This window comes from Acinonyx jubatus, chromosome D2 (assembly GCF_027475565.1).
Source record: "Acinonyx jubatus isolate Ajub_Pintada_27869175 chromosome D2, VMU_Ajub_asm_v1.0, whole genome shotgun sequence".
Lineage (NCBI taxonomy): Eukaryota > Metazoa > Chordata > Mammalia > Carnivora > Felidae > Acinonyx > Acinonyx jubatus.
Window position 1 is genome coordinate 29,276,090 of NC_069393.1, and position 72,089 is coordinate 29,348,178.

At 43.2% G+C, this 72,089-nt stretch overlaps 1 protein-coding gene across 1 annotated transcript; it reads left to right on the forward strand.

Moving 5' to 3' along the window:
- The first annotated feature begins 2,524 nt into the window (after positions 1 to 2,524).
- Positions 2,525 to 51,392, forward strand: HKDC1 (hexokinase domain containing 1). The gene is made up of 18 exons (XM_015063370.3): positions 2,525 to 2,714; positions 7,698 to 7,860; positions 14,608 to 14,756; positions 14,868 to 14,987; positions 19,738 to 19,833; positions 20,854 to 20,953; positions 23,115 to 23,298; positions 26,908 to 27,063; positions 28,170 to 28,403; positions 29,624 to 29,928; positions 31,544 to 31,689; positions 31,784 to 31,903; positions 35,995 to 36,090; positions 36,304 to 36,403; positions 38,069 to 38,252; positions 40,264 to 40,419; positions 45,835 to 46,068; positions 50,446 to 51,392. The coding sequence occupies exons 1-18, from the start codon at positions 2,652 to 2,654 to the stop codon at positions 50,591 to 50,593; spliced, it is 2,754 nt and encodes a 917-aa protein (XP_014918856.1). The 5' UTR covers positions 2,525 to 2,651; the 3' UTR covers positions 50,594 to 51,392.
- The last annotated feature ends 20,697 nt before the right edge of the window (positions 51,393 to 72,089 follow it).

The window sequence follows — 72,089 nt, forward strand, 5'->3', positions numbered from 1 at the left end:
CCAAATGAAAGATTTGGGTCAGATGGGTAATATCCTTTAATGAAAATGTCACGTAGCGGTGCCCACCCTCGAATGGGTGTTCTTAAACAAAATCTAAGTGCTTATAAGACTCACACCCAGATATCCTTGAATAGCTACATAGAAACTTAATAAGAGTGAAAAATTCTAAGTTGTTGGGCTGGAATAATCAGATGAGACTTGGCGCAATATTTTGTCTTTATTCCATAAAGTGAGGAGAGGGAGGTACAGGACTCCAAATGTATGTGATCTTTATAATGGTTAAACTCAGTTTAGTTGGCTAGCTCAAACCTGGAATGTAGGTGCAGATGTGCTGACATTAAAAATGGAAAGATGTGACAGGTGAACATCCTCCGATATTGTCTGCCTGAGGAAAATCCCCAAGGCTGCCTATCTGTGCACATAAGCAGCCATGAGATTGTAGGGACCTTCGGTCAGGGCTTTGTGGTTTTTTGTCCACTGGCCATTGTAACCTTTTACCCTGATGGTGAATAAATCAAGGACGGTCGGTGCCACACTGCACTGCAGAGGTGACTTTTTTTTTTTTTAAGTTTATTTATTTTGATATTTTGAGAGCGAGAGAGAGAGAGAGAGAGAGACAGAACCATTGGGTAGGGACAGAGAGACAGGGGGCAGAGCACTCAAAGCAGGCTTCTCTGTGCTGACAGCACAGAGCCCGAGGTGGGGCTCGATCATGACCTGAGCCCAAATCAGATGCTTAACGGACTGAGCCACACAGATGCCCTTAAATGGAGGACTTAAGACAAGTATTGTTATCACTTGTGGGCAGGTGATCTGCCCCAGGATGTCATCCCCAGCCTGTACGGACTCCGGCATAGCACGTCTGCTTCAGAATACCAACGATTCCACATGGTTTGGGGCACTGAATGGTTTCATCAACTGAAGGTTAACTTTTGTTTGCTTGGATAATAGACAAAGTAAAGGAGTGAAAAGAGAGTTCATAGTCTGAGGGGTGAACAGACTGAAAAGGATGGGGAGACGGTTTTATATCAATGTGAGGGAAGTATCTGGAGTAATTTTAGTCAAACGCTGTGTGCTTACGCTAGACTTCCAGAGGCTCAGTCACATGATGGATGGGTAAAGAGCGTTGACTGGAGAATCGGTGGCTTCTGAAGAGGCCGCAGTTGAAGGTTCTTTCACCAGGCAATTGTTTGCTAATCATTTTGATTAATGAGGTTGTGTGGCAGAAAAGCAAACAAAGCCGAGGCGGCTAAACTGAAGATCAAGTATATGTGGGAGCGAGAAACATTGGGGGGCGCCCGGCAGACCTGCCTTAACATTATTAGTTCGGTTGCTAATTTGGGGAAGCATCTGATTAATCTTTGGGAAGTTACGGTCAGGAATTCCTCCATTTGTTACTTCCCCTCACCGGGAAGACCCTGTTGGAATGGTATCCCTGTATGTAGCTATCCAAGTGGTCGGAATTTTTGACAACAGTCCAGCGGAAAGCTGGTGCTATTAATAGGTATCAGTTGAGTATCCATTGCAGGGAGGAAGACGAGAGGCGACATTATGTATCAGTTAAAGGCTAGGCCCTGGAATGAAACTCCTGGGTTTGATTCCTCACTGCACCGTTCACAGGCTGTGTGATTTTGAGTCAGTCGCTTAACCTTTCCGAACTTCAGTTTTCCCATCTACGAAATGGGAACAGTAATTGCTCCCTCCTTGCTAGCTGCTCTTGTTAACACTACAGTTGTTACTGATTTTGTTAGCTGACCAATGACTGCAGGAGGAGTGCAAGGTCTAAAGTACCCACACGCTGGCCCCTTTCTGGGTCCTTCCCACATCCAGTATGAGTGAGATGAGTAAACCAAATTTCTCAGTGGCATGAGACATTTCTGCCTCTGACTTCAGTCTTTCTCTCCGGCAGCAGCTTTCCAGTGAGCACTGGTGACATCCGTCCATTCTTTCTCGTGTATATTTTTTCCTGGGTCACTACCTATGTAATCAAGGTTTTCTGGCTTATCACTGTGACTAGATAAACTTTTATTGGTTCTCTTCCATTACCACGGGCTGTTGGCCAAGAGATCTGATCTGTCACAAATGGAGGGATTTGCCTCAACATTCTTGAAATCTCCCTGACCAGGGCAGTGTTTTAGTCTTAATTAAGACAGTGCTACGGAGGGGCAGGGAGTCAGGAGTTACATCCCTGGATTGAGAAGAAAAGGACAAAAGAGAAAAGGCTGAGACCAAACATTTGCCGAGCAGTTCAGCTGGTTCAAAGTTGGCTTTGTTTAACGCCCAACTTCTCGGATTTTCCTCGGCTGAGTGGGCTTGGTGGAACGCTGGCTTGAGAGTGTTGCTTAGCAATGGGATTTTGTGGCACCCAATTCTCAAAGAGTCAAGCAACCCATCACCTGCCTCCCCTCCACCAATCCTCAGCTGCCGTCCCAAGCCTCCTATTAGACAATCAAGTGTATGCTGGAGGGAGGGACCGGAGCGAGGGGGCGAAGTTTAATCATTGAACTAAGCAGCCTGGAGGTATTTAATCTGTAGCACCTAGTTCCTGGAGGCCTCCAGCCTGACCGGGAGTGGGCAGCACTCCAGAGACACGGGAGTAAACACTGCACAGAAATCTCTGCCCATCTCAGGAGAAACCAAACTTGGAAAAAATGTTTGCCGTACACTTGATGGCATTTTACTTCACCAAGCTGAAGGAGGATCAGATCAAGAAGGTAAGGACTCGCAAAGCTCAGAGATACCTGGCTCATTCTTGACTGAAAGAACTAATTGATACCGTGGCTGCATCCAAAGGGACTTAAGCAAGCTTATTAGAGAAGACCCAGGGAGCACAGGACCAGCAAAGAGCTCACGGAGTGGGCTGCGGAGCAAATCTCCCACAGGCTGGGCATTAGACATTGTCCTCGGTCTTGCATTTCACTCTGCACTCCCTGGCAGATGTCACTGGGTGTGGATGAGGCGAAAGTCTTTAGAAAGGTGAAAGACAATCGTGTTTGATGTCGGGGATGTTTGAGGGGAAAGGCTACAAAGGAGGGGAGAGAAATTTGGAGAACCTTTCAAGTAATTCACATGATTCTTCATGTGCTTGAAAGAATAGAAGCATGGGAACCAACCAAGAGGGATGTGGGTTTTGATGTACAATAGTTGAAATATTTATTATTGCCATGGCTGTTGGCCAATGGTAGGCTGTGCATTATTCCGCCACTTTGCCCACGAAACCTCTCCACAAAATTGATTCCACGGGAGGCTGCTTAAAAGTTGCCAAGGCTCACCATTCTCTGCTGGCAGCCTGGAAGGAGCCCAGCCTGCCACACCAGCCACTCCAGCTGCCGAGGCAGCGCCCTGGGCACTAGTGTCTCTCAATTTACAGATAACAGAAATCCTCTCAGGAGGCGGACTTAGCCAAAGCCACCCGAGTATTTAAGGTGGAGTGAGGATTAAACCCAAGTCTCTGACTCCCCTAGCATTCTTTCCATTGTGCCGTGATGCCTCCAGGCTTTTCAAACACAGAGAGGAAGCATGGTCCCTTACAGCCCTCATGTGCTTGGTGGGACAAACCTCCACTAAATTCTGTTCATTAGAGATTTGGGTTAGAAGTTATAGCAAATCTTAAAGTATTGTGAATCAATCTGATTTAAGCTGTCTTAATTTTCACTTATTGATTAGTTTCAGGGAGTCCTCTACTGGCTTCTTGAGGAGGTAGAAAAGTCCTAAAGGGTACAACTTAAAGATTCACTTTCCATTATTACCTGCTTAGTAAAGAAGAAACCTGCATGTATCTCTACAAAACCCAAGAGAGAAGTCTTTGGAACCTTTCCATTTGGTTCTTCGAATTAGTTTCATTTCCTTGGTTCCTTTTGTTACATCCTAGAATCAGGTGGGACCTGCTTGTCCGCCAGCCCCAGGTTGCAGCCTCCACGGATTTGTTCGGGTCCTCTGCGAGGAGGGTGAGCCTTTGTCAAGGCCTGAGGTTGACCCTTCCCACCTCCCTCCTCTCTCCCCTTCAAGAAAGCTGAAGAGTGAGCTGAGGAGGGGTAGTCAGGGGCACCTTGTGGCCACCAGAAGTAACAGGTGACTGGGATAGTACGGGCATCTGGTTTATTGGTTGCTGGATGAGTCACAGGTTCTGAGAACACGGGCTCGTGCCCTCCTCCACGTGGTGTAAACACACCTGGTCAAAAGGCACAGGCCCTTTCTTTCTCTCCAGGGTCAGGTAGTCTATCCCCTCCTTAGCTTCTGTGCTTCTTGCCTCCAGAGTGTCAAGATCCTGGGCCATACTTGCCTGGGAGGGTTACCGTTTAGACCCTGGAACAATTTTTCAATCTCCCTATACCAATGTTAAAACAAAGACCAAACAAAATAAAACCAGAAGGGAGAGAGGGAAGGAAGGAAGGAAGGAAGGAAGGAAGGAAGGAAGGAAGGAAGGAAGGAAGGAAGGAAGGAAGGAAGGAAGGAAGGAAACACCACTGTGATAGCTTCTTTTCCAATTCAATATATTGACATTATTTGACCTACTGATAACATTGGGCTGACTCTGGTCACTGACCTGCAGATTGTTCACTCATAAGAGAAGGGCTGGTTAGGTTTTCAGTATGTACTTTTTACGGTTCAGTAAGTCAACATTATGAAAAGGGGAAATGTTACCTTTATTCCCACCCCTCTCACAAACACTGTCAGATTTGCCGGATGGAAGCTGTTATGGTATGTTTTTACAGTTGTATTTCTATCTCATCTACAATTCTGACTCTTGTGTCCTTCACTTATTGTTATATTGTAACCACTTGTGTACATTTCTCCCATTTCTTCATTATTATCATTTTATTATCCCCTGATAGTCAATCCTGTTGGATATACTGTAATTTAATCTTTTCCCTCTTGTTGGACATTTGGCTACTTAAAAACATATTTTTTAACGTTTATTCATTTTTGAGAGACCGAGAGAGACAGAGTGCAAGCGGGGGTGGGGCAGAGAGAGAGGGAGACAGAATCCGAAGCAGGCTCCAGGCTCTGAGCTGTCAGCACAGAGCCTGATGTGGGACTCAGACTCACGAACCGTAAGATCATGACCTGAACGGAAGTTGGATGCTTAACCAACTAAGCCACCCAGGTGCCCCTGACATTTGGCTACTTTTGAAAACATTTTTTAACAGTTAAGATATTGTTATGAAAAACACTGGAATGTGTTTACTGTTATTCATCTTTGTGATCATCATAAGGTTAGATTCCCAGAACTGAAATCACCGGGTCAAAGAGGTGAACCTTTTTATGACTCTTGATTCATATGGGACCTTTGGACTAAGTGATCTCTAAAGTCACTTCCGGCTCCCACATTCTGTCATTCGGCAAGTCTGAGCTTACGTTTTTGAGTTTGCTCTTCTATGTTAAATGTACCGTGTGTTGGCTCTTTTGTTTAGAAGATATCCTGTTTCACAGTCTCAGAGTCTTTCCAAATGTGTGCTTGGTTTTCTGCAACTCAAACACCCTCCCTTAGTGCCTGCAAAGGATGTACCTGGTTACACAGGCCCCAAATCACCTGTTTGGATTTAAAATACAGCTTTCCCTCCCCAACATATGTTTCATTTTTCCCGTCTAGCTACTGCACTAGGTCCTGTGGGAGGTACAAAGAATAAACAAGAAATTGTTGCTAAGCTGACATTCTTTCTGTCACGACCTGAACTTAGTGAAACAGCAGGAGCAGAAACCCAAAGGTCTGAAGGACTCTTAAACTGCAGCTGGCAAATGACCCCAATGGGGCCTCAAACCCATGTCTTGTACGTGAGGGATGACACTATGGGGATGCGGGAGAAGTTCTGTTGGGCGCTGAGCAAAATGAGCTGTAGGTCCAAGGGCGCATTTCAGCGTCCTTGGGGTGGAAAGGGAGCAAGTTTAGTTCCCGTGTAGTACATCTCACCCTTCCCCAAGCCCCAATTACTTGGGTCATGTCCCTTCTGTCGGTTTTCTCCGTGTGTGTGGCTGTGCCAACCAATTAGTCATAAACAGACTCAGGGTGAACAGGAAGCCCTTAATGAAGCATGACCTGGTTCCATCCTATCTCCTCAAATACACTGAAAGCCCAATTGTCCTTTTTGCTAATGGCTCTCTGATGGTTTTCTGGCCTCTCCCTGGCCCCCAAGTCCTTGGAGCCATGCGCCATTTCACTGGCGTGGGTCTCCATATTGTCCCCAGCCTAAGCTGGGACGCCGCCCAGTAGGCCTGGCTGATGACTAGGCACCTGTCCTGTGATAAAGGTCATGTGGCCCCTGCACTTTCAGTGTAATGTCTCTGTTGGGCTCCTGTGTCCTGCACAGAGCTGTGAGGCAAAACCAGGCAAAACCAGACTGGATTCTAGTCCGACGGCTGCCATTCACTTACAGCTCTCCCAGTATTGCTTCATGACTCTGAGGCTGGGAGTCCTCATTTCTCAACCAGAAGCAAGAATTCTGGCCTCACCTGGCTGCCTCAAAGCCATGTCAGGGAGATTGAACGAGGTTGCCTACATGAAAGCACTTTGTAGACTGCAACGAATGTTCTTAGCCTTTGAGAAAAGTGTGGGAGAGTGATTCCTCTAGGAATGTGCTGGGATCAAGTCTGCTTGTGACTTGGGTGGGTGGAGAGGCTGCTCAGTATGTGTACATAAAGCAGGAGGGGCAAATACAGGGCATCTGTGCCACTGTCCCTACTCGTGACCCCCTGAGTCATCTGTTCCAGTAAGCCCTGGGAATCCAGGCTGTCACTACCAAATGATGAGCGTTACCATGAAGAGGAAACTGTTGTACTGAGCGCAGCCAGAGTGAGTTTTATAATGTCCCTCCATTAGGGCAGTGGTCCTTTGCCCACTCATTTGAAAATGAGTGTTTCCCACTCATTTTCAGGAGCAATTGGGGCTGGCTTTAAAAATTAAACTTCATCTTGGGGCGCCCTGGTGGCTCAGTCGGTTGAGTGTCCGACTTCGGCACAGGTCATGATCTCACGGTTCATGGGTTGGAGCCCTGCGTTGGGCTCTGGGCTGACGGCTTGGAGCCTGGAGCCTGCTTCCGATTCTGTGTCTCCCTCTCTCTCTGCCCCTCCCCTGCTCGTGCCCTGTCTCTCTCTGCCTCTCAAAAATAAAGAAACGTAATAAAAAAAATTTAAAAAGAAATTAAACTTCATCTTAATTAGAACAACCTCAGTTAAAAGCAGAATGACAATTTAAGGGACTAGAATTTAGATCGCAATTGGAAACTCAATTTAGCTGAGCTTCCTAGCAGCCCATAAACAAAAGGAAGCAAGTTTGGATATATATTGTCATCATTGGAAGTGAAAACTTCCGTGCTTAGGAATTTACCTTTAAAACTATAGCTAGTCTTTTGTAGTGGAGAGGCAATGAGACAACGGTGCAGGCCCTGGGCTAGGAATTAGAAACCCTGAATCCTTTGTACCTTTTGCCCCTCTATTGTCCCATCAGAAAAATGGAAGAATCCTTTCTTCCTCAGAGCTCGCCCTTCGGAGTAATAAATTCCTACATCCCAGCCTTCCAATCCATTCTGTTCTTCCAATTCCCCACTTTGTCTCCAAGATGTGAGGGGTCAGGCAAGGAACTTTTGGGAATCGACATCATGACTGTCGATGTCCCCAGAGTCAGAAATGCAGCTTCGTGATGGGAGTGGAGGACAAGCACCCCTAACAGGCAACCCTGGTCACCCTGGTGTCTGTTCCAGGTGGACAGATTCCTGTATCACATGCGGCTCTCCGATGAGACCCTTTTGGACATCATGGCTCGGTTCCAGGCTGAAATGCAGAAGGGCCTGGGGAAGGACACCAACCCCACAGCCTCCGTGAAGATGCTGCCCACCTTTGTCAGGGCCATTCCAGATGGCTCAGGTGAGTGGGGCTAGGGGCTGCCAGGGACCCTGATCTCCCTGCTTTCTCCCTGGCTGATGGGTACCTGTCCCCTGGCTTATCTCTCCAGCCCTCTGTGCACATTCCTCTCCAACTCTCTATGCTTCAGTCTAGTCAGTACCAAAAGTTTTGAACCAAAGTTCAAATGTACCCGGCTTTTTCTCCGCTCACCTTGGCCCCACACATTTTGTTTATTCACTTGCTCGGGCATCCAACATTCTTCCTCTCGTGAACATCAACCTGGCTCTTCAGTCTCAGGGTAGCGGTCACTGCCTCCATCTAGGAAGCATTCCCATGCTGGGTCTCCCTACTGGGCCAGCGCTCCCTGAGGGCAGGGTCTGTTTCTTCTTCACCACAGTGTTCTGAGCACCTAGCGAAGTGCCTGATGCACACTAGGCCCTGAAATATTTGTTGAATGGATAATAAGTGGTGTTTCATGCCTAGGTGTCTAGATTCTAGGCCCAAGGTGGTAAGTAATGGAAGATAAGGTGATGTAGTGGGAGGAAGAATAAATGACAGTTCAAGAAACCTGCGTTCTAGGCCCATTTCTTGGTGACCTTTGGCCAAACGTTTAGCCTTAGTTTCTTTATCTGTAAAATGAGAGAGTTGGCCTCTGTATTTGTTTTCTGTTTTCTGCTATAATAAGTTACCACAAGCGTAGCAGCTTAAAACCCACCCAAAATTTATTCTCTTACAGCTCTGAAGGTCAGAAGTCTGAACTAGGTCCCACTGGGCTATAATCAGGCTGTCAGCAGGGTCATGTTCCTTCTGGAAGCTCTGGGGTAGAATCTCTTTCCTTGCATTTTCTGCCTGCATTCCGTGGCTCATGCCCCTTTTTATCTCCAAACCAGCTGAGGAGCATCTTTAAATCTCTCTCTGCCTCTGATCCTTCTGCTTCTGTCTTCCACATTTAAAGACCTTGTGATTACACATTAGGCACACTCAGATAATCCAGGATAATCTTCCAAAATCAAGGCCAACCCATGAACAGTTTTAATCCCATCTGTAACCTTAATTTTCCCTTGCCATGTAACTAACATATATACAGATCTGGGGATAAGGATGTGGACATCTTTTTTTTTTTTTTAAATTTTGAGAGAGAGAGAGAATGAGCATGAGCATGAGCCTGAGGCAGGGCTTCATACCACAACCCTGGGATCATGACCTGAGCCGAAATCAAAAGTCAGATGCTCAACCGACTGAGCCACCCAGGCATCCCAGGATGTGGACATCCTTGGGGAACTATTGCTTTGCTGACCGTAGCCTAGAGGTCTCTAGAGGGAATCCACAAGTTTCCATCCACCTCCTCCCTTCTCAGCCTCTGGGCAAAGCCACAGGAGGGACAGGAACTGGTGTCTACCAGGCACCCTCTGTGGTCAGGGGCGTTACTGTCCCTTAAGAACCCTGAGTTGTAACTGTTTTGCCCAGGTCAGATGAGAACACTGAGGACCAATGAGCTCCCCCAATGGCAGTGTCCCAGTGCTCCCACCAAGCTCCAGTGAGGGCTTTGGGGCCCTTGAAGGAGCAGGGACTGAAGTTTAGGAAACTCCTAGGGGCTTTGATTGGATTAGCCGGGTTCTGGGCCCCTGTGGGCCAATGACTGGGTCAAGGTAGTTTCTGCCATTCGAGAGTTCTCCGGGAACTGTGATGTGAAAGTCCTATTCCCTCAGTGGTGGGTGGGTGACATGGTGGACAATTACTCACCCTGGAGGGACATAAGCTTTGGAGAGAGACAGTCCTGTTTAAAAAAATCTGCTGAGTTCCAGATGCTGTTCTATGAAAGTGCCTAGGGGACTGTGGTCCTCGAAGGGTCATCCAGGGCCATTCAGAGTAAGCATCTGAGTCATGGGTGTGTCTATGGCGGGAGGCACCAGGGTGAAGTCCTCCCAGCTTCCTGTGCTTTGGTTCTTCCTGCTGAGGTGTGTCCCCAGAAGCGAGGGAAAGTGACTTTGATGGTCTGGAGGCTGTGGGGATAGATGCGTCTTCCTGGCCCTGGCTATTTCAGGAAGGTTTGGAAGTGAAACTGACAAGTCTTAGAAACCCTCAGGCCCGGAGGTACCTCTCCTCAGAGCCTCTCATCATATAATAATTCTCACCGGTGATCCTGTTGCAGTGAGGTCTTGGGACCCAGAGTCCCCGGGGCCAAGTGGCCTTGGTAAGTCCCAGGACCACTGCACTCCTGTCTGCATCAGTAAAAGATCAGGGTTGTTAGGATCTGATGAAGTCATGTGGAGGGAGTGCTTTAAAATCTCCCAAATATTGCCCCAAGTCTTGTGTGGCTCCTGTGAGCTGGTGGTGTAATTTCATGGTTACTAACAAAAGCAAACAAATAAAATGCTACTAATCCACTGGGACCTCCATTTCAAAAATGTGTGCAGGTGCCAGAGAAATCCTGAGTTCACCTACTGTCTGTAATTCCCTTCCTTTTATCCAAACCTACCTGAGAGGGGATAACTTGTTAGAGCTTAGCTCCCTCCCAGCCTTTCAGTGAGGGAGCTGCAACTGACTGTTCTTACAAAGTGTCTTAAAAGCGTTAGCATTTGTGCCTTATCCTCTACCAGTCACGAGGGAAGGAGGATGGGAAGTGCCCATCACATGATTGTGACGGTGATTGTGATGCTGTAGGCCCGACTCCAGATGCTGCAGTACTGAGGGGGGAGACTTGAAGGGGAGCCCAGGGGGCCTGACGTAGTCAGCTGATATGCCCAGGGGGCTGTCCTAGAACAGGGGTCCCTTGCTTACCTGAGTATGAGACTCAGCTGCAGGGCGCTTGGGTGGCTCAGTCATTAAGCAGTTGACTTCAGCTCAGGTCATGATCTCACAGTTCGTGAGCTCGAGTCCCACTCTGGTGAGCATGAGCCCTGGGTGAGCCCCACTTTCTCTCTCTCTCTCTCTCTGCCCCTCTTTCACTTGTGCGCTCTCTCTCTCTCAAAACAAAAAACAAAAAGACTCCCCTGAAGCAGTTCCTAAATGTGGTGTGGTTTCTCAGGTCTCTTCCCCTGGAGATTCTGCATCTCCAGGAATCTACACATTCAGTCATTGTGCATCTGTGGGAACAGGAAGGAACAGGGGCATAAACCCTGGGAGTGGCTTAGGAGAAGGAAACCCTGGAGCCTTGGAAAGGTCACAGAATCCGCCTACAGAGGCGGATTGTCAAGGCAACCTCACTCTCTTGGGAGATTGTTATCTTTTTATTTTTTAAAAATTTTTATTGAGATATAATTGACACAACATTGTATTAGTTTCAGGTGTACAACACGATTTGATGTTTGTATATATGGCAAAATGACCACCACAGTGAGTCTAACATTTGGCAACACATGTAGTGACAAATTTCTTTTTTTCTTCTGATGATGACTTTTAAGACCTACCCTCTTAGCAGTTTTCAAATACACAACACAGTATTATTAACTACAGTCACCATGTTGTACATTACGTCCCCACGATTGGACGGTCATGATAATCTTCATAATTGCTGTCGAGATCCTGACGGCCCCACTGCCGCTATTGCCTCTTCTTCTAGGTAGGTCCTCCCTCCCTCAGGTTCCAACGAGTCCTTTCTCTGGGGTCAAAGTCACAGAAGGGACCACGCCAGGTGGTTTCCATGAAATTGCATCTTGAGTCACTGGTGGAGCCAGGTGATTGCACAACGATAAGAGCACCGGTGTCCAGAGGAAGGGATGAATCCATGCTACGCTACACTGGGTTTTGCATATCACCTCCAACCCGAACCGCAGCACAGGAAGCTCCTCTGTTATTAAAATCCTCCAGTCTATTCTGACTGGTGCTGGAGGCGTTTTCCCCAAATCTCCATCAGAGCTCGGCACTCCCATGCTTCAAATCTTTCTGTGGCTCCCCCTCACCTTCTGGATAAAGCTCAAGCTCTTTGGGGTGGGGCAGTTTTTCCAACTCTTTCCTAGTTTATCCCGAGACTACCTGCGAGCCTCATTTCTGTCACACCTCCCTCTTTCCGTAGAAGCAGACCCTCCCTTCCCTACGTGAGCTCATTCCTTGGCTCCAGGTTTCCTCCCTGGGACCTCCCCTGGCCGGCTGCCTGCCTCCCTCCCTCCCTCGCATTCTTCAGTACTCTGCTCCTTCCGCCTCCTCTGTGGCGTTCACTCCTGCCCTCCCTGTGCCTTCCTAGCACGTGGCATGTCATCTGGCACAGAGTCAGTGCTCAGTAAATGTTCATACAAGGATTGTGTGATCTTCCCTATTTCCTAGTTCAGATAACATCTGCGAAAGCATCTCTTGTTTGGTACGTGATGAAGGCTAATAAAAATTGCACAGTATCAGATCCCTGGATTCCCTTCATGAATAATAAATGACTCCAACAGGCTTCTTTGGGGGCTGATCTAGGGAGATAAGAATCTTTCTGTCCAAATAATCTCCACAAAAACAAAAGATCCAGCTGGCTGGGTCTATAAATGACTAAGCCCGTGCAACTCTAACTGTGGTCCAGAGACCTGCAGCAGAGACCTGGGAACTTGTTTAGAAATATAAAGTCTCGGGGCGCCTGGGTGGCTCAGTCGGTTAAGTGTCTGGCTTCGGCTCAGGTCATGATCTCACGGTTCGTGAGTTCGAGCCCCGCGTCGGGCTCTGTGCTGACAGCTCAGAGCCTGGAGCCTGCTTTGGATTCTGTGTCTCCCTCTCTCTTTGACCCTCCCCCACTCACACTCTTTCTCTCTGTCTCTGTCTCTCTCAAAAATAAATAAACATTAAAAAAAAAAAAAAAAGAAAAATATAAAATCTCAGGGGTGCCTGGCTGGCTCAACTGAAAGAGCATGCGACTCTTGATTTCAGGGTCACGAGTTCAAGCCCCATGTTGGATGTAGTGATTATATCCATATGTACATACATACGTATATATACTTACATTTTTTTTAAAACCCACAAAATCTCTGACCCCACCTAAATTGAATCATGTAATCTGCATGTTAAAATTCTTGGGAGATTCACATGCACATTGAAGTTTGCAGAGCACACTGCTCAGGAGGGCCTGTCTCTAGCTCTTTGAGTGCCAGGAACGGAGAACCCAGGCAAGCCAGGTCAAGAAAGGAGGTCTGTTGTACAAAGACACAGAAAGCAAAAAGGAAGACACACAGGATCTCGTGAATCTGAGGGCAGGAACCGTGGTACACTTAAGCTGCAAGGGAACTAGGAGTCAGAATTTCCCTCCGTGGTTTCGGCCTACATACATAGGGCCACCTTGGCTCCTCAGCTGACCTCTGGTCTGGGGCATCTTCCACTTTGGTTTTTACCACCAACTAGCAATTTCTCACTGTGTTTTATTTCACATTCCACAAGAAGTAAATCTGAATGGCCAGCTGGTCCCTATATCCATGCAGCCGTGTCTAGGGTCACACGGTACAAAATAAGGCCACTTGGGTGACCAGATTTGTGGTCATGGAATTTCACTTACATGTGCCTTGGGTGTATGTATATCATGAAGCATGCCTAACCTGTAGCCACTTGTCAGGCACAGATAATTCTATACGAAGGCTTGTTGGTTCAAGAGTTTGTACACCTGCATTCCTATCCCGCATCTGTGGCTGATGCAGACACTGGCAAGAGTCCTGGCAGAAATTCTGGCTGGATCCAGAGTTGAAGTCACCAAAGTGAACTGCCTCAACCTTTTTGTTATTATTATTTATTATTATTATTATTATTATTATTATTATTTATTATTCCCACCTTTTTATTAACAGCATCTGCCTTGTACTGGGCTGGGTCTGGCCCCAAATATGAAGATCCTTGGCCCCTTAAGAGCTATCGTTTGGTCCCTGTCTTTTTTCCCTTCTGGAGTCTTTTCCCTCTGCCCATGAGATTGAGTCTTGTATGGGGCCGGTTTCTCTTCCCTGCATACCTCCCTGCCTTTTCCTTCTGCCTTACCAGCACTTTGCCCACTCTTGGAGTATCTGCTCTCAGCCTGGTTGTGGCATGCTAGAATAGACTCCATCCTCAAGGCCCATTTCTTCTTTCTTTCTTTTCTTTCTTGTCTTTCCTTGTCTTTTCTTGTCTTTTCTTATCTTTTCTTTTCTTCCTCCCTCCCTCCCTCCCTCCCTCTCTTCCTTCCTTCCTTCCTTCTTCTTTCCTTTCCTTACTTTCCTTTCCTTTCCTTTCCTTTCCTTTCCTTTCCTTTCCTTTCCTTTCCTTTCCTTTCCTTTCCTTTCCTTTCCTTTCCTTTCCTTCCTTTCCTTTCCTTTCCTTTCCTTTCCTTTTCCTTTTCCTTTTCCTTTTCCTTTTCCTTTTCCTTTTCTTTTCTTTCTTCCCGCAAGTCGGGGAGAGAGAAAAAGTCTTAAGCAGGCTCCATGCTCAGCACAGAGCCTGACGCAGGGCTTGATCCCACGACCCTGGGATCATGATGTGAACTAAGATCAAGAGTCAAATGCTCAACCAACAGCCACGCAGGTGCCCCAAGGCCCATTTCTAATACCACCTGCCTCAAGTGGGTTTGCATTTGCCTCCACGTTTATGCCCTACAGCGTGACCCATTGGGCGAGGCCTAGGCTGCAGAGTCTGGCAGGTTTGGGCCACACCCCAGCTCTGCCCCTTACCGGGAGGGCTCAGCTCATGGTTGTACTTCTAGAGTCTCAGCAAGTGGGTATGATGATACCTAATTCATGGGGTGGTTGTGAGATTTAGTGACATTTATTACATGTCCAACTTCTAAAGCAGAGTTTGCCGTATAACAGACCTTCAATAAATGATAACTTTGTTTTTTAATAGAAAAAGGGGAGTTTCTTTCCCTGGATCTTGGAGGGTCCAAGTTTCGAGTCTTGAAGGTGCAGGTCTCTGAAGAGGGGAAAAGAAATGTCCAGATGGAGAGTCAGTTCTACCCAACACCCAATGAAATTATCCGAGGAAACGGCTCAGAGGTATTGGGGCAAGGGCTCTGTGAGGGGGGGTGGGAGGGGGGAAGGCCTTGACATCAAGTTTATAAGTGACCATGCCTTAGCCCAGTGTTCTGTGCTTTCTCTTCTCTGTAGCTGTTTGAATACGTAGCTGACTGTCTGGCAGATTTCATGAAGACCAAAGGGTTGAAGCATAAGAAATTGCCCCTTGGCCTAACCTTTTCTTTTCCCTGCAGACAGACTAAACTGGAAGAGGTAAGGTTCGTGCCGGGGAGGGAAGAAGCTGTGTGGGATTTGGGGTTCGGGGCTGGAGAATGTGGGCAGGTTCAGGAGTCAGGCTGGGAACAGGAGAGGTCAGCAAGAGTTTTCTGGTTTTTTTCTTTTTCTTTTTCTTTTCCTTGTTTTGCACAATGAGGTGGAATTGTGAGGCAAAGAATTTGCAAATGTGGCTGCCTTGATTTTGCACTTGACATGGGCACAGCACACAACAGAATAGTTTTTACCCTTTAGTTCTCAGACTTGGTTGCGTGGGAATCCCCTAGAGGGCTTGTTAGACACACATTGCCGAGCCCCACCTGAGAGTGTTTTAATTTGTGGGGACTTGGGTTTGGATTTCTTACAGCCTCCGGGGTGGGGGCCACACTTAGCACGGCTGACATAGCTGACTGGAATAGAGCAGGAAGGCTCATGGAGTCTCACCTCTCCAGTAAGCCCTTAGGAGGAGAATGTAGGTGGGGTCATTGGAGCGACAGTGTTGTCACTACCCAGCTGGGGTCTCAACTCTGTGTGACTCAGATGTTCAACTGATAAACAGGGAGAAGTCAAACCCAATCTATGTAAATCTGCAAAAATAAATAGGGACCATATAAAAGGACAACGAACTTTCTGGGGCCAGGGGGTCACAGTCAAGAGTCAGGTCTCCCCAGGCCACACCAGTCTGGGGTGGTGGCCCATGATCTCCTCCTGCATGTACTGGTCATGACACCCAGCTGACAATTCATGGAGCACCTTGATATCACGGACGGCCTTGGGATGTGTTTGCTATTGCTGGCATGAGCCACTTTTCAGTGTGGAATAGCGGAAAAGGAATGGGTTTTCATGTCCCACAGACTTGTCTTTGAATCATGGCTCAAAAGAAGCTGTGTCCCCCGGTCAAGTTACTTAACTTCTTGAGCCCTTTGTTTTCCCGTAGGTAAAATGGGGATAATAATAGCTACTTGCCAGTCTGAGGGGAAGCCTAGACAAAACCTCTGCGACGTGCCCAACACTGTGCCTGGTGCATCAATGGTAGCTGCAGGGTCACCACAATGATTATCCCCATGCAACTTGTCTCTTGGTGCTTCAGTACCTTGTCCCCCGGTTCAATAGATGTTTCTAGAGGGAAGGTGCTATTTTATATTATTCTTTTTATATTATTCTTTTTCTCCACCCCCAGAATCTGTAGCACAGTGTCTTGTATTTAATAGCTGATTGTTAACTATCTCACAATTAAGAGTTTCAATCATTTACTTGATTCCACTGAATGGGAACTTGCCATGATCAATCTATGCAGGGGATGGGCTGAGGTTCACATTTTTATTATTTTATAAAAACAGGGATTAGGGGCACCTGGGTGGCTCAGTCAGCTAAGCATCTGACTCTGGATTTTGGCCCAGGTCATGATCTCACCATATGTGAGTTTGAGCCCCACATTGGGCTCTCCTCTGACAGTGCAGAGCATCCTTGGGATTCTCTCTCTTCCTCTCTCTCTGCCCCTTCCCCATTCACACATGCACACATGCACTCTCTCAAAATAAATAAATAAACTTAAAAAAAAAGGATTAGAAAAAATTGGTATAAAGGCTTCAGGGGTGCTGGGTAGCTTAGTCAATTTATCTGACTTTTGATTTTGGTTCAGGTCATGATCCCAGGATCATGGGATCAAGCCCTGCATTGGGCTCCATGTGGAGCATAGAGCCTGTTTGGGATTTTGTCTCTCTCCCTTGCCCCTCTCCCCCACTTGTGTGCGCTCTCTCTTAAAAAAAATTAAAATTAAAAAAATTAGGGGTGCCTGGGTGGCTCAGTTAGTTAAGTGCTTGACTTTGGCTTAGGTCATGATCTCATGGTTCATGAGTTCAAGCCTGGTGTTGGGCTCTGTGCTGACAGCTCAGAGCCTGGAACCTGCTTTAGATTCTGTGTCTCCCTCTCTCTCTCTGCTCCTCCCCCACTTGCACTCTGTCTCTCTCTCAAAAATAAATAAACATTAAAGTTTTTTAAGTCAAAAATTAAGATGGTTTCAGAGAATGTTAGAAGAGGCCAGTTGGAGTCTGGCTGTGAGGTGTCATCATCTTTGTTGGCTGGAGGAGTAGAGGTCCCAGAGTCGGTAGAGGAAGGGGGAGGAGGAGTCGTTGGAAATTAGGCCTCCAGATTTGAGATCAGATTCACCAGATAGTTAAGCACCTTTTATTCGAGCTCAGAAAGGGAGACCCCAGGAAGAAGGAAGAGACTTCTCGAGCTCTGTTGGAGTTCATTTGAGTTTGGAAACCAAACTTGTATATTTTCTTGATAACTGGTGGTGAATGTATAGTTTGTTTATCTGGGATTTTGGCATTTATCTAAGTCAAATCCCTGCCTGCATCTTTATTAATAATAATAATAACAATAATAATAATAATATTAATGGCACTGTACCTCAGATTTCGGCAGTGTATTTATACTGTGCTGAACTCTTTATGTGTATTATCTCATTAAATTCCCCAAGCAATCATATGAAGTAGCTATGATCATTTCATATGTGAGAAAAGCTGCAGCTCAGAGATGTTAAGAGACTTGCCCAAGGCCACACAGCCCAAGCTCACAAGCCCCCACCCACTCTTTCCAGAGACATAGCTCTAGAACTTTGTTTAAAATGGCAGCAGGTGCCTGGAAGCATTTTGACCCATTTTGTGTCATTTCCCCAGTAAGGATTTTCAGGTAACATTTAAACTTGGGAAGAGTGCTTGATTATATGGAGGAAAGGAAAACTGGTTTTTCTCATCAAAGTCTAGTTGAATACTTGTATTTTATAAAATCCACCCCCCCCCCCAAACTGCCTTTCAGTGAAGCCTAAAGAAAAGTAGAAAAACTTCAGGCACAGGAAATGCACTGGTAATAACTCAGTGTGGGCACAGCTTTTTAATCATGGTTCTGCTGCAGACATAGGTTTTGTGGCACTAAAATAAGGGCTCTTGGAGAAGGTGGGGGCTGACAAACTGAGTGCAGAAGGAGGCGGGAAGGGAAAGCCTTCCTGAGAATGGGGTGGCCAGGGAGGCTTCTTTGTGAAACTAAAAAATGATTAAAGAAAATAAGAGCCTGGGACTTAAGAGGGGCGGTCACTTTGCTGTGGTTGTTTTCTTTTGTTGTTTTTAAGTGAGGGAACAGAAAAGTCTTAGCTGGAGAGAAATTTCTTTGTGTATGTGTTTCTAATGATAAAATGGTAATACTTTTCAATGTAGAAGAGAGAGAGATGAGGGTAGGAATTGAAAAGTTTAAAGAAGAAAACAGAAGTCACCTCTAATCCCAACTCTCAGAGATACCCCCGCTACTTGAATGGTTGGTTTCCCTTCCAGCCATGTCTATTTTCAACACTGATGTTATTGCCATATGCATAGTTTTAGAAAATATAATGTATGTACCTTTTTTCCACTTAACTATGTATCACAAGCATTTATTCCCCACACCCCCGTACGCCGTGCCCTCAATAAGTCCCACATGTCTCCAGTACACTTTTTGCGGGGGGGACGCCACCCTAGTCTTTTATTCTATCCCATGAAGCAAGGCTGTTCCCGAAACCAGTGACGGCAGAAGTTAGAGAGAGCTGCCACTAGGTGGCGCTGTGGTGCAGGGGAAAAGACCTCGTGGCCGCTCAGGATTCCGACAACCGCATTCCAGTTGGACCCTTCTCTCACTGTGCTATCTCTAGAGCACTTTCCTTCCTCTCTAAAAAATCCCAGCTTCTTTCTCCATAAACTGAAGGGATTGGGAGGGTGTGGTCGGGGAGTTTATGAATTTTGGCTCAGCTGCTTTTGACTGCGGGCAAATCACTTGTCTCCAAAATTCTCTTCTCAGTCTAAAACATTCTGATTATTTGCTATTTTACAAACCTCTTGGGAAACAACAATTTTGCAAAAGGTTCTATTTTGGGGGCACCTGAGTATCTCAGTCAGTTGAGCATCCGACTTCAGCTCAGGACATGATCTCACAGTTCAGTTTGTGAGTTTGAGCCCCACATCTGGCTCACTGCTTGTCAGGGAGGAGTCCGCTGGAGATCCTCTGTTCCGTCTTTCTGCTCCTCTCCTGCTCAAGCTCTCTCTCAAAAATAAATAAACACTAAAAATATCTATCTATTTTAATTTTTAAGTAATCTCTACACCCAACATGGGGCTTGAACTCATGACCCTGACTGAGATCAAGAGTTGCACGCTCTACCAGCTGAGCCAGTGAGGTGCTCTGGGAAACACCAATTTTAAGCAACTAATTGATCATGCAAATAGAGAACCATTTTTCTAAGTTGAAATTAAGTTCCCAAAGGAGTCCTGCCAGGTAACACCATGCCGGTTCTGTTTCATGGACCTGGCCGACCACATATTCTGCACACACAATGTGTATCTACCATATGCCAGGCCTTTCCCTCAGAGCATTCCTGGGGCCGAGGCAGGATACGATGTTTCTCCACTTCACAGACGAGTAAACTGAGGCTCAGAGGGGTTAAATGACTTGTCTAATATCTTGTGAGTCCAAGTGTTCTGACTCCTCAGCAGTTGTTCTTTCTGCCACCGTGTGTGCTATTTCAAACAGCCCACATGAAATAAAGATGTTTAGATTATTAGGAAAACCCTCTGAAGGAATGCTGAAAGAGTTGAGGGGGGGGGGTTCAGCTAAGAGAAGAGAAAGCCATGGGGCTGCACTTTATGCATGAAATGTCTGCCACTCGTTTTCAGAACTGAGCACCTTCCTCATTTTCACTGGCTCTGAAATCTTCTCCCAGGGCATCCTGATTTCATGGACCAAGAAGTTTAAGGCACGTGGAGTTCAAGACACTGATGTGGTGGATTGTCTGGCCAAAGCTATAAAAAAACACAAGGTGAGGAATTCACCAGTCCCAGCCCAGTTCTCTTGAGGTGGGGTCTCCTACTCTGCCTGCCCCAGAGGGAGGATCAGAGATGGGATTGATCTTAGGGAAGGTCTCACTGTAGATGTGACCAATTGTGACCAATTTGGATGAGCCCATTGGTGAGCCTTGGTTCCAATTGGTGAGCTGGTTTCAATTGCTGTTGGGAGGTGGCCCAGCCCCCTCAGAGGGTCTTGGTTAGGCCCTATGCATGTGTGATGCTCTAGCCCCACCTTTCCTCTCTGAGCTTAAAAGACTGCTTTCTTTCCAGTCTGGCTGTCTCTTCTGTTTTCCACTGTTCATGGGCTATCTTTATTCGTTGAGTAAATTTTATAATAATCTAAATACCTGAAGACATGCTCCTTGCTGAGCCGAAAAACATACAAATAAACCCAAATTATTTGTTATCCTGACAACGAGGAATATTTTAATGTATACCCTTCCAGTCTTTTTTCTCTTTAAACATGCAGTCACAATCTCTTGTATCTTGTGTTTTTCTCTTATTGTTTCGTTTTACATTAAAATGTCCCCCCAAACCTTGGGGGAACCATAAGGTAATAACCCAAGTTGACCTGCCAACATGGGAAACCCAGATGGGATGTCCCTAGTGCTGCCCACAGAGAGGACTTGGCTGAGGCTGGTTAAGCTGTCCCCGTGGGGGAGGACTTGGGTCCCAGAATAAATATGCTTTCTTTGGTGTTTCTCAGATCAAGACTGCAGTCCTGGTGGTCTGTCACTCATATTTCATTGCATGGAGACCTTCACCCATAAGGCAGGAGCATGGGTTCCACTCTTTAGCTCCTGACTGCCATTCCTCTTTTCTAGATCCCGGAACCTTGATAGAGGCCTTGTTTCTTCCAAGCAGGCCCAGCAGGCAGGGTCTAGTAATTGTCTCAGTCACCTTCACCGCTTTCGCTTCCTCTGTGGGGAAAGATAAAGGGATAATGCCTCCTTCTCATCCACTGATGTCCTTTGGGACTTGTGTTCAAGCAGGACATAGATGTGGACATCCTGGCCTTGGTCAATGACACCGTGGGGACCATGATGACGTGCGCCTATGATGATCCCTACTGTGAAGTTGGTGTCATCATTGGTAACTCAATTTGACTTGATTCTCCGGGTTGGGAAAAGGGATTCGTCTGGGGCTTAGCTTTAGCCAACTGAGTAAATTCTGTGGAAGGGTGCTGACACTTCCTATTTATGAGAAGTAACATAGGGAAATGGAAAATTAAAACATTGATTCATCCATCCATCCATCCGTTCATTCAACGAGTATTTACTGCATGCCTTTTGTGTGCTAGGCCCCATGCTCTGCATTGGGTTTTCAGTGGTGAGTTAATACTTAGAGGTTCCTGAGCTTTCAGTGGGCAAGTGGGGGGAAGGCCTGAAAGGTATAAACAAATAATAGAACTGCAGGTGGCGGTGAGGGTGATGACAACAAACAAGCAGGGTGGTGTGACCGAGGGTGAGTGTGGCGAGGCAATCAGGGCAGGTCTCTCTAAGGGTGACATTTGAGCAGGGACCTTGGTGATGAGGAGGAAGGAGCAAAGTGGAGACAGAGAGGGAGAGAGTCGCTGCGAAGGAAAGAGGAGACCTGTGGCCTCTGAGGTGAGATTGCGTCTGGGATGCTCGAGGACCCTAAAAAGCTGAACGGGGGCTGCACCAAAGTGAGTGAAGGCTGAGAGTCATAGGCTATTCAGGTCCGAGGGAGTGGACGGGACTGGGCAGATCGCGTGGGACACAGGACAGAGTTACCATAAGGTCTTTGGCTTTTACTCCGAGGGGAGGCAGGAAGGCACTGGAGGATTTGGGTGGGGAATGGGTAAATGGAGTGTGCGTTTTTAAAAAGCTCATTTCGGCTGCCGTGTCAGCCGAAGAGAATTGACAACTGGGGCAAGAATGGAAGCAAGGTGACCAGCCAAGAGGTCACTGTATCTCCTGTGCGGGCGAGACATGGTGGGGGCCTGGACCAGGGATGTCGCAGCACCACGAAGGTGCCAGGTGGGTGGTTCTCGACACCTGAGCTGGGAGGGAGTCTGCCAGACGCTGGCCGTGAGAAGGCAGTATGGGGGACAATAAAACCAAATGCATTAGATTTATCGACTGTTCTTGAATATTTCCTGCCACCTCCCCGTTCCGTTACCACTACTGGGGAGAGTTTTCTGAATTGCTTTCTCTTAGATTTCCAACCCTTCTCCTCAGCCTGACTTTCCCAAAGGGCAGGATCTTTGCACCCAAGCGGCTTCATCTGCCTTCCCATTTCCGGAGCCCTCAGCTCAGAATGGGATGGGTGCTTGCCAGTCACATCTTCTAACCGCTGTCACCGTGTCTTGGTGACCACGTGTGGCACCCTGCAGACTGGGAGCCACGCCTAAATAGAGTCCACACTTTTCTTAGAAAAGCTTACTCTAGGTACTGTATTACATTCTGCTTCTCTCATTTCTTATTTCTCATGTTGGCTTTAAAATCCTCAGACCAGAGCATCAGGTAGGGGGAGATCCTTTAAAAAAATAATTTTTCTAAGCAGCTTTATTGAGCCGTAAAAATCCTCTCATTTAAGGGATACAATTCAGTGATTTTTAGTAAATTTTGAGTTTCCTAACCATCCCCACAATCCAACTGTAGAACATTGTCATCAGCCCAGTAGGTCCCAAACAGACTGTGCCCTTTTGTAGTCACTCCCCAATATTCTAGTGTTTGAGGAATCTCCTTGGAGTGATTTTGTGTTTGAATAATGGAATGTTGCTTTCTTATGTCATAACTAATCACTGTCAAAGATAAGGGTATAGCTTATGCTAGGAACAATTTGTGGCAGGCCATGAGTACAGAATATTTTTAGTATCAAGTAGAGAAGACACTAAGTAGCTTAGAGAAAGGATTAAAAAAATTAACAGTAGGTTAGTGATTTTTTTTTTTTTTTTTTAATTTCCAAGGTTAGGTTAACTCATCCTCCTCTTTGTAAATGTGCTTTGTCAGCTCTCATGCATATTCATCAGGGACTTCTTCACAATCGACCCCATTCATGACAGCAAACCATTAACATCTGATAAGTGTAGACTTGGCGTGTCAGCTTTATTCCTCATGAACTCCAGGCTTGCCAAAGCTGTTCCCTCAGTGAGAACCAGGCCCGGAAAGTGGATCAAAAGCACTTTGTGGTACATTCAGAGGACTCTCAGGCAGTTAAGAGTTCTCTCTGTCTTTGCCCAGCTGGGAGCCCTTCCGTCTTTGCGTATTTGCTCTGATCCCTTGTTCAGGCACTGGCACCAACGCGTGCTACATGGAGGACATGAGCAACATTGACCTGGTGGAAGGCGACGAGGGCAGGATGTGCATCAACACGGAGTGGGGGGCCTTTGGGGACGACGGGGCTCTGGAAGACATCCGCACCGAGTTCGACCGGGAGCTGGACCTTGGCTCTCTCAACCCTGGGAAGCAGCTGTGAGTCCCCTCGTGTGCTCTAAATCGGGGCCTCGGTATTTACAGTAAATTGCCAGTCCCTCAGGTACACCTTATACCCGGCAGATTTTCTAGATGTGACTAGTTTCCTGCCATAATGATTCTGCGAGGCGAGGCTTGTGTTTCAGTTTCATTGGACACCTGTGGAAAGTGAAGGCAAGGAAATGGAGTGATGCCCCCTAGGTCATAATCCTGATTCAATTTCAGTCCGTATTTCCGGAGCACATATGTGTGAGGCAGGGGAGATACGCCGTGAACCCAGGGACTCGAGTCCTGCCCTCTTGGTGCGTTCGGACGAGGGGCCATAGAGCAGACCGATGTGGCCAAGGGAGCAGGACTCAGGCAAGTCCCTCACTGGTGTTTCCAGGGCTCCCCTGTCACCCCACTTTCTCAGAGGCCTGATCATAGCACCTGGGGGTCTTTCCCAGCTCTCATCCCACACTCACCAGTGGAGTAACTATTGGGAGTTTGCCCTAGCTCTGCCTGCATGCTGAGCTCCCAGAGCTTGCCTTAACAGGCAGAGTGCCTTACACACTGTTGCAGCTCATGAAGTGTTTCTTGGACAAAAAGACATTTTTTAGATAATTTTTTTTTGTGGGGCACCTGGGTGGCTCAGTCAGTTACACATCCAACTTTGGCTCATGATCTCATGGTTCATGGGTTCAAGCCCTGCGTCAGGCTCTGTGCTGACAGCTCGGAGCCTGGAGCCTGCTTCAGATTCTCTCTCTCTCTCTCTCTCTCTCTCAAAAATAATAAATAAACATTAAAATTTTTTTCTTTTTTTGTTTTGTTTTGTTAGTTTTTTTCCTTTCAAAGTGAAAGAATAGTTTTTTAAAATGTTTACTTGTTTATTTTGAGAGAGAGAGAGAGAGAGAGCATGAGCGTGGTAGGGATAGAGAGAGTGAGAGAATGAGAATCACAAGCAGGCTTGTTGCTGTCAGTGTAGAACCCGTTGTGGGTCTCGATCCCACGAACTGTGAAATCATGACCTGAGCCAAAATCAAGAGTCGGTCACTTACCTGACTGAGCCACCCAGGAGCTCCTGAAAAGCCTTTCTTAAAAAAAATAGAATAATTTCAAACTTACAGAGAAGTTACAAAAATGGGACAAAATTCCCCTTCACCCAGATTCCTTAAGTACTAATATTCTCTCTCTGTTTCTGTGTACATGTATATACATACACATATATACAAAATGTCTAAATAGAATTATTTTTCTGAACCATTTGAGACTAAGTTGCAAACATAGTATCCCTTCAGTCCTAAATACTTCAAAATGAATTATTTGCAAACAAGTGTATTGTCTCACATAACCAAAGTATAATTATCAAAATTAGGAAATAAATACTTAATCTAACTTATAGAACTTATTCAAAATTCATTAGCTGCCCCATTACTGTCCCTTATAAAAGAGAAAAAGTTCAGGCTCACACATTACATCTTGTTGCTATTGTCTTTAGCTTCCTTTAATCTGGACATCTTCTGTAGTGTCTCTTAGTTTTTTATGATCTTAAGACATATAAGCCATATATTTTACAGAATATCCCTCAATTGTATTTTCCTGATGTTTCCTCATGATTAGATTCAGGTGGTGTATTTTTGGCAGGAATATCACAGAGGGGACGATGTTTCCTCTTCAGTGCATCACATCTGGAAGCACATGCTGTGTGTTCCATCCCATGTGATGCTACCTCGAATCACTCGGTTAAGGGGATATGAAAGGTTTCTCTACCAGAAGGTTATTGTTATTCCTTCTGTAAAGAATACGTATCTGGTGAAGCCTACTTTGAGGCTATGTGAATATCCTTTCTCATTAAACTTTCACTCTTTACTTTTAGCATCCTTTGATGAATTTCCAAATCTATTATTCCCTCCATGTTTATTCGTTGTTATTTTACTGTAAATAACAGCTTTCCTATCTCCTCCATTTATTTGTTTATACTAATATGAACTCATGGATTCTTTTTTTATTATTTATTTTTTTAATTTTAATTTTATTTTATTTTTATTATTTTTAACGTTTTTTATTTATTTTTGAGACAGAGAGAGACAGAGCATGAATGGGGGAGGGGCAGAGAGAGAGGGAGACACAGAATCGGAAGCAGGCTCCAGGCTCTGAGCCATCAGCCCAGAGCCCGACGCGGGGCTCGAACTCACGGACCGCGAGATCGTGACCTGAGCTGAAGTCGGACGCTTAACCGACTGAGCCACCCAGGCGCCCCTTTTTTTTTTTTATTATTTAATGGAGGGTTCTTCTTATCATTATTTATTTTGATGCTCAAATATTTTTGGACATGACCAATGGAAGCTTCTCCAGACTGGTCCCCTGTGTCCTTAACGATGTGCTCCCATCACTCTTGAAGTACTTCCTTATTTTTCTGGCCCGGTAAGATGTTCCAGGCTCATCGGGATTTTTTCTATTCCCAGCCATTTTCTCAAGAAGCTCTGATGAATAAATATTTTGAGTCCCTCCTAGAAACGATTCAAACACTAGAACCGCATACCTGGAAAACAAATTTCTGCTTTGGGCGTACCTGCTCCCCAGCACATACCTGTTTCACTGGTGACACAGAGCAGTCATGGCCCATGAAAGTGGGACCCATTTTTTGGACTTTGTCGTTCTCACTCTCTCCATCTCACTTAAAACAAATTTCATCCCCCAAACCCAACCAGGATTTCTTTTGACTATCTTCTGCTTCTGCAATGTTCTAAGAGGTTTTATAACGAAATAGGTAAAGTTGATTAGAAAACAGGTTGTCCTTGATTTTGTGTCTATTATCTTGGAGAATAAAAATTATATTTAGTTTTTTCCCTGGGAAACAACTAGTAATTGCTTGTTGGATACAAATTCAACGTCAAGGTGTAGGTAGCCTGGTGGGATATGTCATCCACACTATTGTAGAACCTCTCTGGTTCTACAGACACAGCATCTTTCTCTCTGGGACAAAAGCATGGTATAGGAATTGGAAGTGTCTGAAATTTGGATTTGTCATGCCATGGTTGGTGATCTTGGGATCACCTGAAGTCCATGAAGTCAAGATTCCTTATACCTAATATGAGAATGGTACTCCTGTGGCCAGGGGTGATTTGTGATAAAGATCCTTGGATTCAAGCACTTTGTGAGAAGGAAGGAATATTAGGTCTCCTCTAGCATAGTTCTCTCCTTTTATAAATTTTTAAAAAATGTTTATTTTTGAGAGAGAGACAGAGTGCAAGTGGGGGAGGAGCAGAGAGAGAGGGAGACACAGAATCTGAAGCAGGCTCCAGGCTCTGAGCTTTCAGCACAGAGCCCCATGTGGGGCTTGAACCCGTGAGCCGCGAGATCATGACCTGAGCTAAAGTTGGACGCTTAACTGACCGAGACACCGAGGTGCCCCCCCTCTCCTTTTATAGATGAAGAGAATGCATCCCAGAGAGAATAAGTGAGCTCCCAAGGGCACCCCGGGCTGGGATGGGGACTGAGGCCTCCTGACCCATGGAGTTGTCTTTCTGTTTCTCCTGCTCTTGATCATGGGCCATAGCTCATGAGCATTGGGAAGGATGCTGCATAACTAAAGGTGTTGCTGCTACTGATCTGTTCACCAAATTGTAGGTTTGAGAAGATGATCAGCGGCCTATACCTGGGTGAACTTGTCAGGATCATCTTGCTGAAGATGGCCAAGGCAGGCCTCCTGTTTGGCGGCAAGAAATCCTCTGCTCTCCACACTAAGGGCAAGATTGAAACACGGCATGTGGCTGCCATGGAGAAGTAAGTGGCTGGCTGGGTCCTTTTCACCTTCACTCTGCAGAAGGTTAGAGTGGGGAGCCAAGGCGTGGTATGATCATGGTAGTGGTCCAGCTGAAGGGACCAGATCTGTCCAGATCTTCACCAGGACAACTTCGGACCTGGACCCAGCTTCAGGTGGGTTGGCGATGCCTACCATGGCTCAAGTGTGGCTTCTTGTTGGTTTCATCAGCCAGGGATTCTGTGGTTGCAGGTCAACTCCTTTCTTTTCCTGCCTTCTTCCTCCCTAAAGTGGTCACTTACAACCTTTTTAGGGCCACAGACCTGTTTGAGGGTCTAATTCAAGTTCTGGACCTTTTACCATAAAAATGTACATTTGTACTCAATTTTGCTTACACTATTAGGGCATTCTTGGACCCATTAAAGATTCCCATGCATGGAATCTTAAGGTAAGGACTCCTGCTACAGCAAGAACCTTCTCTACCTGGTGCTATTGGAGACTGACTTTGGCTTTGGTGATGTGAGACCTCACACAGAGGTCCCTGCAATGGGGACAGGGCTGGTGAAGGCGGCTGGAACCAGTCCACTCAGGGTCCTGTTCCTCAGGCTTAGAAACCCCGGCATTGCCCTGAGCTTCATAATCAGTTTAGATTCTGAGCTCAGGGGAGAGGCATCTGACTCCTAGAGTCTGATTTTGTGCACAGCATAGCAGGGACTGAGTTTCTGCGAAAGGCAGAATAGTACAGGGTGGTTAAAAGGGTGAGCTCGTGATCTAACTGCCTGAGTTCAGATCCTGACCCTTGCAATTCCTGGCTATGCGACTGTGGACAAGTTACCCTCTCTATGCCTCAGGTCTCTCTCTGTACAATAGGGTAATGCCAGTACTTCCCCCAGGATTGTTGTGAGGGTTGTATTAATATGTGTCAAATCTGTAGACAAGTGCCTGGCATATAGTGAGGGCTCAGTAAACGGTGGCTGCTATGATCATTGTTGATATTGTTATCGTTATTCTATTACTAGGTGCCAGCTTACTTATTTTCCCACTCCTGCGAGGTGGGAAATGTGGTTCTCTAAGGGGACTCTCATGGGATGGAGAAATGTGGTCTTCTCACTCCTATTCCCCTGGCCAGGTATAAAGAAGGCCTGGCCAATACAAGAGAGATCCTGACAGATCTGGGCCTGGAGCCTTCGGAGGCCGACTGCATCGCAGTTCAGCACGTCTGCACCATCGTGTCCTTCCGTTCAGCCAATCTCTGTGCAGCGGCCCTGGCAGCCATCCTGACACGCCTCCGGGAGAACAAGAAGCTGGTGCGGCTCCGGACCACCGTGGGCATGGATGGCACAGTCTACAAGATACATCCTCAGTGAGTGCCGCCTGCCAGCCTGCATCCCTCACCATGTGTCTCTCCAGAGCAGAGTCCCAGGGTTCTCTCTAAACTCTGCTGCTTCTCTGTGTTGCTGGCACCAACCACGTCCTGTTGGTTCTGAGTTTACAGAGGAAAGAGAGACTATATTCATCTAGCTGGCTGGGTTGCCTTGGGGGATCATTCTTAAATATTCTGGGGCGCCTGGGTGGCTCAGTCCGCTAGACCTCGGACCTTTGATTTTGGCTCCGGTCATGATCTCACGGTTGTGAGATTGAGTCCTGCATTGGGTTCTAGGATTCTCTCTCACTCTCTGCCCCTCTCCTGCTTGCAGTGCATGCTCATGCTCTCTCTCTCTCTCAAAAACAAAAAAAGAAAAAAAAAGAAAGAAAAGAAAAGAAATATTTTGCTAAACCCAGTTGCCTGACTAGAAGGGCATCCATCCATGTGTTTATCCATCTGTCCATCTATCTATGTTAGTATCAAGTACCTACTATCTGGTAAGATTGGAAAGTAATATACACTCAGTTATATATGAGGAAAAATCAGAATGGCAGAGGGTGCCAGGTTCACAGGAAGGATACTGGTAAGAAAACACAGAGAAGTGAGAATTTCCTAGAAGGAGGAAGTGTGAGAGTCCCTCTGGCTAATAGAGGTGGTATTGGAAGTCAGGTGATTACACACTGGAAAGAGCTGGGGAAAGAACCCTTCCCGTTTGGACAGAGATGATGCTCAGCCAGTACAGTCTTGTGGACATGCCCTGCTGATTGAAATATTAATGGTAAAATAGCCATTTCTTGGGGTGCACCTGGGTGGCTCAGTCAGTCAAGTGTCTGACTTTGGCTCTGGTCACGATCTCATGGTTCGTGGGTTAGAGCCCCGCGTCGGGCTCTGTGCTGACAGCTCAGAGCCTGGAGCCTGCTTCAGATTCTGTACCACCCTCTCTCTCTGCCCCTTCCCCTCTTGTGCTCTCTCTCACTCTCAATAAACTTAAAAATAACAGCCACTTCTTTGAGCCTCCAAGTGTCCCTTCTGCTACCCTAGCTGCCCTAGCCCCTCCCCCCAGTCATCTCCTTACCCTCCCACCATCCGGGAACTAAAGAGGTGAACCCAGCAAGGCTCCCAGGACCCCACTCCACTGCTACACCTGGGTCTCTTCCCATTGACCAGGCATGGGCCTTTATGATTATTACATATTTTGCCATCACCCCTGCCTTCAGATACCCAAAACGCCTGCACAAGGTGGTGAGGAAACTGGTTCCGAACTGTGATGTCCGCTTCCTCTTGTCGGAGAGTGGAAGCACCAAGGGGGCTGCTATGGTGACAGCGGTGGCCTCCCGTGTGCAGGCCCAACGGAAGCAGATTGACAAGGTGCTGGCTTTGTTCCAGCTGACTCAAGAGCAACTTAAGGCTGTGCAGGGCAAGATGCGGACTGAATTCGAGTACGGGCTGAAAAGAGACACCCACCTGCTGGCCACGGTCAAGATGCTGCCCACCTACGTTTGCGGGATGCCGGATGGTACAGGTGGGCCATGCACAGAGCTCTCCAAAACTCCTCAAACCCAGTTAGGTTGTTTTGTTTTAAAAGCCTTGGAGTCGTGTCTGTAATGGAGGGAGGGGGAGTAGGGTAGAAGGTCGGTACTCCTTCTGAATCTATTTGCCTTGGTTGATCCAAGGCATTTGCAACGGAAGAATACCTAAGTGAGGTCACATGTATGTGTCAATGTAGTTGAGGACACAGAGTGTACCCCACGCTGTTGGCGAACAGAAGACCCAGGTGTTGTCCCTGGGAGCGAGCTGCCATCTGGACACTTGGAGCTGTCTGGCTTGTCTTCTGCCTGCTCCTCTCTCTCTTCTCCTGGGGCTTGGTTACTCCTCTCTGTCTCTCTCTCATTGCTCTCTGACCCTTTCCCTGTGCTCAGCCCAGAGGAGCCACTAAGCAGTGGGGTGAGTTCTTTAGACAAGTCACCTCACCTCTTTGAACCTCAGTAGCCTTACATGGAAACAATGACCTTTGTAAAATGGTTTTTTATCTTGTGATTTTCTTTGGAATCTTTCATCTCATTTCCCCTCATAACCACTTCGTAAGTGATGTAGTGAAAAAATGATTCCCATTTTATTGCTGACAATTCGGAGACTCGGAGAGGTCAGATGACATACTCAAAGCCACACATCTGCACCTTGGGTCTCACAGCAACAGAGATCTTTTCCAGCGCTAATATCCTTCGAGTCTGTGTGGGGAGAAAAAATAGGAGCAGTAAAAGACACTGTTCAAGTGTTCATTCTTTGATCTCTTTACTCCTTCTGCCTTCATTTTTCACAATTTCACTAAGTACCTACGATACGTCGGGCTCTGGTCCAGGTATGGCCAGAGAGCAGGAGGAAAACACAGTCCCTACCCCTGTGGAGCTTACGTTCTGTTGGGCTGGCGGACAATAAGCAAAAGCCATGAACATTTAGTAAATAATAAACAAGGGCCATGTAGCAGCAGATGCTATGAAGAAAAATAGAGCAGGATAAGGGGTCAGAAAGCTGGCTGGGAGTGATGCCTTCGGCAAATTCGGGAAACAATAGAATGACCGGTGTGGCCAGAACGGAGTGAGAAGAGGCAGAGGGCAAGTTGCAAGGTCACACAGAACAGACTCTGGTGCTCTTCAATGTCAGGAGAAATGAGAGATACTATTGGCCCTGGATGGTAATGGGGGTCGGACTTGACATGGCTTCTTATTGGTCACGTGCAGGTGTGGGAATCCAGGAATGAGAAGAGCAGGGGGCAGGAAGAATCATTTCATGAACACTCCCTCTAGGCCACAGAGACAGGATGGAAACACCCTCCAGAGTTCATTGCAGTCAGTGTAGCCTGGCCTGGATTCACCCTCAGAGGCTCCTTGAGCACAAGTATCAAGTGTGGCCTTTAGCAGATACCAAGAAAAGCAGGCGGCCTCAGTCAGCCTCAAAGCGCCTGCCCAGTGCTCTGACGCTGTGCTTGGTGACGGCCACAGTCCTCTGGCTCGAGAGCCCCAAGGGAAAAGGCTCTGAGTCGGCTGTATTTTGGTGTCTCCTCTTCCTCTCAATGCCTCCACGTGAGCCCCTGTTCTATGGACACTGGTGGAAGGCAGCTCCAACTTTCTCCACCACAGAGAAAGGCAAGTTCCTTGCCCTGGATCTGGGGGGAACCAACTTCCGGGTCCTCCTGGTAAAGATCAGAAGTGGACGGAGGTCGGTGCGAATGTACAACAAGATCTTCGCCATCCCCTTGGAGATCATGCAGGGCACCGGCGAGGAGGTGAGCGCCGGGCGGGGGAGTTCTGTGCCCGAGGGGCCAGCCTGCCACCCTGTGTCCCTGCTGGCCTGGCCTGACTGCCACTCTTTCCCTGCAGCTGTTTGACCACATTGTGCAGTGCATCGCTGACTTCCTGGACTACATGGGCCTCAAGGGAGCCCAGCTGCCCCTGGGCTTCACATTCTCATTTCCCTGCAGGCAGACGAGCATTGACAAGGTAAGACAGCCCTGCAGGCTTACAGACAGCCCTGTGGGCTTCTTTCTCCCACCAGGGAACCTCAGCGTACCTCTGAGTCAACATTTATTTCCTGTTTTAAGGGTCTCAGGTTCAGGGCAGCTGGGGAAACATAATCAAGAACTTGATTATGTTTTCTACTAATATTTTCTATTCATTATGTTCCATTTTCACTGGTATTTTTTTGTTTTTTGTTTTAAAGATTTTTTCATTTTTTTTTTTAAATAACTTCTATTCTCAATAGTGACACGCTCTCCTGACTGAGCCAGCCGTGTGGCCCCACTGTTATTTTTTGGATTGAAGTTCACAAGAGATTTAGGGCAGTATACAGTAAAGGGACACATGCGTAAGAGAGCTGTTAAATGGGAGGTTAAATCATATTATGGAGAGATGGAGAGAGGTAATGACCAGTTAAAGCCAGTTATAACTTTTAGGTAGTAATAATGCCTGTGAACTCCTGGGCGGCCATTGTGAACAGGGAGACACGGTAGGCTGCAGGGTGTTATCTGTTGAATGAAAGCTTACCAGTGCATCAGAAGTGTATTTCCTTCCTGATATTAGAATCGGAGAAAGAATTTATCACACAAACACTTACTTAGTTGACAATGAAGGATATCATGGATAACAGTTTTAATAAATCATTCATAATAATTTAGAAACGTGTATCACCAAGGCTTTCTTGGAATTCTGGGATAAAAACGCCATTCTCCGGGGGCGCCTGGGTGGCTCAGTGGGTTGAGCGACTGACTTCAGCTCAGGTCATGATCTTGCGGTTCACAAGTTTGAGTCCTGTGTCAGGCTCCGTGCTGACGGCTCGGAGCCTGGAGCCTGCTTCGGATTCTGTGTCTCCCTCTCTCTCTGCCCTCCCCCGCTCATGCTCTGTCTCTCTTTCTCTCTCTCTCTCAAAAATAAATAAACATTAAAAAAAAAAACACCCAAAAACCCCATTCACCAGCTCATGGAGAGGGAGCACGTGTGCTCCCTGACAGGCTTACTTACAGGGCTGGTGGAGAGGAGAGCACCACTTTTGAATTTATGGGGAGAAGTCTGGTCAACACAAGTCAACCCGAGAGCTCATGACGATGATAATAAGAATGGCACCAAAGATTTGTTAAGATTTCATCTAATCCACTCAGCGTCCCCATGATGTACGTACTATTTTTGTTTTGTTTTGTGCCATTTCTTTAATTGTAGTAAAATAGATACAACACAAAATTGACCACTTTAACCACTTTTAAGTGTGCGGTTCTGTGGCATTAAGTACATTCGCGTTGTCATGAAACCATCACCGCTATCCATCTTCCAAACTTTTTTATCTCCCCAAACTGCAACTCTATACCCATTAAGTAATAATTCCCCAGTTACCCCTCCCCCAGTCCCTCCTAACATCTAGTCCACTTCCTGTCTCTATGAGTTGGACTATTTCGGGCACCCCATCTAAGTGGAATCATACTGTATTCGTCGTTTGTGACTGGCTTATTCCACTTAGCTATAATGTCCTCGAGATTCATACATGTTGTAGCACGTGTCACAATTTCCATCCTTTTTTAAACTCAGTGATAGCTCATTGTATGTATGCATACTATTTTTAATCACCTTGTTGTGGTTAGGAAAATCAGAAGCACAGAGAGGTAGGTGACTTGTCCAAATTGCCACATCTATAAACACTGGTGATACTGGCCTGAGAGCCCAGGCTCTTACACTTCACCCTTGGGGAGACCAGGACCTGGAACCATGTCGTTAAAATGCACAGCATACTTACATCTATATAATTAAAACCAAAAAATCAAGAAACAATCAATATCCATTTTCTATCCTATTTCATTTCTCATATGAGAAAGTTGAGCCATGCAGGCCTCATCTGATTGGTCAGTACAAAATCAAACTGAGGCAGAGCTCTTCGGGGCTCTGAGAACAGCGTGGAAACATGCACATCAGCAGCGCCTTCCCACCCGAATTATTCAGAGAATGAGGAGAGAGGGGTTCAAGAGGGTGTGTTATCTGGTAATATGGCTGACTCTCTTAAGATTAAAAATGCCAGAATGCTAAGGCCGGAAGACCCATTTCTCAAGATTCTATTTCTCAAACATGTGCCAAGAAGGAATGAACAAGGATGTTCACTCCTTTTTCATAACAAAACATTAGAAATAATTCAAATGGCAATGGAGGATGACTAAGTAAACTACAGCCTATCAGTCGTATGGACTTAATTACTTGATTTTTATTTAACAGGCACACACACAGTGCTTGCTCTGTGGTGGACTATGCTCTGAGTGCTTCACAGATATTACCTACCTAACTGGGAGGCAGCAGAGCACAATAGTTAAGAGCATGGGTGTGGAACCACGTTGGATCTTGGCTTCTCCACTTACTGACTGTGTGACCTTAGGCAAATTACTTAACCTCTCTGGTTTCCTCATTTGAAAAATGGAGATAAAAATAGTACTTATTCTATAGGTATTTTTTATTTCTATGCAATTATATTTGAGGAATATTCTGCTCAGGGAAGAAATGTGGGACATCTGTATTAACTGACCTGGAAAGTCAGTTATCTCTCAGATCGGGGGGATGGAAAGTTAAGGGGGACTTTGTCCTTATCAGTAACACTCTAATTTTTCTACAAAGGCAACACATTGCTGTATGACTGCTGCCATTAAAAATTAAAACACTGGGGTGCCTAGGTGGCTCAGTTGGTTGAGCATCCAACTCTTGATTTCAGCTTAGGTCGTGATCTCACGGTTCACGGGTTCGAGTCCTACATCAGGCTCTGTTCTGGCAGCGCAGAGCCTGCTTCAGATTCTCTCTCTCCCTCTCTCTCTGCCCCTCCTCTGCTCATACTCTCTTTCTCTCATAAATAAATAAATGAATGAATAAATAAATAGTGAATGAATGAATGAATGAATGAATGAATGAATGAATCACCGATGGGGAAGGTAGCCACATGCAGCTGTCCAAAGTCCTGAATGGTCTATGAGCACGAAGACACAGCCGCTCCTCCTGACCCAGGACACTTGGCCTCTCAGCCTCTCGGAAGTTCTGACAAGTTCATGGATACACAATTAAGAGGCAGGAGGAGACCAACTGATAGCTGGGAGCAAATCCACTGATGGCTGGGGAGAAAAAAGAAAGATTTCTAAAATATAGTATTTTTTGTAACTGCAACTAATAAGAAAGAGCAATTTTTTTTTTTTCAAATCTCTAGTGAATCTCTAATGTTCTATGTACATCCACCAGGAAAGGAATAAGGGAGCCCAGCTTCCCAGGCACCCCATGTGTGTGTGGTTTTTAAAAGAATAATAGTATAATTCAGCATCTGTATTTGTTTAACGTGTGTTTACTTTACAGTGTATGGTGAACATTTTTCTCTAACATTCAATGTTCTCTTACAGCATGATTTTTTATGACTGTTTAACATTTCCTATATCGATGTACAAGATAATAGATGTATATTGTAATGATAGGTTGTCTCTAGTTTTTCACTGTGGAACCATGCTTTGATGGACATTTTGTAGCATTTATCTTTAGTCACATCTTTAAAAAAATTTTTTTTATGTTTATTCATTTTTGAAAGACAGAGAGACAGAGCACAAGCAGGGGTGGGCGGAGAGAGAGGGGGACACAGAATCCGAAGCAGGCTCCAGGCTCTGAGCTGTCAGCACAGAGCCCGACGTGGGTCTTGAACTCACGAACTGTGAGATCATGACCTGAGGCGAAGCCCAACGCTCAACCCACTGAGCCACCCAGGTGCCCCTTTAATCACATCTTAATCGGTCCTTGGTTAAATTAGAAATAGAATCCCTATGATCCAGGCCTTTGTTCTGTGAGGTCATGGCCAGGGAACAGGAGTTGACCCTTGATAAATACAAGCTGCTACAGTTGTTCCCCTTGGCAGTGGACCTTGTCTGGGCATCATGTTCTGGGCCCCGTGATAGGCTGCAGAGATGGAGTGGTCAAAAGCACATGGTTTGGACTAGCAGCCGACCACAGCACTTCGAATCTATTGGATGTTGAGATTGTGCAGTGGTCCCAGCAAACTATTATTGCTGAAATGAACTTCTTCTTCTTTCCTTCAGGGAACACTCATTGAGTGGACCAAAGGCTTCAAGGCCACTGACTGTGAAGGGGAAGATGTGGTGGACATGCTCAGGGAAGCCATCAAGAGGAGAAATGTATGTTATGGTGTTAAGGCTCATGTCTCACCTTGCCCCTTCTCCCTGGTCCCTTTACTCTGCCATCCTGTGCCGAGCCCTGTGACTCCAGCCTCTGCTGCTCCCCCCCACCCCCCCACCTTGAGCTGATGTGGCCCTCCTGGAGCTGATGTGGCCCTCCTGAGCCTGTTTGGCTTGTACATCCTACTTACAATATGACTGCTTCCTTTGTAGGAGTTTGACCTGGACATAGTTGCGATCGTGAATGACACAGTGGGGACCATGATGACCTGTGGACATGAAGATCCTAATTGTGAGATTGGCCTGATTGCAGGTAAGTGGTCAGGCATGTCCCATTAGCCTACTCTCATCATCTCATCTTTTGGTGGTTTCCTTTTATTTATTTAATTTTTTTAAATGTTTCTTTATTTTTGAGAGAGAGAGAGCATAAGCAGGGGAGAGAAGGAGAGAAGGAGACAGACAATCTGAAGCAGGCTCCAGGCTCTGAGTTGTCAGTGCAGAGCCCGATGAGGACTCTGTGAGATCTCTGTGAGATCATGACCTGAACTAAAGTCAGATGCTTAACCAACTGAGCCACCCGGGACTTCCTGGTGGTTTCCTTTTAACATAGGGAAGTACATGGGGACCATTTTTCCATTACACGGCGAGTCTAAAGCCAGCTTTGACCAAGGCAGAGATGAAGTTAAGATTAAGATTCCAGATCTCCTACTTTCCAAATCTTTACTTAATATCTTTCTCCTTAAGGGTCCTAAGCCAATGTTGCCCTTTTGTTGAGGAAGGAGAATGGCATAGAAAGAAATGATTTTCAAAATAGGGCCTTGAGGCAAATTATCCTGGGTGGAAAGAGACCATAGTTGGATCATGTGGGCCTAGGGCTGAAGGAGCCAGATTTTCATGCGGCTCCAATGTACATCTCCTCTGTTATCTGACCTCTTCTGGCTGTCAGGGTGCACAGGGTGGGGAAGAGTTGGAAAGAAGAAGAGAGGTATAAGAGAAGAGAAGGGAGTGGCCTGGCATATAATATAGGTATTTTAGGGACCTTTGGGAGAAGTCCAGCAGTGATTAAGCAGAAGGGTGGATTTCAAGGGGATGACTCCAACTGGCAAAGGGAAGGGGTTTAAACAGATGAAGATGGAGATGATAGGCATCAAGTGACAGGCACAGGTTACTAATGACAGAATCCGGGAAAGTTGTTCCAGTTGGTTGTCTGGACTCCCTGAATGTGAACAGTGGCTAGAACAAGGAGAGGGGGTAGAGTGAGATGCCTTCAATGCCAGCCAAGAGTTTCATCTCCCAGAAACTCTTAACCATTTTGTGACTGTGGGCGGGTTACTCCTTCTGTCTGGACTTGAGTTTCCTCATCTGTGGGAGGGGTCAGGCTAGAATTAGGAGGACAAAGGGGTGAGACTTGCTTGATTGAATATAGTCGCTGCCTGGGCTGTTGCTCGGAGAATAGTTCTGAGACCACGTCATGAGCAAAGGAGAAAGAAGGTGGCCTATGGATGCCAATGTTTACTTTTCTAAGACTAGATAATTCCTCATGGTCCCTTCTAGCTCTGGCTGCTAACTGTGACTACTTGGGAGCTCACTTTGTGTGCCTATAGCTTACAGTGATGATGAGGAAGAGGATGATGATGTGATGTGATGATGACGGTGATGAGGAGGAGGAGGATGGTGTTATCTCAGGGACCCCTTTCCTGGATGCTTACTATGTGGAGGAAGCTTGTGAAGACCATCTCATTTTTTCCTTTATAACAAATCTATAAGGCAGGTGTTATTTCCTTTTTACAGATGAAGAAATTGGACCCCTAAAAGATGAGATACTTGTCTATGGTCGCCTAGTGATGAGTGTTAAGCTGGAACTCATACCCAGTCATATCTGACTCCAAGCCTAAATTCCCATCCACTGTGCTCCTCTGCTTCTTTAGGACTTGGTGATGTCTTTTGAAGACTAAAGTCCCTTCATGATTCCTTCTAGGAACAGGCAGCAACATGTGCTACATGGAGGAAATGAAGAACATCGAGCTGGTGGAAGGAGACGAAGGGAAGATGTGCATTAACACCGAGTGGGGAGGGTTTGGAGATAATGGCTGCATAGATGACATCCGGACGCAATATGACGAGAAGGTGGATGAGGGGTCTTTGAACCCTGGCAAACAGAGGTGAGGAGGGCAGATGTGTGTATTTATGCATGTTGTGCTGTGTATGACATTACCAGCTCTGGGGGAGGGTACTATGTTCATATCATAGACAGTACAGCTTTGTATTTTTATTACAACTCTCCATCAGAGGTCAGTGAAGTGTCTTACTAGAACAAAAACAAAACACAGGGCAAGTTCCCAACAAGTGGAAAGGAGAGGTACCTTTTTCTAATTACCATAAGGTGACATAAGGTCTAGTGGTGGCTTTGGAAGTGATTCAGAGATGGTTACAAAGTCCATTCACCGTGGGCCAAGTGTCACAGAGCAGGGGAATGCTGACTTAGTAGGCCCTCTCAGGGTGGGCTTCTAGTAAATCCAGTTTAGGGGTCAACATCCTCAGCCTTTCAAGAGCTGGCTGCCACTCTGGTGACTTCTGTTGCAGTTGGGGGTGGGGGTGGGGCAGCAAGTGATGGATGGGAGTACTGGTTCTTAGTCATGATGTCATGTCCCACCATGGGTCACAATCACTTGTGAGGTATGTTCCAGTTACTAGTCATACTAAAAATACTGAAAGCAATGAATGATTCTTTAAAAAAAATAGAGTACATTTTCACTTGTGTTTTCATTGAGCTTCTTGATTAAGAGAGAAAGCAGTGGGTAGAATAGAGGTAACATGCTAGGAATTGATAATTAACCCAGGCCCATCCGTGGCAGCAGGTGTTGGCAAACTTTTTCTGTAAAGGACCAGATTGTAAATGTTTTACTATCAGGCCATATGGTGTTTGTCACAATGAAACTCAGTATCTTAATATATACAATAAGATGAAAATATAGATTTATCATGATGATGATATCCACGTGGAGAAGTTGAACAGATAGGACATGTAATGAGATACCTGGGCCACAGATGCCTTGGTAACTAGCGAGCTGAGAACACTGTACAGGAAGATGCTTGGGCAAGGCCAAGACCAGCCTTAATGGTCCTGGTCTTCCTTTGGCACTAGTCTCTATAGCTGAGAGGAAGGTGAGTTATGGTCAGCCCAGCTGAACCAGGGGTTGATCCAAAAAGAAGGAACCTTGTTTCTGAATCCCAAGTTGGGGCATGTGAGTATCATGGCTCTTCTGAAGGGGCAAGTTCCTTCTGACTCAGTTTTGTGTCTGAATCCACTGGAGGCTGACATTTTTAGAGTGAGAGTTTGAGGGGGCAACACATTTGAATTTGCCTTGCTGTCACCATTATTTGTCTAAGTCTTGGTTTCTTAGACTGATGAGGTCCCAAGCAGTTAAGCGAGTACAAATCCAGCACGTAAGTCTCAGGTATACTCAGCTTTCCACTTGACCCTGCAGGAAGTGGCTGTCTAGCTCCACATCACTGTTATTAATACTGTTGCAGATGCCTGTGCAAAGTGTCCGGTCAGTGCCTGTTGGTTACAGAGCCCCGTTTCCTCTTGTTCCTTCCCTCATGGAGTTCATAGCCTGGTAGAAAGGGGGAGGAGAGCCAATATTTTTAAAGAACCCCTGGTGTGTGCAGTTTATTATTTCATGGAGAGAATCTCTAGTGAATCTCTAGATTTCTCCAAATACAAAGCCAAGGGGAATCTAGTAGACCAGATTTACAATACAAAGCCAAGGAGAACGGGCTTTGGGACCTGGCAAGGGACTCACTTTTTGCTCAGTGCCTGCTCTCGCCAGATGCTGGCCTCCCAATACTCTTGTGGGACCAGGAGTCTGCTCCCTGTTTTATAGATGATGGCTTACAGTGCTTGCTCAGGTCGTACGGTTAGTATGTGGGAGAGCTGGGGCCTGGCTTCTTCCTGGTCAACATGGCTCCAAAGACTGGCTTTCTCACATCATGCAGACTTCTACATTGCATTTCTCTGGATCTACAGCCCACTCCGAACCACTCCAAACCAGGCAGTTGTTGGATGCCAATGGGCATACCTTCCATACCCAGACCCCTGGTCCTTTTGTGAACCACTCACCAGTGCTGATTTTCCTGCTCTTACCAATCTTATCTCTATTCTCCAAACAGATATGAGAAAATGACCAGCGGGATGTACCTGGGGGAGATTGTGCGGCAGATCCTGATTGACCTCACCAAGCACGGTCTCCTTTTCCGTGGGCAGATTTCAGAGCGTCTCCGGACCAGGGGCATCTTTGAAACCAAGTTCCTGTCCCAGATTGAAAGGTGATGTGTGAGCAGGTTCACCTGCTTGGTGTGAGAGGCACTGATTAGGAGGTGCTGCTGTCATGCTGGGGTCCAGCAGGCTTGAGATTTAAAAATAAAAACAGTAAGGGCCTGGCTGGACAAGGGGTTTCCTCCTAGAGCTGCTCTGTCTCTCCAGCTGCATCAGGACCACAGGACACAACTGAAGGGCCAGCTGCGTGCCTGGGCCCTGAGGTTCCTAAACTGTTACACAGGACTTAGCTTAGGCTGAAAAATGATCCTCTCTTGTTCCGAAAAAGATGATGTGTCCATAATATGACAGAAAACTCTTTAAAAAAAAAATCACCTATATGCTCATGACCAAATATAGCTGTTTTGATTTTTACATGTTCCCTTTCAAATTTTTAAAAGTGTGTAAACATATTTGCATAATTGCAATCATACTACACATACCATTCTGTATATTGTTTATTCAGTGATTGTACAGGACAATTGTCAGTTATAATTCTGGTTTCTATTTTATGATTTATTATGAAAAGTTCTTTTTGAATTTTTTAAAAAACATTTATTTATTTAGTTTTGAGAGACAGAGACAGAGCACGAGCAGGGGAGGGGCAGGGAGAGAAGGAGACACAGAATGGGAAGCAGGCTCCAGGCTCCAGGCTGTCAGCACAGAGTCTACACGGGGCCCAAACTCATGAATGGCAAGATAATGCTCTGAGCCGAAGTCAGACACTCACTGACTGAGCCACCCAGATGCCCCTGAAAAGTTTTAAACATAGAAGAATAGAGGGAATGGTAAAATGAACTGACTGTTTGCATCCCCACCTTCAATAATGATCAACTCATGACCAAACTTGGTTCATTGATATACTCCTGCTTTTCCCACCCCTAAACTGGATGAATTTGAAACAAATCTCACATTTAAAAAAAAAATTTTTTTTAACGTTTATTCATTTTTGAGAGACAGAGAGAGACAGAGCGTGAGCGGGGGAAAGGCAGAGAGAGGGGGAGACACAGAATCCAAAGTGGGCTCCAGGCTCAAAGTCCCGATGTGGGGCTGGAACCCATGAGCCGCAAGATCATGACCTGAACCGAAGCTGGACGCTTAACCGACTGAGCCATCCAGGCACCCCAAAACAAATCTCACATTTTATGTGAGTTTATCTATAACTGTTTAAAAACTTTTTTAATTTTATTTTTTATTTTTTAAAATTTACATCCAAATTAGTTAGCATGTAGTGCAACAATGATTTCAGGAGTAGATTCCTTAATGCCCCTTACCCATTTAGCCCATCCCCCCTCCCACAACCCCTCCAGCAACCCTCAGTTTGTTCTCCCTATTTATGAGTCTCTTCTGTTTTGTCCCCCTCCCTGTTTTTATATTCTTTTTGTTTCTCTTCCCTTATGTTAATCTGTTTTGTCTCTTAAAGTCCTCATATGAGTGAAGTCATATGATTTTTGTCTTTCTCTGACTGACTAATTTCACTCAGCATAATACCCTCCAGTTCCATCCACGTAGTTGCAAATGGCAAGATTTCATTCTTTTGATTGCCGAGTAATACTCCATTGTGTGTGTGTGTGTGTGTGTGTGTGTGTGTGTGTGTGTGTGTGTGTATACCACATTTTCTTTATTCATTCATCCATCGAGGGACATTTGAGCTCTTTCCATACTTTGGTTATTGTTGATAGTGCTGCTATAAACATGGGAGTTATTTAAAAAAAATTTTAATGTTTATCTATTATTGAGAGACAGGGTATGAGTGGGGGAGGGATAGAGAGAGAGCTAGACACAGAATCTGAAGCAGGATCCAGGCTCTGAGCTGTCAGCACAGAGCCACACAAGGGGACTCGAACTCATGAACCGCAAGATCGTGACCTGAGCCGAAGTTGGACACTTAACCAACTGAGCCACCGAGGTGCCCCTATAATTATTTTAAAATATGTTTATAAAATATTAGTTCTTTAAAAAAAAAACATAACCACATTACCATCACCACACCTAAAATAGCTAATGATAAACCTTAAACTCAAAATATCCTGCCAATGTTTCTATTTTCCAAATTGCCTAAAAATAATGGTTTTTACAGTGCATTTGTTTGCATCAATATTCAAACAAGGTCCAGACAGGTCATTTGGTTGAGATATATATATGTATATATACATACAAAACAGAAGAGACTCATATATGTATGTATGTATATATATATATATATATATATATATATATATATATATATATATATAGTGCAACAATGATTTCAGGAGTAGATTCCTTAATGTCCCTTACCCATTTAGCTTATCCCCCCTCCCACAACCCACAATAAAAAAAAAAATATATATATATATATATATAAAGATTTTAGAATCTTTTTTAATATATAAACTTCTCTTGTTTCCCCTTGGAATATATTGGATGAAGAAACTTATTTTATCCTAGAAGTTTCCTGTGTTCTAGATTTTGCTGGTTATAGCATTTAGGATTTTCTTCTCTCTTATATTTTCTACAATTTCATAGTTAGACCTAGATGCATGGTTAGATTCAGTGTTGAGTTTTGGACAAGAATGTTTCAGAAGTGGCATTGAGTTGTCTCTCTTTTGTTTACTTTTATTTTTTTTAAGTTTATTTACTTATTTTGAGAGAAAGAGAGTGGGAACAGGGGAGGGGGAGAGGGAGAGGGAGAGAGAGAGAATCCCAAGCAGGCTCCATGCGGTCAGCACCAAGCCCAATGCGGGATGTGAAATCATGACCTGAGTCGAAATCAACAGTTGGATGCTTAACTGAATGAGCCACCTAGACACTACTGTCTGTCTTTTATGATGTAATTAGTCACTGATGCTTATTGCCAAAATCTGTGATTTCACTTGAGATTGTAAAATGATGGGAAGTTAATGCTAATACTCCTGCAATTTTTAGCTCGAATACTTCTAGAGACTTCCCCATCTCAAGTCTTTGGTGTAATTATCATTTAAAATGGCTGCATAATGTTACATTAGATTGCTATACTATAATTTACTAAACTCTCCCTTTAATATAAGATGTCTAGCTTATAATTTATGGATTTCCGCAGTTCTGAGTAACACCATAATTATTCTTTTTGTGTAATCATTTGCAGCTCACAAATTATTTCCTCAGGAGTAGAAGTATCTGGTTAAAAGAAGCATTTCCCTGTGGACACACTTCTAAAAAGGTGGTTCCATTTTCCACCACCACCAGTTATGTACAAATGTGTCAATGTCACTGCTTTTTTTTTTTTTTCTCCCTACCGGCGCCGTTCCTGTCAAGAGGCTTTGTATTTGGAATTTCTTTCAATTTGCATTCATTCATGTAATTTCCCTGGTCTGCATGGCCAGATGCCAGCAAGCCACAAATCACTTTGGGAAAAACAGAAAACTCTTTAGAAGTGAAAGCAGTGTACTTAGAGAAATCAGATGGACTGTTGTAGGGCCGTTCTTGCTGTCTAAGGAGATGGTGGTGGAATCAGCACCAGCAGCAGCAGCAGCAATTTTGTGTTTCGGAAGTTGTGATAAGCAGATATCCAGCATCCCTTTTTGTCTGCTCTTCAACCTATTAGATTCAAAAGTGCAAGTTAAAAGTCATCACTGTTGATGACCAGAGCGATCCTCTTTTGCTGTGGGGAAAAATGATTTCTTCCTCATGTGCAAGAGATGAGCACATTGACTATCTTTGCTGTGTGTGTGTGTGTGTGTCCTGAATACAAAGGAAGATGTTCTTGGACAAGAGTAAGTTAGCAGGACCTATATGCCTCCAGAAATATTTGCTTCTGCCACACAAAAGGTGTCTGCTTTGGATGCTTTGGTTTCCTATTTCTAGTTATTTTATTTGTTTTTAAACTTCATGGTATAAAAAGAAAATCACATCCAATCTGGTACCAGTTGGGAATGGTAGGTGCTATGCTGTCTGTGGTCCATTTCAAAGCACGTTGTCCAATGGATGCAACAGCGATTCTTGGGTTGTGGGGAGTGTCCTAGGCTTATAGTCTCAGAGTCTGAGTTTAAGATTGCTTGTGGTGTGTGACCTGAGGCAAGTTGCTTCACCTTTCTGGACAATTCCTTTCCTTATAAAAGATAAGTACTCTACTGCTTAACTTCAAGGATTGCTCTGAGGATTGAGCGGGGGAATGCAGATGAAAGAAGCGGGGTGGGGGCACCTGGGTGGCTCAGTCGGTTAAGCGTCCCGACTCTTGGTTTTGGCTCAGGTCATGATCTCACAGCTTCGTGGGTTTGAGCCCCACATTGGGCTCTGTGCTTGGGATTCCCTCTCTCTCCTTTCTCTCTGCCCCTCCTCCACTTACACTATTTCTGTCTCTCTCAAAATAAATAAATAAACTTAAAAAAAATAAAACAGAAAGAACAAGATAAACTGTGAAGGCTGGGACTGTGGAAAGAATTTCAGGTTTTATTTTTTTACATACTTAAAAAAAATCCCTTTTTTTTCTTCCTATACACATATTGCTCATTCAAAAGTAAAAGCAAGAAAATAAGAACCTGCTGGTAATCCTACCAGCAACTGAATAGATTTCCTTCTGCTTTTTTTTTCTATGCAAGGACGCACATTCATGAAAACCAAGATCATATGGCACATAGTATTTTATAATCTATTTTTTCACTTAATATGTCATGAATACTTGCCATAGCATTAAGTAGTCTCATGCAAATTCATCTCTAAGGTTTACAAAGGATTCTCTTGTCTGGCTGTGCCACCATTTACCTGCTGAACCCACTATACAGCCGTATAGATTCTTTCTCAGTTTTCTCTCTTGGTAACATTCTTCTTCTCTAAGTATTCCCTGAGGCAGTCAAGGATATAATTTCACGTTGTTTAGCTTGGGAGTCAGAGCTCTGTAAGTTCACCATGAGAGAATCAGGGTCTAGACTCAAGGCCAGCCTGTCCCCGCGATGGGTGCTTTGCACGTGCATACATGCTCGTGGTCCCACGTGCAGATTCCTGCTCACAAAGGTGCTGATGGTACATTGTATATTAATTTTTTCACTTGCCCACTGAATATACACAGCCCTATGCTGGCTACTACTGAGAATATAGTCTTACCCTCAAGGACATGTAGTCTAGTTGGGAAGAGAAAGCAGGAAATCAGAAAAAGTTAAATAGAAGGAAAGCTAGCTTCTCATCAAACAGCAGGGCAGCAGGAGCTGGCATGCTCAGTGGGAGAGTTTAGACGTGGTGTAAGAAACTGTGTGCTACGCTTTATTTTGTAAAGACGATGGGACTTCCTGGGGGCGGCAGACTTTCTTGAGTCTCAGCTTCTGTGGCATTCTGCTCTAACTTAGCCATTTCTTGGATCATTTTCTCCTCCCTCTGCCTAGGGCATCTGGGACGGGGGGCTGTGAGCCATGTGGAGCAGGTTCCGGGGCCCCCCGAAGCAGGTCCTGACATCCCGCTCTGCTTGTCTGTAGCGATCGGCTGGCCCTCCTCCAGGTCAGGAGGATCCTGCAGCAGCTTGGCCTGGACAGCACGTGTGAGGACAGCATCGTGGTGAAGGAGGTGTGCGGAGCTGTGTCCCGGCGGGCAGCCCAGCTCTATGGCGCTGGCCTGGCAGCCATCGTGGAGAAGAGGAGGGAAGACCAGGGGCTTGAGAACCTGAAGGTCACCGTGGGTGTGGATGGCACCCTGTACAAGCTGCACCCTCAGTAAGTGCCCCAGAGAGGTGGGGATGGGAGGGTGCTGAAGCTGAAAGTGGACCCCATGGCTCTAGCAGACAAGGTGTGAGCCCTTGTGGCTCTGTGTCTTAGTGGTAGGATGTGGGAGTACTCACCATCCTCTCTGAACCCCCTGATCTCCACCAGTAAAAGGCAGGTAGTAATAATCTCTGCCTCATAGGGCCACATGAGGATTGAGTTCCTACATGTACTTGACACAGTGCTCCACAAATACAAGCCATTATTACTAACATATTCTCACCTGACCTCACAGGGAAGTGACGAGAACTGAGTGTTTTGTACAGCATAGAGCGTTTGCCAAGTATGAACTGGTTATAACTTTCTTAGCTCAGAGGCAGTGGACAGAAGGATTGAGAGCCCCATCAGGAAATGTAGGTTTGAATCCTGGCTCCACCATTTAGAAGCTGGGAGGCTGAGGGTCAGTTTCTCACCCTCTTTGAGCCTCAGTTCTTAATCTGTAAAATGACAACAAAAATCTTACCTCATAAGTGGTTGTGAGAATTGAGTTAAAAATTTTTTGATGTTTATTTATTTTTGAGGGATAGAGAGAACGCAAGTCAGGGAGGGACAGAGAGAGAGGGAGACACAGAATCCAAAGCAGACTCCAGGGCCCGAGCTGGCAGCACAGAGTCTGACTCGGGGCTCGAACCCATGAACCACGAGATCATGACCTGAGCCAAAGTCGGACACTTAACTGACTGAGCCACGTAGGTGCCCCGAGGATTAAGTTAAACAGTATCTGTAGAGTGCATGGCACATCACAAAAAGGTCAATGATGAAAGCTATTGTTTTCACTTAATGTTTAACATTTTGTTTTGGTGAAAATGAAAAGTATTAACAAGCTTATAAAAGTTTCCAATCATACTGAAATATATACATGAACATACTATTATTGTAACCCCTGATCCTTAGCCCCTCCTATGGTGATGACTAATTCTCCAAAATCACCGCCTAGTATCTTTTCTTGTTTCCCCCCTCGCAATCGCTTACTTTTGATGTGGTTCCTGCGAGCCTCTTCTCCCTTGAACCAAGACTTGACCAAGGGACAAAAACCACATGATCATTTCAATAGGTGCAGAGAAAGCATTTGATAAAATACAATACCTTTCATGATAAAAGCACTCAACAAACTAGAGCTAAAGGGACTCCACCTGATGAAGCATCTATGAAAAACCCACAATTGACTTCATACGTACTGGTGAAAGACTGGATGCTTTGCCCTTATAATCAGAAACAAGACAAGGGTGCCTACTCTTGTCACTGCTGTTCAACATTGTCCTGCTTTGGCACTGCCTCCACATGGTTGCATGGTTTTTGTCTCTCAGTCCAGACGTGATTCAAGCAGAGGCTTGTCAGACCAGACCAAACATGTGACTTCAAAGGGAAAATCAAGGGCAAGTCTAGCCAGGGCAACTAATCAAGAAAAAGGAAATAAAAAGTATCCATATTGGAAAGGCAAAAGTGAAACTATCTTTGTCTGTAGATGACATGATTTTGTATACAGAAAACCCTTAATAATCTACAAAAAACTATTGGAACTGTTAAACAAGTTCAGCAAGATTTCAGGATGCAAGATCAATACACAAAATCATTGCATTTCTGTGCATTAGCAATGAACAATGTGAAAATGAAATTAAGAACACAATTCCACTTACAACACAATCAAAAAGAATAAAATAATTAGCAATAAATGTCACAAAAGGAATGTAAGATTTGTACATTGAGAAGTAGAAAACATTGTTGAGATAAAACAAAGAAGACCTAAATAGAATGACAGCCTATGTTAATGGACTTAATATTGTTAAGGTAGCATTGCTTCACGAATTGATCTTCAGATTCGACACAATCATGATCAAAATCCCAGGAGACTTCTTTGCAGAAATCAACAAGTTGATCCTCAAATTCATATGGAAATGCAAGGAACTTAGACTAGTTAGAATAGTCTTAAAAAAGAACAAAGTTGGAGAACTCACAATTTTCTATTTGAAATTTACAATAAAACTGCAGTCTCAAAACAGTGTGGTACTGACGTAAGGATAAACATAGAGATCATCGGACTAGAATTGAGAGCTCAGAAATAAACCCCTACATTTATGGTCAAGGGATTTTAAACAAGAAGGTGAAGACCTTTTAATGGGAAAAGAATATTTTTTCCAGAAAATGGTGGAACAACTGGATATCCACCTGCAAAAAAAATGAGGTTGGATTCGTACCTCATCCCATGTACAAAAATCAACTTAAAATGGATCAAAGACCTGAATTTAAGAGATAAAACTATTAAGCTCTTAAGAGAAAACATAGGTATAAATCTTCGTGACCTTGGATTAAGCAATGATTTCTTAAATATGACATCAAAAGCATAAGTAACAGAAGAAAAAATAGGTAAACTGGACTTTATAAAAATTAAAAATTTCTGTGCATCAAAGAATACGACAGAGTGAAAGGCAACCTAGAGAATGATGGAAAATATTAGCAAATCATATATCTGATGTAGGATTTCTGCCTAGAAAATAGAAAGAACAATTACAACTCAACAATTAAAAAGACAAATAACCCATCAACAAATGGGCAAAGGATCTAAATAGGCATCTCTCCAAAGATGTGTAAGTGGCAAATAAGCATGTGGAAAGATGCTCAGTATCATTAGTCACTGGAGAAATGCAAACCAAAACCATGAGGTACCATTTCACACTCCTTAGGATGGCTATAATAAAAAAAGAGTGACACTAACAAGTGTTGATGAGGATATGGCAAAATTGGAGACCTCATACATTGCTGGTGGGAAACAGTTTGGGAGTTCCTGAAAAAGATAGACATAGAGTTACCATATGACCCAGCAATTCCATTCCGAGGTGTATCCAAGAGAACTGAAAACATGTTCACACAAAAACTTGATGATGTTCATAGCAGAACTATTGATGGTAACCAAAGGGGGAAACAGTCCAAATGTCCACCAAGCAATGAGTGGATAAACAAGATGTAGTGTATCTGTACAATGGACTAGTACTCATAAAAAGGAGTGAAGTACTGACACATGCTATAACTCTGATCAACCTTGAAAAATATCGTGTTAATTGAAAGAAGAAGCCAGACACAAAAGGCCACTTACTATACGATTCCATTATATGAGATGTCCAGAATAAGCAAATCTATAGAGATAGAAAGTAGGGGGTCACCTGGGGGTTGGTGTGAATGGGGAGTGACTATTAATGGGCATGGAGTTTCTTTTTAGGATGATGAAAATTTTCTGGAATTAGATAGTGGTGCTGGTTGCATAACTTTGTGAATACGCTAAGAAACACTGAATTGTATGCTTAAAGAAACGAAAGAAAGAAAGAAAAAGAAAGAAAGAGAAAGAAAGAAAGAAAGAAGGAAGAAAGGAAGGAAGAAAGACTTGATTGACCTGTGACCACTAAGCCATTTCTCCTTTCTTCTGGAAAGTTGGGGGCTAACCACCCTGCTGTGCCTTCAAGAAGACCTCAAACTTTCTCCTACTACATAACCAGTAGGGCCCCAGGGAGCATCAGCGGTTGGCCAGAGTCACCCACTGGCTGTGTGATGGAGTCGGGTTCAGAACCTGCTCTAGCATGCTGGCCCTCAGAGATGAACACCACTTGTACCATTCATGGTAACACAGGGTCACAGGACATGGGGCCTAGATGCCCAGGCCTCTGTTAAACATACTTTGACCTCACAGACTGCCCTGGTAATTCAACTTACAAGATGTCCCCTCAAATGGATTTAATATATCAAAGGATAGTTGAGAGAGGCCAACTATGTGCTTTGGGGGAAAATCAATGGAGGGAGGGAAGGATGGATAGGTGAGTGGATAAAGCAAGTAGGATAAAATTATAATTTTGTTGAGTGTAGGCAGAGGGTGTTCAGGCGTTCAGCAAACTGTCCTTTCAGCTCTATAGTAAGTTTGAAATTTTTCAAAATAAACATTTAGGGATTTTTGAACCAAAAAAAAAAAAAATGTGAGGCTGAGAACATGATAGGCCTGGTTCAAGTCCTAATATAACTTACTAGTTGTACAAGCTTAGAAAAATTTCTTAACTTCTGAGCATCAATTTTTTTTATGCTGTGAAAATACTAATAAATGCTTTTAAACTGTTATTACACTTTGCATGTATATTCTGTATGTAAAACACCTAGAATAGCCTCTGGCATTAGTAGTTACTCAACAAAAGGTAAGATTAAAACAGCTATTTAGGAAGAGGTGTATGAAGCTGTTCTAGAGCCTTGAGAAGCAAGCTGGAAGGAACAAACTAGATTGGAATCATTCACGAATATGTTGATCCCTTATGTGAGTGCTGATGATGTTTCTCTCTCTCTCTTTTTTTGTAGCTTTTCTCGGATATTGCAGGAAACTGTGAAAGAACTAGCTCCTCGATGTGATGTGACACTCATGCTGTCAGAAGATGGGAGTGGAAAGGGAGCTGCTCTGATCACTGCTGTGGCCAAGAGGTTACAGCAGGCACAGAAGGAGAAATAGGGACTCCCTCAGGGTTGGGCCCCACATGCCTTGGATACTGACCAGCCTTTCCTCTGGCAGATGAGTCGGTCAGGGCCCAACAGGCAAGCTTCTAGCTGACTTCACATTCTGGATGACCGGAAGAGAATCCCGGGTTCTCGGGTACTCTTAGCATTTTGTTACTCAGTGTTTTTTCCAAGGGCATTAAATGATACCTATCATTGGCATATTTGGGCCAAAGATGGGCCAACTTGTAAAATCAAAGCAGTTGGGCCCGAGAGATCCCCTTTTAGCAAATTTTTCAGTTGAGGCCCAAGCTGCTAGTTCTCTATGGCTTTGGGTCCTGTGGCTGTTGGACTTGAAACATACATGCAATCTGCCCGTGAGGCCTGGCTGGCCGAGTCCCCCACTGGAATGCTTCAGCCATTGCTTATAGTAGATTGGGTCCTCACTTGTGGATGCACACTTGAGAAGGATCGGGTCTCATGTAATAAACTGGAAATCTAATCTAACTTGTCCTTAACCTGTCATGTTGACTTCAAACATGGAAAGAGAACAAAGACTTCGGAGTATCAGCTCCAGGATGAAGAAGGTTGATTTCCAGGCAGCCCTGTAGGAATCTTTTCATGCTTAAAGTGAGTAATGTCAGCAGCCTGTAGGATTGTGCTTCTCCATATGCGTGTGTGTTGGGGAGGGTGCCATTTGGGGCACCCGTTTTCATTTTACATGTGGTTCGTGTTGCTGCTGTTGATAGTTGTTTAAAGGACTGCTAGGTGTATGAAATACAGTAAATGAATAAAAAATGTTTGATTTCCCAAGATTCTTTGCATGAGGTATTAATGTTTCATCTGGGAGACTCGCTTGCTGACTTCATGCTCTGCTGGTGGAATAAGGCACACGTAGAGACAGAAGTTGCTGAGAGCATCTCTCTAGCCCAAACTTCTTACCAACAGGGGGGAATATATGGAATATCTTCCACAATATCTTTAGTAAATTATCCAAATCTCATTTGAATGAATACTTCCAGTGACTGGGCATTTATCACATGATCCTAAAGCTCTTGCTTTTGAACAGCTAAAGCTGACTGAAGGGCCTTTTGACTTCACTCTGACTTCTACCTTGCTGGAACTTGCCCCTCCCACAGGCCCCGCTAGTCTGCATTCTACCCTCCAGAACTAAGTGGAGATGGCCTGTCCCTGACCATTGCCCCAGTGGATGTCCTCTCTTTTTTCTCTCTCTCTCTACCTCCCCTCTCCCCATTAATCTGAGCCACCTGGGACATTCTACCTTGTCACAGAGTTACCTGTAGGCATTTCTCATCTGGACTAGTAGATTGCAAGCTCTTGGTTAGATACGTTTTTGTAGTGCTCCAGGGAAGCCAGGACTTCCCTGCTGTTCTTACTAAATACTTACTAGATGGAGGCGTGATTGAAAAATGAAGTGTTCCAAGAAATTTTCCGTGGAAAAAGTAGAGGCCTTTATCATGGGCTACAGACTGAAAAGAATAATATTCCAGATCATCCAGGTTGATTTTGATGTATGTACTTAATTCCTAGTGATAACTGTCACCATTTGCTGAAGCAGGATGTTCAGACAGAATGGAGGAGGCCGAAGGAGGGTAAGAGAGAGGCCAGCTGGAGCTGGGGACAGATGAAGGAGTTGAGGTTCCCTAGGAAATATTTTTTCACGCATTCAGTGAACACAGATAGAGATACTGCTGTGGGTGGGACCTAGATTTACCAAAGTGAAATTATTTTTTGTATTTTAAGGTTCTACTTCTCGGAAGAGATGTTGTATGGATTCATTAAATTTATTTCTTTGTATTTGGATGTTATGCTTCTTCAGGGAAATGTTTCACTTTATCAGATTTTGTCTTAACCCCAAACCTTGCTGTCCTTGTTATCTTTTCCCAGCTCTCCTTTTCGGTGTTAAGACACACCCAGCCCCCATCCCTTTCTCTCCTAGTTCTGCTGGGTGTCTCTCCCTTTGCCCTCCTGCCTGGACGGATGATCTGGCCCAGATATCCAGGCAGTTGTACGACCACATTCTCCCACACCTGGTCTCTCACCACACATTTGGCAGGTTTGAGGAGGTCACCCAGCTCTGGCCTCCTACAAGAAAGAGAAGCCCCAAGGTATCTAGGCAACCTTGCACATTCTGACTAATTGATAGCATCATAGAATCTTTGAAGCAGAGCAGAACTGCAGAGAGGGCACGCATCCATCTTGCTGTCTTTGGACAGGCCGGCCCCTGAAACACCGGGGGCAATGGAAGACTAACTTCTCCACAAGGTTTGCTAGGCAAGACCAGCAACCACACAACAAGGTAAATTGTCCTCCTGTGGACCCCACAGACTTTTCCTCTTATGAAGGGCATCTTAGTCTACATTTTCTACCCTGTGGTTAGTTTCTCCCAGTAACCTTTTGGCTAAAAAGATCTAATAAACATAGACGTGAGAACTAGATTTTCCCTACGACTCTGACTCTCCAGAACGAGTGACCTCATTCCTATTTGTCTGTCTGTCTTCAGAAATCTTGTTTTCGTTAGCTAGAATGGGTGCCCTGTGAGAACAAGGACTCAGATCTCATTTTTCCTATTTTCCCCAGAGCCTACCTCAGTGGCTGGCGTTGAGTAGCCATTAGATAATCCTCTAAGCGGACGAATGAATGAGTGCTCAAACAAGTTTGTGAATGAATTTATTGCTCTCCTTTGAGTCTTTCCACTATTCAGCCACCCCCAATGGGACCTGAGCCTTATGCACAGTAGATACTCTATAAATGATTGTTCAGCGAATGCCAAGCCCCGTTCTAGGCACTGAAGGCTCAAAGGAATAGAAGCTACCACTCCTGCTTTATTAGAACTCACATGCTAGCAAGGAAGGAAAGACATATAAATATCTGCAGTACAATATGGTCGTAAACAGGAACAAGAGGAGAACACAATTCCTGACCATTTGCCGCATCCTTCAACCTGTGTGAAAATATGTGTGTATGTGTGTGTGTGCATTGGCATGAGTGTATGTGTGCACCATAAACCCCTTTGGCAAGTATGAGGAACCTACAGGTACTTTCTCATAATGCTTTATTTATTTATTTATTTATTTATTTATTTATTTATTTATTTATTTAAAGTTATTTTTTAAAGAGAGAGAGAGAGAGAGAGCACACAAGCAGGAGAAAGGCGGTGAGAGAGAGGGAAAGATGATCCAAAGCAGGCTCCACGCTGACAGTGGAGAGCCTAACGCGGGCCTTGAACTCACGGAACTGCAAGATCATGACCTGAGCCACCCAGACTCCCCTCATAATGCTTTTAAATGCATAAGATACTTATGAATTACAGTTACTAAAGTGGTGATAGAGTAACATATGTGATTATTTTTTAATGCACTGTAATGAGATCCAGCAGGAACTTAATAATCATAATTCTGAAATCCTGATGAGTGTAAACAGTATTTTGAGACATTTGCAACAACAGCATAGATGTGAAAATGTCCATGGTTTCTCCTGGAGACAAAGTCCAAGGTATCGCTTACCACTACTGTGGTTTGTTGTCCACATTCTAAATGGAAGGAAATGCTAAATTTCAGTTTTTTTTAATGTTTATTTATTTTTGAGACAGAGACACAGCATGAGCAGGGTAGGGGCAGAGATAGAGGGAGACAGAATCCAAGCAGGTTCCAGGCTCTGAGCTGTCAGCACGGGGCTAGAACCCACGAACCGTGAGATCATGACCTGAGCCCAAGTCGGACGCTTAATTGACTGAGCCACCCAGGTGAGGCGCCCCCTAAATTTCAATTAGAGGTGATTGAAAATAAATCCTAAAGAAGTTCATGGACTCCCCACTTTGGGGGTCTCCCCCTTGGGACCTAGGTTAATAATCCCTGACTGAAACGTCCTACTAGACCTGGCACTTGTTTGGGATAGCATCTCAGATGGCAGAAAGGCATTGTGGTTTGGACTCAGAAGAATTGGGCACGCTATTTAACCTTTCTAAGTTTCATTTTCCTTTTGTAAGAATGGAAGATAGGGGCATCTGGGTGGCTCAGTCAGCTAAGCTTCTGACTTTGGCTCAGGTCATGATCTCACAGTTTGTTGGTTCGAGCCCCGCATTGGGCTCTGGGCTGACAGCTCAGAGCCTGGAGCCTGCTTCAGATTCTGTGTCTCCCTCCCTCTCTACCCCTCTCCTGCTTATACTCTGTCTCTCTCTCTCTCTCTCTCAAAAATAAATAAATATTTAAAAAAAGAATAGAAGATAATATAACAGCCTAACAAGGTTATGGGAAGTACACAAGGTAAGTATGTAGACATGGGGATAAGCTGTGAGCCACTCGCACACGTGTGAGGTACTTGTGTTATGCTTCTTCCTATTGTTACGGGGCTTGTCTTATTGGTGTGATCAACATGAACATCAACTTAAAGGTCCTTCCAAGCCTACTGCCCAGCCATGCAGAGGGGTAGTGAATGGCAACTGGGAGAAATGCATTTCTCACAACCCCTTCCTTCCACCTACACTGTCTTGATATATTCCTTCTCTTGTTAGTTCACAGTTGAAACTCCTCGTGAACCATATTTTATTGGAGGAAGGATGGGACTTGGGTCAAGTCAGGGATAATACAAGGATCTGGTGGCTTCTATTTGGGGTGAACTAAGGGGAAATTAAAGAAGAGGAGTTGAGTTCCTTTCTGGTCCAGCCAATGGAAGAATGATGCTGTGAAGAAAATGAAACTAAAAATCTTCCCCCTTTTTTGTACATACATATAAGAAAGAGAGACAGGGAGTAAGGTAGGTTATTGATAATTTAGGGACTCAGAATGGTTTGAGCTATTGACCTAAAGTGCTAGTGCACCTAAAGGATGCACTAACAGCACGAGGCACAATTCCAGGGGGTGCCATTCACGTCATTGTCTGTCTGTGACCCCGTTCCTACTGAGTCACTTCTGTGATGGCTAGCATGGTCTAGAGTGGTCTTTCACAAAGTCAGCTAGTCTAGGGTCATTCTTTCCTTTAATACTCAAAGAAAATGGTTCATTTCCCTTATCCCACATGCTGCAGAAAGTCCTGTCCCCTGCCCTAATATTTCAACGTTCTTTTTTTTTTTAATTTTTTTTTTTCTCTTTCTCTCTTAATGTTTATTTATTTTTGAGAGAGCATGAGAGAGAGACAGAGCATGAGTGGGGGAGGAGCAGAGAGAGAGGGAGACATAGTATCTGAAGCAGGCTCCAGGCTCCGAGCTGTCAGTACAGAGCCAGATGTGGGGCTTGAACTCACAGACTGCGAGATCATGACCCGAGCCAAAGTCGGACTCTCAACTGACCGAGCCACACAGGTGCCTCAATAGTTCAACATTCTTGAGTGGAATGCTTCTACCTTCCAGTTATTCCTCTTATTGCTGCCTCCAGTGTGCTCCCACTCATCTTAGCTGATGTCACAATTCCTGCTGCCTCTCTCTCTCTGTTTCTGATGTGCAGAATTGTCCCTTCCTCTTGGATTCCCCTAACACCATGAACTCAAGGCCAGTGTCTGGAACAGACTGAGCTAAAGGTTTGGGGTTGGTGAAGGGGAAATACTTCATAGAATAGGAAACCATTTACATGTGAATATTAGGTATCAAAGTTCTATGACTGTCTCCACCCCAGGGAATTTCTCATTGGCCATCGTTCTCCATAGTCTCCGCTAGCAGTAGGTATTAGGGACTCTTTCCAACTTCTCTGGAGGCTTCTTTCTCATATCCTTCTCTTCTCTGAATTCTGGACTCCTTCCCTAAAGTGAAAAATTTCTCTTTTATAGAGCTAAGGACTCTTCTATAGTCTCAACCCACCCCCATGCCAGCCCAAGGTATTTCAACTTTCTCAGCCAAAAAGGCCCATTGAGGTATTTGAATAAAAAGAAGCATTTTCTCTCTAAAAGACATTATTCTGTTCTCTTAGAGTCAAGCTATGGCAAGCTTTTTTCCTCAACACCCAGCAAACCGCTCATATTTCAAGTGTATAATTTGATGTTTTGATGACATCATTACCACAATCAAGATAATAAGCATATCCATCACCACCAAAAGTTTCTTTGTGACCCTTTGTAACACCTCTTTTCTGCCCTGCACCTCTTTCCCCTTACTCAGTTAACTACTGATTTACTTTCTGTTTCTAGGTTATATAGTTTAGTTTTCATTTTTCAGAATTTTATATAAGTGGAAGCATACAGGTGGTATACTTTTAAAATCCAGCTTTCTTCACCCAGTGTACTTAGTTTGAAACTCATTCGGGTTGTTGCCAGTAGCCGGAATTCATTCCTTCTTTTGCTGAGTATTCTATTCTGTGGATACACCACAGTTTGTTTATCCATTCGTCTAGTCATGGATATTTGGATTGTCTCCAGTTTTTGGCTATTACAAATAAGGCAGCTATGAACATTGTATACAAGTCTTTGTATGGACATGCTTCCATTTCTCTTGGGCAAATACCTAGGACTAGAATATCTAGGTCATTTGATTAAGTTTTTAGGCAAAAGCCAAACTATTTTCCAAAGTAGTGGAACCCTTTTATATTCCCATCAGCAGTTTATGAGAGTTTGAGTTTTTCCACATCTTTGCCAACACTTGGATTGGTTGGTCTATTTAACATTCTAATAGGTGTATAGTGGTATATAATTGTGATTTTAATTTGTATTTCCCTGATATTTAACAATCCACTGTATGGACCAAATGTTTTCCTTCTTCCATGAAATGCTTTAATTAATTAATTATCTATTTATTTATTTTTGCCTATTTTTAAATTGAGCTGTTGGTTCCTTTTTTATTGATTTGTAAGAATTCTTTATATATCATGGATGTAGTGCTTTGTCAGTTTTAGGCATTACAAATATCTTCTCATCCTTTCATTTTAAGGTTTTCATGAACATAGTTCTAAATTTAATATTGTCAAATTTTTTAATCTTTTTAAAAAAGTAGCATGTTTTGTTTCTTAACCAATCTTTCTTTATCCTCAAGGTCAGAAAGATTTTCAACAGTATTGTCTTCTAAAACATTTAAAAATTTTGCTCTTGAGGGGCACTGGTTGGCTCAGTCAGTGGAACTTGTGACTCTTGATCTCAGGCTCGTGGGTTTGATCCCCATGTTGGGTGCAGATATTACTTAAAAAAATAAAATTATAAGGTTTTGCTTTTGACATTTATTAATATAAGTGGAAATGATTTTTATGTATGGATGAGTTACAAACCAATTTTATTTTTAATTTTTTTACTTTTAAATTTTTAAAAATTTTTCTTTACTTAGAATGACACTAGCAATTTTTTTAAAGTTTATTTATTTATTTTGAGAGAGAGAGAGAAAGAGGAGGAGCGTGAGTGGGGAAGGGGCAGAGAGAGAGGGAGAGAGAGAATCCCATGCAGGTTCTTTGCTATCAGTGCAGAGCCTGATGTGGGGCTTAAACCCACGAACTGTGAGATCAAGATCTGAGCCGAAACCAACAGTCAGATGCTTAACCGACTGAGCCACCCAGGTGCCCCTCAAACCAATTTTATTTTCCCCTCATTTAGGTAACTAATTTTATAGGCTCTGTTTATTTTTTTTTAAGTTTATTTATTTATTTTGAGAGAGAAAGTGTGGGGGGGGGGAGGGGGAGACAGAGAGAGAGAGAGAGAATCCCAAGCAGGCTCTGTGCCCAGCACAGAGCCCAACATGGGGCTCAATCTCACAACCACGAGATCATGACCTGAGCTGAAATCAGGAGTCAGACGCTTAACCAACTGAGCCACCCGGGCACCCCTATAAGCTCTGTTTCTTGACTAGCCTCTGCTTTCTCCACTGACATGACATGGCAGCTTTTAAATTCTACAAAAAGTAAACTAAGAAAACCCTTTTGGTATTTACATTGTACTGCATTTGTAGATCAATTTGGGGAGAATATTCTCTTTAGGATATTAATTCTTCCTCGCCATTAACATGGATTGTTTCTCCATTGATTTAGGTCTTTCCTAATGTTTTCAAACAAACTTTGTGATTTCCTACATCAGTCTTGCATTCTTTTGCTCTTAGATTTATTCTTAAGTAGTTTATAGTTTTGTGATACAGTTTTGTGATTATAACTTTAGTCCTTTAAGAAAATTTAGTTCCCAATTCTTTGGTTGCTGATGCAATGAAACGCAATTGACTTTCATTATTAATCTTATATCCAATCACCTTACTAGACTTTTCTATGACTGTCATTAACCTTGTCAGTTTGAAAAAAATCTGAAATCTACAGAAAACTGGCAAAACTGTTGCAATGAACTCCCATTTATCCTTCACCTAAATTCACTCATTGATAATATTTGCCAGATTTGTTTTATCTCCCTCTCTGGGTGTGTGTGTATATATATATATATATATATATATATATATATATATATATATATATATATATAGTAATATAATCGAGGTTACTTACCTTTTACCATTAAAATGATTCTAGGTTTGCAGAATCACTTAAAAATGAATTGCAGAGACTACGACCCTTTACCTTTAAATAATTCATCATGTATCTATTGAGAACAAGGACAGTCTCTTACACAACCACAGTGAATTTATCAAATTTAGGAATCTCCTCTTATTTCTAGTTACTTACATCTGGATTTTATGTCTAGATAATTATACAGTCCACCAATATTGTCGGTTTTATTTCTTTTTTTTTCTATTCCTATGCTTTTAATTTTGTTTTTTGTCTATGTTCCCTAAATCACACAGTACGATGTTGAAGTGAAATGGCAGTAGTGAGTATCTCTGTCTTATTCCTGATTTTAAAGTATATAACTACACATTTCTTCATTTAGAATAATTTTTTTTCATATGCACGGTTAGTGTTTTACTTTTGGAGAATGGCTCTAAAACATCACACGAAGACAAGCTGAGAGGTAACGTTTAAAATAGTTTTATAAGGATCTGTTGCCGGACATGTAATGACTGTTTACTCTACAAAGTCTTGATCACAGAGCTTATAATATACCTACTAGGTGGTAGCACCAGGTTTTCCAGACAGTCACTCAGCATTTTCCTCTTCATCTGCACAGACTTCTCATTAGCTGCCTTCTGCTTTTGCTGTGTGATCTCAGAGTCCCTTTGCTTTCTCTGAAAGGTAGTTAAGTTATACTCTTTTCTTTTTCCCTTGTTAATTTCCTGGGATTTCTTCATGTTTTCCTGATGGCAAGTTCTCGCTGCTTTCCACGGGCCCTGCCCACTGCTGGACCAAGCCTGAAACAGAGCACCCATGAAAAGCGGGGCTTCCTCCCGTGCTCAGTGGCCACCTCCCCCTGCGGATCTTGAAGGCTGAGAACCTGCTCCATCGACCTAGAATGATTTTTATGTGTTTTTGGGAGTGCCTTTTATCAGCTTAAATAAGTTCTCCTTTAGTCATAGTCTACTAAGACATTTTGTTTTCCCACGAACAGGTATCGAATTTTGTCAAACTCTTTTACTACACTGTTGAAACAGTGTACATTTTTTTCTCATTTACTTATGAAAGTGAGTAACTTCTATTTAATAATATTAAAGCATCACTGCAATGCTGGATAAACCCATCTTGGTCATGGTTTGTTACCATTTGTATAACTGTTGGATTTGATATGCTAATATTTTATGTAGAATTTCTGCATCTATATTTATGAATGATAAGCTTATAATTTTTCTTCTTCATATAGTCATTGTCTAGTTTTTGTATGGGTATACGTGTCTCATGATATGAATTTTTATTCTCTGAAAGAATTCATTGACAGTTTCGTGGCTTCAAAAGCCATTTGAGCCTTGTATTTTCTTTGGGATAAGATTTTAACTACCGCTTCAATTTTTTTTTTTTTTTTGAATAATCATACTATCCAGGCTTTCCATTGTTTCTTGAATCAGATTGGCAGGTTATATTTTTCCAAGAATTTATCCATTTTGTCTAATTTTTCAAATACAACGACCTAATTTTTTTTTAGATTTAGATATAATTCAAACAACATAAAATTTACCTTTTTAAAGTATAAAATTCAGTGTTTTTGAAAAATATTAGCAAGTTATGCATCTGTTACTACCATCTAATCCCAGAATGTTTTCATTGCCCCTAAGGAACCTTTATACCCATTAGTAGTCACTCTCCATTCCTCCTGAGCCTTACCCCAGGCAAACCCTGATCAGCTGTCTCTATGGATTGCCTATTCTGAACATTCCATATGATACACTCATGCCATATGTGCCCTTTTATGTCTGGCATCACTCACTTAATGTTTTCAAGGTTCATTCATGTTGTAGCATGTGTCAAAGCTTACTTCTGGTAAATGCCAAATAATATTCCATTGTAGGGATATACTGCATTTTGTTTATCCCTTCATAAGTTCATGGGTATTTGCTTGTTTTTACATTTGGTTATTATGAATGGTACTGCTGTGAACCTTTTGTGAACTAGTTTTTATGTAAACATATGATTTTAATTTTCTTGGATGCGTATCTAGGAATGAAATTGCTGGCCCATATGGTAATTCTATGTTTTAACTTTTGGGGGAACTGCCAAATTGTTTCCCAAAGTGGCTGCATCATTTACATTCCCACCACAGCAGTGTGTGTGTGTGTGTGTGTGTGTGTAGTAGAGAATCACACCACCACATCCTCATCAACATTTGTTATTGGCAGTCTTTATTTTTTAATGTTTATTTATTTGGAGAGAGTGCATGCATGCATGCACACAAGTGCAAGTGGGGAAGGGATAGAGAAAGAGAGAGAGAGAGAGAGACCGAGACCCAAGCAGGCTCCACGCCCAGCTCAGAGCCTGACATGGGGCTCGATCTCATAACTGTGAAATCATGACCTAGGCATAAATCAAGAGCTGGTTGCTCAACCGACTGAGCCACCCAGGTGCCCTGACAGTCTTTTTGATTATAGCTATCCTAGTTGTTATGAAGTAGTATCTCAGTATGGTATCGATTTGCATTTCCCTAGTGACTATTGATATTGACTATCTTTAAAAAAAGTTTTTTTTAATGTTATTTATTTTTGAGAGAGACAGAATACGACTGGGTTGGGGGCAGAGAGAGAGAGGGAGACACAGAATCTGAAGCAGGCTCCAGGCTCCGAGCTGTCAGCACAGAGCCCGATGCGGGGCTCGAACTCACAGACCGCGAGATCATGACCTGAGCCGAAGTCGGCCACTCAACCGACTGAGCCACCCAGGTGCCCCTGATATTGAGCATCTTTTTATATGCTTATTGCTCATTTGTATATCTTCTTTGGTGACATATCTACTAAAGTCCTTAGCCCATATTAAAAATTGGCTATTTCTCTTTTTATTGTTGAGCTCTATGTGTTCTTTATATATTCTAGATATTAGACCCTTTTTGGATGTATGATTTACAAACAATTTCTCCCATTTTGGTGGCTTGTCTTTTCATTTTCTTGATAGTATCCTTTGAAGCATACAAGTTATACTTTTCATAAAGTCCAATTTATTTTTTCTTTTGTTTGTGCTGTTGGCATTATATTTAGAAAACTTTTGTCTAACACAAGGTCAAGATTTACCCCTATGTTTTGTTCTCTGAGTTTTATAGTTTTAGTTTTTACATTTAGGTCTTTTACCCATTTTGATGTAATTTTTGTATATGGTGTGAAGTAGAGATCCAACCTCATTCTTTTGCATTTGGCTATCCATTGTCAAATCCCAGCACCATTTGTTGAAGGGACTATTCTCTCTCCATTGATAGGTCCTGGCACTCGTCAGTAATCAATTGATCATAAATACGTGGGTCTATTTCTGGACTCTCAATTCTATTCTATTGATCTATATGTCTATCCTTGTGACATGAAGTGTGTAGCTATAGTTATGTGCCCACATTCATTCATTACATTGTTCTAAGCCTTCTCTCCTTTTGTTGATCAATTTTGCCAGAGACTTTTTTGTTGTTATTTATTTATGTCTACCTTGTTTGACACTAAGATATTTGCATCAGCTGTTTTATGGTTAATGTTTGCATGTTGTATTATTTTCTGTCCTTTTATTTTCAACAATCTGTACCCTTGTATTTAAAGAGCATCTCTTGCAAACAACGTTTAGTTGGATCTTATTTTGTCTTGTTTTTATGTTGTATGATAATTTCTGTTCTCTAAGTGAAGCAATTTATTCTATTTACATTTAATGTAATTATAGTTATGGATGGCTTTAATCCTACCACCTTAATGCTTTGTTTTTTATTTGTCTTATCGGTTATATGTTTATTTATTTATGTTTTCCTGACTTCCTTTGGATTAATCAAAGTAGTTTTATTATTCCATCCTATTTCATCTGTTGGCTTCTAATTTTTTTAATGTTTATTTATTTTTGAGAGAGAGAGAGAGAGAGAGGGAGAGAGAGAGGGAGAGAGAGAGAAAGTGGGGGAGGGGCAGAGAGAGAGGGAGACACAGAATCCGAAGCAGACTCCAGGCCCTGAGCTGTCAGCACAGAGCCTGATGCGGGGCTTGAACTCATGAACTGTGAGATCATGACCTGAGCTGAAGTTGGTTGCTTAACCAACTGAACCAACAAGGTGCCCTTTAATGTTCATTTAATTATTTTTGGAAAAAGAGAGACAGAATGTGAGGGGGATAGGGACAGAGAGAGAGGGAGACACAGAATCTGAAGGAGGCTCCAGGTTCCCAGCTGTCAGCACAGAGCCAGATGCAGGGCTCGAACCCATGAACAGTGAGATCATGACCTGAGCCAGATGAGTTGGATGTTTAACCGACTGACTCACCCAGGCGCCCCTGGTAAGTTTCAACAAATGCATTTCCTGGTACAACTTAAATAGACAACATTATCTTCACCCTGGAAAAGTTACCTTGTTCAAGGTGGTACTTTAGGGATTACAGTATGGATTTTTAATGTATCTCAGCCTACCTTGACCTAGTGTTTTACCATTTCATGAACAATGTAAGAACCTTATTGTAATCTCTTTACCTTCCTCCTGCCCTTTATGCTGTTTTTGACATACAGTATACACATATGTTACAATTCTTATAATACACAGTTACTGTTGTTTTGAATAGTTGATAGTCTTTTTATATTAAGAACTGTGTTATATTAATCCACTTGGCTACTTTTTCTCTCATTTTGCAGTTCTGTGATTCCATCTAGGATCATTTTCCTTCAATCTGGAAAACTTCAGTTAGCATTTCTTGTAATACAGTACGACTGATGGTAAATTCTCTCGACATTTATTTGTCTGAAAATATCTTTTTTTTTTTTGCCTCATTTTGGCAGGATATAGAATTCTAGTCTGGCAGGGTTCTTTTCTTCCAGTATTTTAAGGATGTTATTTCATATTCTTCTGGCTTCCATAGTTTTTGTTGAGAAGTCCATCATCATTCTTATTGTTTTTCTCCTGCAAGTAGTGTGTCTTTTTATTGTGGCTGTTTTTAAGGGTTTCCTTTTATCTTCAGTTTTTAGCAGTTTAATTGTAATGTGCGTAGGGGTGGCTTTCTTTTTATTTGTCCTGCTTGAGATTTGCTGAGAGCTTCTTTAACCTGTGAGTTGCTGTCTTTGTTGGATTTTGAAAATTGTTGGCTTGAGACTCATTATTTCTCCTCTCTCCTCCTAGGCTTCTGATGTACATGTGTGAGATGATTTTTTCACATCTCACACGTCTTTCATATTCTGTTTTGTTTTCATCAATTTTTCCCTGCATGCTTCACTTTGCAGAGTTTGCACTCACCAGCCTTTAAGTTCACTGAGCTTTCTTCTCTTGTATTCAATCTGCCATTAGCTCAGCCAATGAATTCTTTTTTATTTTGAAGCTATTTTTAACAAAATACTGCATGAGAAATGCTTAGCAGAGGAAATGACTAGGGAGAGTGCACACAATAAATTATTATCATCAGCATGGGATTAAGAGAAAATGTTTTTTGCTATTTTTACATTGATATCCAGTTTTATTGGGTAATGGTGAGAGAATGTCTTATAGAGTATAAGAAAATAAAACACACTGGTATTTGAAAAAGTTTTAATGAGATATAATTGACATATAACATTGTTTTAGGTGTAATGATCTGAGGGTGCTTGGGTGGCTCAGTCAGTTTAGCATCTGACTCTAGATTTCATCTCCTGGTTAATGGATTGAGCCCCATGTTGGGTTCTGTGCTGAGCATGGAGCCTGCTTGGTATTTTCTCTCTCTCTCTCTCTCTCTCTCTCTCTCTCTCTCTCTCTCTGCTCCTCCCCCACTCTCTCTCAAAAATAAATAAATAAACATTAAAAAATAACATATAACAATCTGATATAGGTATATGTTGCAAAGTGACTGCCACAATATGTTTAGTTAAAATCCATCACCGCACATAGTTAACAATTTTTTCTTATGAAGAACTTTTTTCTTCATAGTTTCTTTTCTTCAAAAGTTTCTTATGAGAACTTTTAAAATATACTGTCTTGGCAGCTTTCAAGTATACAATACAGTATTTGTTAACCATAGTCACCATATTGTGCATTACATCCCCAGGACTTATCTTATAACTGGAAGTTTGTACCTTTTGGCAACCTTTACCCATGGTGCCCACCCTCTTCCCCCTCCATCTTTAGCAACATCTTATCTGTTCTTTGTATCTATGAATTCAGGTTTTTTTATATTCCACATATGATTGTGATCATATGGCATTTGTTTTTCTCTGTCTGACTTATGTAGTTTAACATAATACTCCATGTCCTTCCGTGTTTTTGTAAATGGCAGAATTTCCTGTTTTTATGGATGAATAATATTCCATTGTTTACGGATACCACATTTTCTTTATCCATTCCTTCACTGATGGACACAGGTGGTAAATGATGCTGACATGCTGTAAATGATGCTGCAATGAACATGGAGTTACGGATATCTCTTTGAGAGAGTAATTCCACTCCTTCTTAAAAAAATTTTTTTAAGTTTATTTATTTTGAGAAAGAGAGAGCAGGGGAGAGGCAGAGAGAGAGGGAGAGAGATAATCCCAAACAGGCTTCAGTCTGAAAGCACAGAGCCCGATGTGGGGATTTAACTGGTGAACTGTGACATCATGACCTGAGCCCAAACCAAGAGTCAGATGCTTAACCTACTGAGCCACCCAGGTACCCCAGTAATTCCAATTCTTTTGGATTAATATCCAGCAGTGGAAATGCTGAGTCATATGATAGTTTCAGTTTTAATTTTTTGAGGAACCTCTATACTGTTTTCCAAGTAGCCGAATCAATTTATATTCCCATCAACAGTGCGCAGGGTTCCCTTTTCTCTGTATCCTCTCCAACACTTGTTATATCTTGTCTTTTCGATAATAACCAGCTTAACAGATAGGAGGTGATATCTCACTGTGGATTTGATTTGCATTTCCCTAATGATTAGTGATGTTGAGCACCTTTTCATGTACCTGTTGGCCATTTGTATGTCTTCTCTGGAAAAATATCTATTCAAATACTCTGCCCAATTTTTTAAAAACACTTAAAAATGTTTATTTATTTTTTGAGACACAGAGAGTGCCAGTGTATGTGTGTGTGTGTGTGTGTGTGTGTGTGTGTGTGTGTGTGTGTGTTTGAGCAGGGGAGGAGCAGAGAGGGAGACAGAAAATCCCAACCTGACAGCACGGAGCCTGACATAGGGCTCAATCTCATGAACTGTGAGATCATGACCTAAGCTGAAATGAAGAATCTGACATTTAACTGACTGGCAGGTGCCCCTGCCCATTTTTAATTATATATTTTGGATGTTAACTTCTTGTCAGATACATGATTTAAAAATATTTTCTTTCAATCTTTATAAGTTGACTTTTCATTTTCTTGATGGTTCCCTTTGCTGTACAGAAGAATTTTAGTTTGATATAGTCTCACTTGTTTATTTTTGCTTTTGTTGTCTTTGCTTTTAGTGTCAAATAAAAAAAAATCTTTGCCAAGACCAATAATGTCAAAGAGCTTAGTGCTTATTTTCTTCTAGGAGTCTTATGGTTTCGGGTATTATGTTTTAAGTCTTTAATACATTTTGAGTTTATTTTTTTGTATGGTGTAAGAATCCAGTTTCATTCTTTTGCACATGGCTGTTTTCCCAACACCATTTATTGAAGATACTATCCTTTTCCCATTGTATAGCCTTGGCTGCTTTGTTGAAAATTAATTGACCATAAATGTATGGGCTTATTTATTGGTCTGTTCAGATTTTGTATTTTTTCATGGGTTAGTCTTGACAGTTTTGTGTTTCTAGGAATTTATATCTTCTAGGCTGTCCAATTTGTTGGCATATAATTGTTCATAGTAGAATTTTCCTTTGAATTTCTGTGGTATCTGTTGTAGCATCTCTTTCATTTATGATTTGATTTTATTTGATTCCTTTCTACTTTTTTCTTGAAGAATCTAGCCAAAATTTTTAGTTTATCTTTTCAAAAGAAAAAAACACAGCTCTTAGTTTCATTGATCTTTTCTATTGTCTTTTTAGTCTCTATTTCATTTGTTTCCACTCTGAGCTTTGTTATTCCTTCCTTCTATTAACTTTGGGCTCTTTTTCTACTTCCTTTAGGTGTAAAGTTAGGTTGTTTGAGATCTCTCTTCTTTCTTAATTCAGTGCTTATCACTATGAACTTAGAACTGCTTTTGGCTACATCCCCTTAGTTTTGGTAGGTTGTATTTCCATCTTCCTTTGTCTCAAGATATTTTTTGACTTCTCTTTTGATTTCTTCTTTCACATATTGGTTGTTCAGTAGCATTTTGTTTATTCTCCACACATTTGTGGATTTTCCAGTTTTATTCTTGTAATTTATTTCTAGTTTTATACCATTGTGGTCAGAATAGATGCTTGGTATGATTTCAGTCTTCTTAAATTTATTGAGACTTGTTTTGTGGTCTAATATATGATCTATCCTGGAGAATGTTCCATGTGCACTCGAAAATATGTTTTCTGTTGCTTTCAGATGGAATGTTCTCTATATGGCTGTAAAGTCATTCTTTTTCATTTTTTTTTTTCTTTTCGCTCCTCTGATTGGATGCATTCCATTGCCCTGTCTTTCAGTTTGCTGATGCTTTCTTCTGTTTCATCTAGTCTGATGTTGAGCCATTTTACTGAATTTTTCAGTTTAGTTGTATTCTTCAGCTGTATGATTTCTGTCTGTTTGGTTTTTTTTCTTATATTTTAAACCTCCTAATTGAAATTCTCATTTTGTTTATACATCATTCTCCTGACCTTTGTGAGCATCTTTGTGAATGTTATTTTGAATTATTTATCAGGTAAATCCCTTATCTCTGTTTCATTAAGGTCCTTTACTAGAGTTTTATCTTATTATTTAATTTGGCACATATTCTTCTGTTTCTTCATTTTCCTTGACTAAGTTGGTTTCTATGCATTAGATAAAACAGCCACCTCTCCCAGTCTTGAAAGAGTAGGAGATGAACTTTATCATTTTTTAAAATGTTTATTTATTATTGAAAGACAGAGAGAGTCAGAGAGTGAGCAGGGGAGGGGCTGAGGGAGAGGGAGACACAGAATCTGAAGCAGGCTCCAGGCTCTGAGCTGTCAGCACAGAGCCCAAGGCAGCGCTCGAACTCATAAACCACGAGATCATGACCTGAGCCGAAGTCGGATGCTTAACTGACTGAGCCACCCAGGTGCCCCTGAACTTTATCATTTAACCCTGCCCTAGCTCTTGGTTCTCTCTCAAGCCTTTGTAATTGTCCAAGCAGCCTTCTTTGTTCTTGGTGGTTCCCAGTAGTTGAGCGTGTGCCAAGGCATGTCAGTGTCCCAGAAGAAAGAATTTCAGTCAGCACCTAGATGTAGGCTGACTGGAAGCTAGACTCTCAGGCAACAGCTTTTAAAGTATGCAACTATACCTCTTTCGGGGAAACACTGGGAGACGGACATGCTCTTTGTTTCCTCTGCACTGATCCCTGGGAAGACAGCCAATTGAGAACTGTTTCTGTATTTGCTACAGTTCTGTCAAACCCATGAACACAAGCCATACTGGCCACCAGAGCCAGGCTGTCAAGAGTTGTATCTCCTGGGCCACAGCCACAAAAGCCAGGGTGCCAGACTTACACACTCCTTTTCTGGAGACACAAGAGACCTGGGGCAGGGTAGAGAGAAAGTGTAAAGATGGTACCTGCCAGCCTCCTCTTTTTCTGAAGGGGATTGCCACTGGCCCCTAGATATGTGTTACATTAAGAGCCTGAACCTCAGACTGCAGTTTTAAGATCTTCAAGTAGGCCTTGTGAGGAAAAATGGTTTTTCAGTCTACTGCCTCTGCACTGTGTCCAGGGGGGATAGGCAGTTAAAAATATTTGTTTGTTTGTTTGTTACAGTTCTGAGACCCTGGAATGTAAGTCCCACTGACCACCAGAGCCACATAAGCAAGGCATATCCTGTGGGTGGCAGTTACAAAACCTAGGGCACCAGATATGTGCACAAGCTCCTTTCTGGGAGACACTGGCAACCTGGAGTGAGGCACAGGGAAAGTGTAAAGATGGATTAATGAATTCTTAACTTAAAATATTGTATTTTTTCAATTGTAGAATATCCATTTTTTTTTTTTTAGCAATTCAATAGTTTCAATTCCTCTGTTGGCATTCTTTATCTTTTCAGCCATTTTGTACATCTTTTCTTTAACATATTTATAGTAGTTTTTAAAAGTCTTTGTCTGCTAATTCTAACTCCAGTTCTGGATCACCCATATGACTGTTTCTGTTGCTTATTTTTTCCTCTTGCTTATAGGTCACATTTTTCTAATTCTTCACAGTATTCCCCCCCACCCCATCTCTCTCTCTCTCTCTCTCTCTCTCTCTCTCTCTCTCTCTCCCTCTCTCATATATTAATAGCCACAGAATCTGAAGTAGATGTTATTTTTTCCCAGAGCGAGAACAACTCTTTCTTCTCTGAGACAGCTGAAATGATGGACTCATTACTTCAATCCAGTTTGATATTGAGCTGGATCAGCTTACTTTTAATTTCAAATATCTTCAAGATTAATGTTAATCTTGTCTTTTTTGCAGGCCCTCTTTTCAAGTACACTTCTCTTTCTCAAACATAATATTTCAGGAAATCTCTCCCTGAATTTCCATTCTAACCCTTAGACTCCTCTACTGCCCAGAACATAGTAAAATTGCTGTGGTGGAACACAAGCCAGTGGGGAAAACCAGCTTGAGGCTTTGTAAAGTTCTACTTTGTCAAGCCAACCCACATGGCCATTAAAAGCTGGCTTTTTTTTTCTCATTTTTTCTCTCAGCAGGTTTATCTTTGCTCTGACAAGTCCAATTCCTATCAGTCCCTGCCTAGACTCAGCAAATGCCCTCAGAGAGGAAAGCAGTCACTAATCTCCATTCGCCTTAGAAGAGTTCTTTCTGCCCTAGAATTTAATTTCATTAGATTTCTTTGTATCTCTAGCTTTCCAGTGTCTCTAAAAAGAAATGTGATTTTTTTTTTAGCTTATCCATTTTTTCCCCCAATTATTATAGTGATCTGCTGCTGCCTCAGTAGGTTAAGTGTCCAACTCTTGATTTCAGCTTGGGTCATGATCTCATGGTTCAAGCCCCACACTGGACCCTGTACCAATAGTGTGGAGCCTGCTTGGGATTCTTTCTCTCTCCCTCTATCTCTTTCTTCTTCTCTCTCTGCACCTTCCCACTCATGCTGTCTTTCTCTCTCAAAATAAATAAATAAACTTAAAAAAAAGTATTTTCAAGGAGACTTTATGTGGCAAATTGAGGGTTTATATGCCTCAATATATTGTTTATGATGCCCTCATATTTGAGTGATAATTTGGCTGGATATAAAATTCTAGATTCAAGAATCCTTTCCTTCAATTCATTAAATTATTGTTTTCTTATCTCATTGTTGCTGTTGAGAAGCCTAACGTCAATCTAGTTCTTATGATTTGGTGTCTTTCTAGAAGTTTTTAGAATTTTTTTCTTTGTTTTGTCTATGGTATTCTGTAATGTGGGATGGATTTTCCCTTATATCTTTTGTTTAGGACTCTATAGCCGGGGCACCTGGGTGGCTCAGTCGGTTAAACATCTAACTTTGGCTCAGGTCATGATCTCACAGTTCGTGAGTTCGAGGTTCGTGAGTTCGAGCCCCATGAAGGGCCCTGTGCTGACAGCTCAGAGCCTGGAGGCTTCTTCAGATTTTGTGTCTCCTCCTTTCTCTGCCAGGAGGGAGCCCACTCATGCTATCTCTATCTCTCATAAATAAATAAACTTAAAAAAAAAAGACTCTACAGCCTTTTCATTCTGAGGTCCTTCATTTTTACTTAGTTGTAGGAAATGTATCTGTTTTATTTTCAAATATTTTCTATTTTATTTTTCTCTTTTTCTGGAATTCCTATTATCCAAATGTTGATACTTCTACTTTTTTTGGCACATCTACTTTTATTCTTCATATTATTTAACTTTTCTATTTCTTTTTCTTTCCCTGCTTCCTACTAGGAGAGTTTCTCAATCTAATCTTTTAACTCAGCAATTCATTCTTCAGCTATATCCTTTCTAATAGATGTGTCCATCTATTATGTTTTGCCTCTTATTTTCTTAAGAGGGTTTCCCAAAAAGCAAAAGTTTTTAATTTCAAGAAGTTTAATTTATTACTTTTTTCTTTCATGGCTTATGCTTTAGGTGTCCCACATGTATATGTAATATATCAAATATATATGCACACACTTGTATATACATGTGTGTATGTATATATGCCTAATTTTCCATTATGTTGTCTTTCAACTCTATATTATGTTTTTCATATATAATGCCTCTATATTTTAAATAATTTCATATCTTTTTTAAAAATACTTTCATGTCTTATTTCATGCTGTTCTTTATCTCATTAAGTATATCCATCATCCTTACTTATTTTACCTTCTTGGTCTGCCTGTTCTATTTCTGCTTCAAATGGTATCTGTTCCTAGTTTGTCATTGTTCTTTGCAGGTCATTCTGGTCCTCAGATATCTAGGTAGTTGCCTGGTGAACTTCATCACTTAAGGGTTATCCACTTCTCTGTCTTGGAAAGTGTGTTGGGTTAGACCCTGAGGCTAGAGCCTGCTCTGAGTCAGTCCCAGTGAATTCATGGAGAAGGGAGAGGCAGAGCTCTAGAATGTAGAATCCTGGGCCCCCAAATCCACTGTTCAACGTTCCTGTTAGCCCCAAGTATTTCCCTTGGTGAGGTTTTAGGGACTGACCTTTAGTCTGTTATGCAGAAGTGGTGCTGGGAGGGAATATCTCACTGGGTTATCATCTATCAGCCCTTGAGGGTGAGTGAATAATACCTGAGGCTAGTCAGGCCTCATTTGCTCTTCTGGCTTTTTACTCAAGCAGGACTTATGCCTTGGTCTTACTCCATGGGCCACTATACTGGGGTCTGAGACATTCCTGCCCCTATGAAGGAACAGGAAGCGATTATCTCAGGTTATATGCAGGGAGAGGCAGCAGTAGATTTTATAACACTTCTCTCTAACCTTCACCATTTTTCGCCTACCCAATCAGACATGTCCCATGGTGCAGTTGATACACGTGGGTATGCTTGTTTTTGTTTGTGGCAGTGGTAAGAAAAATGGGATTCTATTCTACACAT

Bases quoted from the DNA above. Each gene is read 5' to 3' on its own strand.
- HKDC1 (XM_015063370.3), top strand. From the start codon at position 2,652: ATGTTTGCCGTACACTTGATGGCATTTTACTTCACCAAGCTGAAGGAG. The intron at 23,299-26,907 runs GTGAGTCCCCTC...ACCAAATTGTAG, and splicing joins CTCAACCCTGGGAAGCAGCT to GTTTGAGAAGATGATCAGCG. The intron at 36,091-36,303 runs GTATGTTATGGT...CTTCCTTTGTAG, and splicing joins AAGCCATCAAGAGGAGAAAT to GAGTTTGACCTGGACATAGT.